Source organism: Labeo rohita, chromosome 7, assembly GCF_022985175.1.
Source record: "Labeo rohita strain BAU-BD-2019 chromosome 7, IGBB_LRoh.1.0, whole genome shotgun sequence".
Lineage (NCBI taxonomy): Eukaryota > Metazoa > Chordata > Actinopteri > Cypriniformes > Cyprinidae > Labeo > Labeo rohita.
Window position 1 is genome coordinate 46,068,161 of NC_066875.1, and position 72,089 is coordinate 46,140,249.

Sequence of the window (72,089 nt, forward strand, 5' to 3'; positions counted from 1 at the left end):
AATCCCCGCCATGATAAAGAAACAAACGTGTGTGTGTGTGTGTTTGTACTCTTCCTATTCTGCTGATTGGAAAACAGTTTATCTTTTCTCCTCCACTCCACAACGATACACTGGGAAGTGGAGCGGGCGTTTATTTTGTGTATTTTGCGTGGAGGGGAGGAGGGGATACGGCAACAGCGTGCCATTGATTTGCAAACGAGTTTGTAATTAGCTGTTTGCAATAGGGTATTAGTGTGTGTGTTTCAGCCCTTAAGCACATTTTTGTGATTGTGTGTCGCTCTTGTCTTGGGTAAATGAGGTGCTCCATGATAAGCAGATAACACTAATTAGTTCTCCACCCATTTACTTGTTAAGTGTGTTTGTGTGGATTTCTAGGCCGTGGTAATGCTCCATCCCACCCGCGGCTTCTGCCCGCTGGCCATGTTAACAGCTCATTTCAGCAGAAGGAGCCCAATTTAAGCCTAATTAATTATGCCAAGTGGGGTTCCATGGCAAAGACTGGAAATAATGTGAAGAGACACTTGAGATACGTGAACTCGACTTATCCGATCATAACCCATATAAACAAAGACCGTGTAATTAATAAGCATATTGTGCATACAATTAGCATTTGATTGATTTTGGATTTTTTTAATCTGTCTGTAGGAACTACAATCTGTCAGCTACAGCATTATTAATTTATGATAATCCACCTATTAATTTTACTTTATTTGCATGTAATATTTGTATATGAAATAGTATTTTTATTAAAATATTTTAATTTTAAATAAATTAAAATACAAAACTTTTATTTAAAAAAAAAACATGAACTTAAACAATCACTTTAGAACTTTTGCATCAATTAAAAAATCAAAAGGACAATTAAATGTAACATTTCTAAAACAGCCATAATGTTTTACTTTTAATTTGCAATTTATTTTACATTTATTTTTAAGGTTTTGCGTTTTGAAAAACATTAACGTGAAACTGCCACACTGAATAAAATGAAAACCATGTTGGATTACCAGCCAATTAAGAAAGTGTTTTACCCTGATCTGTTCCAGCCTCATTCACTGACTGAAATATCGATCCATCAGTCAATAAGTGACACACACACACACACACTCATTCCATCTTCATCTTATGATTCATCCTCTTGTAGAAGCTTGGGAAGAGTTAAGCAGATTTGGAGTCAGTCTGTTCTTAAAGTGTTAAAACAGATTGGACGTGTTTGCGTGCTGCGTGTGTGTGTGTGTTGACAGCCGTGTCTGAGAGTCAGATTAACAGAGAAAATGATCTTCACTGAGCTCATTTCTCCCCTTATGTTTTTTGCTGTTAATTTGATCACTTTAAAGTTTTAATTTCTTTTCATTTTAATTACATTTTATTTTATTATAAAATTTGTACAATTGAAAGGGGTACAATAATAATAATAATAATAATAATAATAATAATAATAATATTTCCCCTTACAAAAAAGCTCTCTATTTAATTATAATTACATAATGTGCAAAAATGGAATTGGGGAAATCACCTCATTCAGTAAATATTATTATTATTTTATTTAATTGTAATTACATAATTTGTAAAAATGGAATTGGGAAATCACCTCATTTAATAATAATAATAATAATAATAATAATAATAATATATGCGCAATATTATGGTAAATTACTAGATTCATTAATTTTTCACTTATTCATTTTTATTAAACATTTCTCTCTATTTAATTATAATTATATAATTTGCAAAAATGGAATTGGGAAATCACCTCATTTAATAATAATAATTTAAAAATAATAATTATATTATGATAAATTACTAGATTCATTCATTTTTAACTTTATTTATTTTAATTTTATTATATAATTTGTAAAATTGAAATGGGTACAGTACTACTACTACTAATAAGTATTATTATTATTTACACTTATAAAAATTCTCTCTGCTTCTTTAGATAATTATCACCTCATTATATATAATATATATAATATATAGTATACAGATATATATATATATATATTTATTTGTCAGTTGTCCTTATTCTGTGTATGTCACAGACAAACATTTTATTATATATTTTCAGTGGTTTCTGGTTTTTTTTACTGCTGGAAAAAAACATATTAATAATACTTTTGATTAATAATATAACTTTTTGAGTATTCTCATTCAAGTATTATTAGTTAGATTATTATTAAAGTCCTGTAAAAGTGTATTAGTGGTGATGAGTGGTGATTTATCACAGGTAACAGATGTTAATGGAATAACAAAGGCTTTTGTGTTTCATGACAACAAAGACTCATAACTTTCCGAATACACAAATCCCTCCATAATGACAGATCAATGTAGATCTAGACAGATCAGATAAAAGCCTCCAAATCTCAACCTTCACCTGACTGCAACCTTTATTGACCAGTCCTTATGAAGATTTAACATCATTTGCCCTGATTAAGACTCATTTTAAGCCGTATGCAGTCTGTACTCGCTCAGTCAGAAACAATACTGTGAGCTCATCCAAAAAAAGATCTGTTTTCAGTACGAAATGTTTTGTTTAAAGATTCCAATTAGAACACTGATTTAGAATTTTGAAATTCTTTGAAATTCTGATTTAAGAACCCAAATGAAACTGGTGCCTTTTCCATTTTAAAAAAGAAATTTGAAGTGAACTAGTAATTGCTAAAGTTTTTTTTGTAAGAGCGAAACGTTCAGGCTGGCATATTTCAGCAATAAGGGTATAGTTGCCCATTTCTTTAACCAAATTGTTGACAGATGCTTATGCTAAACCGGATTAATAGTAAAATTGTCTTGTGTGGGACTGATTAATGCCCAGAAGATCTCGAGAGGGGATATTATTGTAATAAGGTTGCCTAAGGTGGTGTTGGGCATCAGGCGCTCAGAGCTGCTCCAGGGTCACAGAGGAGACGGTATAACCGCGTCCAGATTAATTAAGGAGGTATTAGTCAGTCGGGATTGTGGTGGATTCTGAAGCGATTTAGGCAACATGCATCTCAAAACGTCTCCTCGGACCGGCATGTGATAGCGATTTCCATGGCCTAAGCGCCTCGCTCCGATCAAATCCCAATTAAAGGCGGTACGACAACACCATGGGCCTTTGCTCCATTTACCTTCTGACTGCATGAGCCCATTTATCACGTACAGCACCTGATCAACTCAAACCGCATAGACGTGAAAAAAGGCCACAAATGGTTAGTGCATTATTCTGTCATACATGGAAAAATGCAGCCAAAAAATAAATAAATAAAATAAAATGTGACCCTGGACCACAAAACCAGTCTTAAGTAGCACGGGTAGATTTGTAGCAATAGCCAAAAATACATTGTATGGGTCAAAATGATTCTTTTACGCCAAAAATCATTAGGTTATTAAGTAAAGATCATGTTCCATTAAGATATTTTGTACATTTCCTACTGTAAATATATCAAAACTTAATTTTTGATTAGTAATATGCATTAGTAAGAGCTTCATTTGGACAACTTTAAAGGTGATTTTCTCAATATTTTGATTTTTTTTGCACCCTCAGATTACATATATTCAGATAGTCATATCTTGGCCAAATATCCTAACAAACTATACATCAATGCAAACTTATTTATTCAGCTTTCAGATTCAAAATTGACTGATTATGACTCTTATGATTGGTTTTGTGGTCTAGGGTCACAAATAATATTAAAACAGGCTCAATTATTCAGAGAACAGAATTCCATTTGATCAAAATTCAATCAAAAATCTTTAAGGACAGTTTTCCCAATTCCATTTTTGGTACAGTAGCACTTTGTCTGTGCAAAAGTTTCTACTCATTTTCATCAAGGCAGCAGGTTTTAAGGGTTACAAGATAGACAGAATATGAATAACATTTATAAAGAATATTTATAAATATTTTTTATAATATGTTTAGTATATATACTAAAATTATTGTTAATAATAATTGTGTTTTTTTATATACATTGTTATATTCTTATTTTACCAAATAACATGCAATTATTATATAATAATTATCAATATATACAAATAAAATATAAAATAAATATAATAATGAAATGCTAATTAACAAAATTCACTTGCATGTTCATAATGCCATCACATCTTTATACCAGCAAACCTTTTTAACACAGATAAGACATGAGTTCAGATACGAATAGTGCATGCAAAACGAAATTATTTCTGCATCCTACATGATAATAGTACACTGTAAAAAACAATTTGTTGAGTCAACGTAAAATAATTTGCAACCTGGCTGCCTTAAAATTTTAAGTTCAGTCAACTCAAAAAAAGTTTATTCAACTTGAAATGTTAAATTATACTAAGTGCCAACTTAGATATTTGAGTTGAATCAACTTAAAATTATAAGGCAGCTGGGTTACCCATCTGTTAAGTTTTGCAAACACAAATATCTAAGTTGTTATTTAGTACAACTTAACATTTCAAGTTGAATAAACTTATTTTAGTTGACTGAACAAATTATTTTAAGCTAACTCAACAAATTGTGTTTTTTTTTTTTTTTTTACAGTGTAAGGTGCATTTATATCAATCTGAAATAATTCGTAATCTATTTAACCACATACTGAGGACATTTCATTACCACTTATGTAGTTTTCAGAAGTGGGTTTTCGCAGCAATGCCATAGAAGAACCATTTTTTGGCTCCTTGAAGATTTCGGTAAACTTTTTAAAAAGAACCATTTTTAATCTAATAGAGCCTTTTGTGGCAGGGAAAAGTTCAATGGATGTTCACCATCAACACCAACAAAAACTTCATTTTTAATAGTGTAGTTAATATTTTGTTAATAATAATAATAATATCACTACAAACGCACATCACTGAGTACTGCATCTTCGCAGATTAAACTTTATCAGGTGCTATAAACAAGAACTGTTTTCACTGACTGCATCAGGTTTCCATTTATCCAGCAGAATGAAATAAGTCTCTGTCGGCCATCCTGACAGTTAATGTGCTCCTCAGTTAGTCAAACAACCCGATCATCCCGTCAGTCCCTCCGCGAACAGCAACCCCCCCGCTAAGTGGCTAATGACCGAGGCGTATAATCCCCCTCAAAACAAGCACAAAGATGCTAATTGAATCTCTCTATAAATAGGCTTGACTTCTGCCGCTCCTCCTTTACTAGAAGCGGCACCGCGAACTGGAAGACACCGTTCCGCGACTCACCCAGATCCTACCGAGAAGTCAGTCGGTTTAGCGGTACATTATATAACCGGTGTATCCTCGAATCAGTCAAGAGTGTTTGTGAAGCAAAAAGACGCGCGATGGTGATATAAACATACGCGCAGACTAGACAGACAAACTTAGCCATGTTTCCTCTGCCGATGTTCACACCTGAGCAGGTGGCTCGAGTCTGCGAGAATCTGGAGGAGACGGGAGATATCGAGCGCTTGGGTCGCTTCCTCTGGTCGCTGCCCGCCGCCGTGCCCGGTTCCGCCGGCGAACTCCTCAACCGCCACGAGTCGGTGATGCGCGCCCGCGCTCTTGTCGCCTTCCACGGCGGGAACTTCGAGGCTCTTTATCAGATCCTCCAGAGTCACCGCTTTACGCGGGAGTCCCACGCCAAGCTCCAGGACCTGTGGCTGGACGCGCACTACCGGGAGGCGGAGCGCCTGAGGGGGAGACCGCTGGGTCCGGTGGAGAAGTACCGCATCCGGAAGAAGTTTCCCCTTCCTCGGACCATCTGGGACGGCGAACAGAAAACGCACTGCTTTAAGGTGAGACACACGGAAATGTTCAAAACTTAATTGTAAATTAAAGGTGCAAACTTTGGTTGCTAATATTACTAATTGGGGGTAACGCATTACAAGTAACTTGAGTTACGTAATCAGATTACTTTTTAACTAGTAAAGTAACGCATTACCTTTTAATTTACAAGAAAATGTCAGAGTTGCTTTTTTAAAAAAAAGTATCCTCAACTACTTTGTTTTCCCATTCCTTCTCCTGTCCCCATGTTAAAAGAAACCGGAAACACAGAGTCGTGCACGATGTTACTGTAGTTCTAGATTAAATGTGAACAAGCATTAATTCATCAACAGATTCCATTGTCATCATTATGAATTAAAAGAGTGGAATGCAAACTAAGAATATGACACAAATATGCAATAATTAAATATGTTAAATAACACAGATATCCTTTATGTATTCAATCCCATTTTATTACGCAATGTCTTTGCTGCTGACCTTTGATGATTTGATGGTTCTTCTGTAAAGACGTGAATTTACTTTTCCTTCAGCCTGAGGGTTTATTCATTCACTTTTTGGCGTGAAAGGGGTAAAAACAGTACTTTCAATATTAAAACAAACAAGTTGTGCACAGATTTAAAAAGTGACGCAAAAGTAATGTAAGGCATTACTTTCCATAAAAAGTAACTAAGTAACGGAATTTACTTTTTTAGGTTATAACGCAATATTGTAATGCATTACTGTTACTAACAGTGTTGGGGGTAACGCATTACAAGTAACTTGAATTATGTAATCAGATTACTTTTTCAAGTAACTAGTAATGCATTACTTTTTAATTTACTGTAAAATATCCAAGTTACAAAAATTTACCCCTAAAGGGTGCATATTTTAGGAGCGAAAGTTTACATATTTCTACATAAAGTGTAAAATTAATGCATTACAGTATTGAGTTACTTCCTAAAAAAGTAACTAATTGCATTACTTGGTTACTTTTTTATGGAAAGTAATGCATTACGTTACTTTTGCATTACTTTTTCCTCATCTTGTATGTTTTTATAATAATATGATGCAAACCTGCAATAATTAAATATGTTAATAATTGAGTTTCCATTTCCGTCAGCCTGAGGCTTTTTTTCATTTCACTTTTGGTGTGAAAACTCTTTTACATAAGCCAAAAATATAGCTTTGCTTATTTTAAAAACATACAACCAAGTCCATCCCAGATGAGAAAAAGTAACGCAAAAGTAACATAACACATTACTTTCCATAAAAAGTAACTAAGTAATGTAATTAGTCACTATTTTATGGAGAAACTCAATCTTGTAATGCATTACTTTTAAAAGTAACTTTCACCAACACTGATTGCTTAAAGATACATACTCATATGTATCTTTAAGGTACTAATATGCACCCTTTAGGGGTAAATAAGGTACAAAAGTGTGCCTCTTCAAAAAGCATAGCACAAGTTTTTGTACCTTTTTTTCTGAGAGTGCAAAGTAATTGAAGACTAAAGGCAGGATAGCCAAAAGATTGGACACACTGACTTATTTCAAATTTAATATAAATCATAAAAGCTTTGAAATAGCACAAATGTAAAGATGAGAGTTATGCGGTGACCATAAATGTTAAACAAATCCAAACTATCTCATGTTTTTCCTCTTCAAAGTTGCAATGCACTCAAACTACTAAATGAACTACATCCTGAGATGCTTTTTAATCAAGCTTATCTTGAGGATATTTTTCCTTTATGCGTGTATTTCAACAAAACATTTAGTTTGTTAGAAGAAATCCATATGCACAAAAAGTATTTGTCCGCAAAACTGATTCCAAGCATTGAATTCCAACCATTTGAAATGTTTTTAAGGTCATAAACAGCAAGTTCTGTCAACTCTTGTATATAGATAGATAGACTGATAAGATGATAGATATAGATATATTGATATATAATTAATTACAAAGAAATGGGAAGTAAGATTGAATTAAACATGAAATTTTGAAGTAAAGTGACTTTCTTTCTTGTTAAAAGAACTCCAGTAATTTCTGTTTTATTTACATTTTTAACTTAAATTGCTAGTAAATTTCAAAATTAATAAAAAAAACAGCAAGTAATTGAAATAAACATTGAAATAAACAAATAAAATCCTGTAAAATAAACTCCAATCATCTGTTTTTTTAAATATTATTTTTACAGTATAACTCAATGACTAAAAACTCTAACAAAACAAAAGCACAATGTAAGAGAAATTCACACATTTGATAGCAAATTATAAACCTAAAATCTAAAAATTCAGAAATTATAACATTTAATTCATTATTTATTAAAATTCATTAACTTAATTATTTAATTACATAAAAAATATAACTTAAATTTGATCAAAATGACAAAAGCACATTAAACACTTAAATATTTAAACATACAAAAGCTAATTTGAAAGTTTAATAATATCTAAATAAAACTAAAAATACAAACACCGTAAATGTACTAAAATGCAAAGGAAATTATTAAAAAGTGCATATGAAATCAGGCTTTGTAACTGATTGTTTGTGCCCTAAAATATTTTGTCGTCTAATAAATGTGCTTCTTCAGGCATAAATATATTTTAATGTGACTGAATCAACCAGACTACACCAATAGTCATTTCAAAAATACATTTTCACTTTTAAAGTGTATTTAAACAGTCGCAGTGCAAACAAATAGTGACTTAATTACGCTGCATTCCCCATGCAACAATGCAAACACGGCATTAATCTTGTGCAGCTATGACAGCATGCCGAGCGTCTCAATGCTACTCCTGCAGGCTCTCTCGGCGCATTGAGATGCCGTCGGCGGTTCTTAAGCCTCTTGAGCCGAGGACCACCTGTGGCATTTAAGCTCTCATTCCGCATGATGACTTTCTACCTTTTCACCCTGTTCCAGACACTAGTGGCCAGATTAACTCACAGCTAAACTGCTTTGCAAAGCCCTCGTAACGATTTCCCAGAGTCTGCGATTGTTTTTGCAGACTGGCCGAATGTGAATTGAAACGGAAAGTGGATTATAAAGTAGTCTGCGTGCTGGTTCGCTTCACAAAGGTGGAAATGGAGGAAATGAAGCGTAATCACTGCAGCAGACGGTAAATGAGATAAGATATCCGATCGCTAACACCTTGACACACAAACCAGGATTGACTTCAGAAGGCCTGACCTCAGAACAGTGCTTTAAGCCTAATAACAACTCCTGCCCTTCTTAGCTGGAATTTCCAAGGACACTATGATAGAATATTGACTATTGCGTGACGACAAGTGTATATAGTGAAGATAATTGTAACAAATCAACACTGTAAACTGTCTGTGCATATAAAGGAAGTTGATTTTTGACTTGACTGAAAGCGGTTTAAAAGCATTTTTTCTAGTCTAATGAGACTGATCCTCTTTAGCACCCAGATAGCAATGTTTCTCCAGGTTATAGCCATCTATAAATACATCCTACCCTGCAGATTGATTATTTTAAATGTGCTTTAATAAGATATAATGCTGTTATCCGTCTTGAGCTTTTTAAAGGACGCTTCCAACAGTGACTCTGCCATTGAGCTTTGCCAAAAAGTTTTTATAGTTCATTTCTGAAAAATGTGCACAAAAATTTTATGTTTTATGCAAACAAAAAATGAAGAACATTCTTGAAAAACTAGAATAATTACTTGAAAAATAGGATACATTTGTGATTCAATCTAATATAGCATTTAAATGTCTGGAGATGATAAATTAAACATGTACTTTTTACAGCAAGGATGCCTTAAATTTATTAAAAGTGATAGTAAAGACTTGAAAATTTTATAGAATTGAAAATATCACAGTTTCCAAAAAATATTCAGTGGCACAACAGTTTTCAACATTGATAATAAGATAATAATATGCAGCTTTCAGCATATTAGAATGATTTCTGAAGGATCATGTGACACTGAAGACTGGAGTAATGATGCTGAAAATTCAGATTTGAACACAGGAATAAATTATAATTTAAAATATATTCAAATAGAGAACAGATAATTTAAATTGAAATAATATATCACTATTTTTACTGTATTTTCGATCAAATAGATGCCGTATTGGTAAGCAGAAGAGAGTTCTTTCAAAAACATTCATAAAATCTTGTCGACCCCAAATGTTGAATGGTAGTATAGCTTTGAAGTTAGCGTGAAAATGTATTTTTTTTGGACTAAGCGACAGCGGTCTTGGTTTTGTGTTTTCAGGAGCGAACCCGTAGTCTCCTAAGGGAATGGTACCTGCAGGATCCCTATCCAAACCCTTCCAGAAAGCGCTATCTGGCTCAGGCCACCGGTCTCACACCCACTCAGGTGGGCAACTGGTTCAAAAACAGAAGACAGCGGGACAGAGCGGCTTCTGCCAAAAACAGGTACACAAACGAACATACTATATTACAGCTATGCTGTAAAAATGTATTGCTGAGAAACAAAAAGCCAGGCAAACCAATGCATTGAGATGAATGTTAATTCATTATAAAAAAGTATTAAACAATATTAAAATTAAAATTACATTAAAAATATAAAATATATTTCATTAAAATTAAATTATACATTAAAATGTTGCAATAAGTTTAAATAGAATATATATATATGTTGTTAATATATTAATATTGTTAATATTAATATTGTTAAATATTAAATAATTACATAATTTAATCATTTAAATGATATTCAAATTATTAAATACATTTAATTAAAATGAAATAATACATTAAATTGTTGCAATAAGTTTAAATAGAAAAAAAAAATACTAAAATGTCAACTGAAATTAAAGCTATATAAAAATATATATAAAAACAAATTTAATGAAAATGACAAAAGCACATTAAAAACGCAAAGTACATTTAAAATATATAAACATACAAAAAAAGCTCATTTCATCTAAATGCATCTAAATAATACTAAAAATACTACTGTAAATGCACTACAATGCAAATGACATTACATTCAGCTTTAAAAAAAATAAAATATGAACACTGGATGAAGAAACATAAAAAAATTAAATATTACTAAGTTAAAATTATTAAATACTAAATAATATAAAAATATTACATAATTTAATAATTAAAATGATATAAAATTATTACATATATTTAATTAACATTTAATTATACTTTAAAATGTTGTAATAAGTTTGTTACAATACAATGCAAATGACATTACATGGTATTCAATAAATGGTAACACTTTACAATACATTCTAATCTGTAACATTAGTTAATGCTTAAATGACATGAACTAACTATGAACAATATATTTTTACAGCATTTATTACCTTTGTTAATGTTAGTTAATAAAAATGTTTATGTTCATGTTACTTCACAGTGCATTAACTAATACAACATTTGATTTTAATAATGCATTAATGTAGTAAAAGTTAACATTAACTAAGATCAATAAATGCTGTAAGTATTGTTCATGTTAACAAGGAACAATGCAGACTTCAATAAATTATTGATTTATTATTATTTTCCTGTAAGCTTCATTTGGTAAGAATTCACAATAAGGTTTCGTTTGTTATCTTTAGTATACTAAAAAAAGAGCAAAGAAGAGCTGAAATAAAGTGCTTTTACACTCTTGAAAATAAACTGGCATTGATGTTCCATGAAGATCCATCCACCACAAAAGGTTCTTTAGATTTTAAATGTTCTTCTTAAAAAAAGGTTCTTTTTTAGAACTGTCCATTCAAAGGTTCTTCAGGAAACCAAAAATGTTTCCGTGAAAAACCTCCTTTTGGAACTTTTATATTTAAGAGTGTAGGAGCTTTTGTTGATCTGAATCTCATGTTTAGAGTAAATATTCTTCTACCTCTTGTTATTTTCCCCAGACTGCAGCAAGATCCGTCCCTCCATCCCTCTGGAAGCTCTCCAGAATGTTCCTCGGAGCACAACGCGCACCTCCAGGGCTCCTCACCGCATCGTCCCGGGAGCCCGGAGGAAAACAGCGACTGCAGCTCGGGCACGGGGCCACGGGGGACCGGGGCTTCCACGCCGGACATATCCGTCAGCAGCGACAGCGAATTTGAATCGTGAAGAACGCCTTCGCCTGCGGACAGAAAAGACTTGAGAGTCTGAAGCGTCTGGAGGGCAGAGGACTGCTGCTTACACATGCACTTAACGGAAAGACTGAGAAATCAGCTCGATTTGCTGTTTTAAATCGCAAGAAATCTGACTAAAAAGGACAAAGTTCTCAGTTACTCCCTTTTTCGTGTTTGGTCCGTTCCTGACCAAAGAGGAGCTACAACTGTAAGACTGGCACGTGCCAAATCTCTTCAGGTTCATTGGCTTTTCAATCATTCTAATACTCAGGTGGCACAAAATATGAGACATATCACACATAAGGACATATTATGCAAATTTTGTATTGAAAGTCTAGCCTAGTTCGTTCAGCCAGGCCTTTCATAGCACTATGAACATTGGTCAAAAACCATGTTTGAACTGCAGAGACACACTGAAAACGGAAGACAGAAGTAACTTGCTGCTGTACGTTTTTAAGGATATAGTGTAGAATATGTCAGTTACTTGTGCATTTTGTTGTTTTTTGTTAAATGAGGATTTAGGTCCATTTACACAGGAATAAAATGATGTAGTCTGGATGAACATAGATTAACTGATATGTTATGGAATATTAATGCTGCTTACACTGAAATACGCTGTGTATTTAAGTACACTGTGAAAATATACCTTGAAATCAACTTTCTGTACATTTCATTTCAGCAAATGGAGTCACTCAGCTTTTTATGTGCCTACATTTTGAGGACGACATCACACTGTATGACCGTCCTTCATTTGTCATTTCCACACCCATACTCAGTGAAGTCACATGAAGAACGGGGCTGTCTTGTTTTCATTTGTCTGTTGTTTGCAATTTTGAAATAAATGAAATTATTTTTGAAGCTACGAGACTCACAGTGTGTATTGTAGATGCTAAATGGCTGATAAAACAAGGGCTGTTCACAACCTGTAAAAAATGCAAGTCACTTGCCACTAAATGACCCAGTGGTCAAATAATACAGCTTTAAAAAAAAACTAAATCACCATTTAAAGGTATAATTTAACAATAAATGAGTATATGTGACCCTGGACCACAAAACCAGTCATAAGGGTCAATTTTTTGAAACTGAGATTTATACATCATCTGAAAGCTGAATTAGTAAGCGTTCCATTTATGTGCGGTTTGATAGGATAGTCCAAATGAAGTTCTTAGCAATGCATATTACTAATAAAAAAATTTGTTTTGATATATTTACAGTAGGAGGTTTACAAAATATCTTCATGGAACATGATCTTTACTTAATTTCCTAATGGTTTTGGCATAAAAATCGATAATTTTGACCCATACAATGTATTTTTGGCTATTGCTACAAATATACCCGTGCTACTTATGACTGGTTTTGTTGTCCAGGGTCACATATTATCATCATTTACTCACTGTCATGTCATCATGTCATTACAAACTTTTTCTGTATAAATCATAGTTCATCTTAAAGTACACATCATTTCAACCATATTTTATTCTAGAAGTATATGCATTGCAATATATTGCAAGGCAACACATTCACTTTTAAACACAAAAAACCCCCATAATTTTAGTGATATTTTACTGTAAAAGTAGGCATATTGCTTAGTTATATATACATTTTTACTCAGTTATAAGGTAATATATTACTGTAAGTGTAATTTAAATATCTTTTGCCTTTTAAAATGCATTTACTATACCATTAGACGACTTACCCTAGTAAAAAAGTTATACATTTAAAATACCTTTGTTTCACACTGAGTATCTTTCAAATCTATTAACATATTTACTGATATATTGCTCGAGACTTAAATTTTTAGAGTTTAACCTTTCAAGATACAAGGTTTTTACTTTAGGATTTAATTTTTTTTTATTTCACTGCAAATGTGTTTGGTTACGTGTTGCTTTGTAAAACAGACTATACATTTTCTCAGTTATAATAAAGTAGTTATGATTTATAAGCTTTCCATTAATGTATGGTTTGTTAGGATAGGAAAAATTTTGGCCGGGGTACAACTACTTGAAAGCCAGAAATCTGAGTGTGCAAAAAAATCAAAATATTAAGAAAATATAATTTTATAAAAGAAAAATCGATAATTTTGACCCATACAATGTATTGTTTGCTATTGCTACAAATATACCTGTGTTACTTAAGACTGGTTTTGTGGTCCAGGGTCACATATATTTTCATTAAATCACTCTTTTTATGCATAATTTTTCACTGTATTTTACAGTAATTTAAATTACATGTACACTGTAAAAAAAATCCAGCTACTTCAACCTAAACTTCAGTTCAGTTATTGTCTTACTTTTTAAAATATAATCAAACCAGCTTTTAAACTATAATATTTCACTGCATAAGCTGACTTACAGTTCACCAATTAACATTTTTACTGTAAGATTTTTGCATTAGTTTTCCATTAAAAACAATATTTTTAGAGTGTAGCTGTGCAAGATAAAATATTTTTCCTTTGGAACTCCATTGTTTGCAGCGAAGGCGGAGTCACTGTGTTCCTCCTCAAGTAAACCGGCCCCTTTAAATCTGACTTCACCTCACAAAACAGCCTGACTGAGCTTGACGGGCGTCTACATCCTCACTGAATGCATTGACAGTCACTGCGGGTGTTTCCCTGCAGCTCATCTGAAACAGCATGGACAGCGGCGGGAGGAAAGTGGTCGTCTGTGACAATGGGACGGGGGTGAGACATTTACAAGTCATTATTACTAGACTAAAACTGAATATAAGCAGTATAACTTCTGCTATAGAATATCCTTAATTTTAAATATTGGATATTGATGCCCAGGATTGAACACTGACACTATTTATGTTTCAATTCAGAAACTTATATGTAACTAAATAGCTTTTGGTTTTAAAAGCTTCCAACATTCTTAACTAAACATTTAAGTATGAATAAGATTTAAGAAACTTTATTTGCATGACTTTAATGTAGTGACTGCATTGCATGCCTGATGTGGGTTCATGCATAGGCCTGTTGCATTGCTGAAATCTGTCTGAACACGTCTGGCCAGACACACCGTTCACTTCACCTTAAAAGGTGGCAGGGAAAAAGATACACGGTTATTGGTCACAGTTGAGGAAGTGCTTTAAACTTTGAAGCTTGTCAGTATTGTGCTTCACTACGTCATGGACATGTTTGGAGGTTTATGACCTGACACTTTAAAAAAAAGTTTAGTGAAAGCAGGGAAGTTCGAGGGCGTTGAGGAAGTTGCAGTTCTTCAAAACAAGATCATCTTGAACTGTTCAGTGCAATGTCTGCAGCACGGACCGTAGAAAACTGAAATATAAAAGAGAACTGAGTGTTAGTGTTTTTACACGACTCACTTGTCATCTTTTCACATGATGTCGGCAGTTTGTCAAGTGTGGTTTCGCCGGCTCCAATTTTCCCGATCACATCTTCCCAGCCCTGGTGGGACGTCCCATCATTCGGTCAGATACAAAAGTTGGGAATATAGAGATCAAGGTGAGTTATCCGGTCAAAACAAACAAAAATACATACACACCCTAATGCAACATAAATATACTAAAAGGCATTTGAAATACATTTATTTCATGCTAAGTATATTACAAATACATAATGTACCTAATAAAAATACTCTGCAATTGTACTTCTAGTATACTACTATACATAAGTCTGCTAAATTGGAACAACAAATTTTAATGCAACTTAATGCACTTTAATTGTGTGGAAGTAGTGTTGAAGTTCAACTAATGATAAACTGAAGTATATTTGATTGTGCTAAAGAGGAACTATTGCAAGTATACTTTAGGTAGACTTTAAATATCTTGCATTTAATCATCAATATATGATCAATATTTTCCTCATCAATAGTGACATTAAAACACATTTTAGGCTTAATATTAAACAAATGTGCATTGTGCAGAAGTAGTACTCCAAATGAAGTTTTATTATAATTTTTATATTGGTAAATATGTTAAAATATTTGAAATATACTTAGTATGAAATAAATGTATTTTAAAAATATTTTATATTTACCTATTTACTAGGGCACACACACAGTGTTTTTATCATTATATATATCATTTTATCATATAAATATATATATATATGATGCCAATACCAAGTAGTGAATTAAATACATATTTAAAACAAAAGGTATGCTGAAATAAAACTGTTAAAACAAATTAACATTATATAAAAATAGTTTAAAATAAATATTTAAAAAAGAATATGAAAACTACTACAACTTAAACTAACAATAAAATACAGCCTGAAAATATTAAAATATAAAACAACTTAAAATATTAAAAATGCTAATATAATAATATATAGCATATTAATAATACTAATAAACACTTTCATTTAACAAGATACCAATAAAAAACATATCTAATTTATTATAGTTTATTATTTAAAATAGTTGTATTCCTCATTTTAATATATATTTTATTGTACATTTAACTGCATTATTCTATATTATTTAATGTTATAATATGTACTCTAGTGCATTTCAAGACTGTTTCAAACAGTTCAATAACCACAAAAATGTAATAGGCTAACAAAAACTTCATTATTTTAATATAGATTAATATTTATCAGATATATCCACCTTATTCTTCCCATAAGAGCGGGCGCGGCCCTTTGTAAATTGTATGGGTCTGGCTTCTGGTCTCATCCATGTCCAGCTAGTTTTTAACGGTACAATACAGCTTGTTTTCGAGATTGCAAATTGATGTCTTACCATAATGTTTTAATGTATTATCTTAATTAAGAACACATTTATATTGCAAACAGTTTTACGGTTTACCGCAATTTGTTATTCTTATTTCCCTATAGCGGCTAATGAACCGGAAGTCTCGCCCATAGCCTTACTTCTGCATTGAAGAATAAGGTGGATAACAAAATTTTCTTCTAGAGACTGTTGCCATGAGACAGCAGATTATTTGAGTTGCGTGAGATTATTTTTGTTGCAGAAAACACAGGCTACTCCTTCTTTAAACTGGCAGAATATATAATTAATGGAATTCAGAAATTCATTCCAAATTAATTAAATTGAATAAAAATGAACTTTTATTAAAGTAAATAACATTAATTAACAATTCAATAACCTCAGTAATTCAATAATTTGTTTATTGTATTTCACTCGTTCAGTATTGAAATCAACACTGTTTACCTCTCTTCAGGATCTGATGGTCGGCGATGAGGCGAGCGAATGCCGCTCCATGCTGGAGGTCTCGTACCCCATGGAGAACGGGATCGTCCGCTCCTGGGAGGACATGCTGCACCTGTGGGACCACACGTTCGGCCCGCAGCGGCTCAACATCAACCCTCCCGACTGTAAGGTCCTGCTGACGGAGCCGCCCTTGAATCCGCTGAAGAACCGGCAGAAGATCGCCGAGGTCATGTTTGAGACCTACAAGTTTCACGGCATTTACATCGCCATTCAGGCCGTACTGACTCTCTATGCTCAAGGTAAACCAGACCGGTGAAGTTCTTAATGTGTTACCAGGTTGCCAGGTCTGCGAAACTAAACTGAGCTAAAATTTCACAATCACCCTAATATCAAAACACTGCTAAAAAAGGTGCTTAGCTGTCAATTTCAGTTTACTTTAGTTTAAGTTAGATATTTAAGTTATCTCAATAAAAAATAGCAGATTTTAGGTTTAAATAACTAATTGCAACAACTTTTTTTTTTTTTTTACACTGAACTCAAATATGCCACTCCCATACCTAATTAAAAATATTTACAGTCACTTTCATGCACTATATAAAAGTCTATTTTAAGGAAAGTTTCGGACATTTAAGACCATCTACCTCAATAAGGAAATTATCTTAAAATCTCAAAAACCACTTGTCACATTCACATTTAAATAACATATTTCAAATCAGCAACAAACTATAATATTGAAATGCTCTGTAAATGTTGTTTGTCATGCCCAAATAGCATTAACAAAATCATGTAGTATGTATTTTTAAACTGGATCGGCCAATGCGCATGTGCAGTTGTAAACGTTTGTCTCGAACTTGTTTTCTAACATAGTGTTGCCTAGTCCGTTGTTTTCCTGCGGAACTGGGCTATTTTAACGCTGTTGCAGCGAGTTGTTTTTGATGTCCGCGGGTTGAATAGACCCCAATAAGGCCATATTTAGCCCTTGAAATGCGAATTTACCAGGGTAACCCTGACAAAAAAACTATTTTATTTCCCAGAATGCATTTTTAATAAATTTGGGCAAGTTTTGGGTAGCAATTGGGCTGGTTTTGTTGTTAAAACCTGGCAACCCTGTTCTAACGGCAGCTGCAGTGACGCGATGACTTTAACCGCGGGGATTTTTAAAAATCACTTATAATTATTGAAGTAAGTCTGTTTTCAGAAAGGAGCGCAAAGGCTTCCCACTCCTCACAAAACTTATTATCTAGCACTGTTTTACCAATGGTAGAATATAAAATAGGTAAAATGTATATATAACAACCATGCTAGTCAAATGTGCAATATGTCAAACCCACCGGAAAAGGGTCAACCCGTTGCAACCGTTTAAAAATAAGTCCGATTCCGAAATCCGCGTACTTGGCAACCCTGACTGTCTGCTGTGTTCGTGTGACAGGTTTGTTGACCGGTGTGGTGATAGACTCAGGAGATGGTGTGACTCACATCTGTCCCGTTTATGAGGGTTTCTCTCTTCCTCACCTCACACGCCGCTTGGACATCGCAGGACGAGACATCACACGCTATCTTATCAAGGTGACATTTTCCTTTCCACTTTCCTTTTCTAACCATGGAAACTGAGGACGACCACTTTGAATGTTAGAGGTTCAGTACATGTTAAAAGAGACAGTTCACCTTAAAACAAGCATTTGCCATCTTTTATTCATCCACGTCTTTCCAAACTTGTATGTGCATACAGTGAAAGTCAGTTGGTCCATCATTATTAATTCACAGATGCTGTTGAGTTTAACTTGTGTTGAAACTGGAACATTTTGTTAAACTGTTTATTGTGCAGTCTCATTTTCTTGAATGTTCTTAAAATGGATCATAGGTAGAATTATTGTTTTATTTTTAAGAAAAGCTCAATCTGCATTTGGCATTAAAAATAAAGCAAATGTGAGCAAAAAAGACATCTTTCATCTGTTATATATTCATCCAGTATATTCCATCCATGTAGCTTTTGCTTCTGCGAGGCTACGCCTTCAACCACACGGCGGACTTCGAGACGGTGCGGATGATGAAGGAGAAACTGTGTTTTGTTGGCTACAACATTGAGCAGGAACAGAAATTGGCCAATGAGACCACTGTCCTGGTGGAGTCCTACACGGTAATACACTTAAAATCCTAGAAATACACTGACACTTGATGAAAACAAAGGAGTTTTATGTTCATGGTTTGCGAGGGCATTTCAATGTAAAAATAGGAAAATAGAAAATGGGCAACGTTTGATACAGTATTGGGTCTCCATTTTTAAATGTGGCTCCTGAAGGTAAAACTAACTCAGATTCACAGACTTAGTGCATAGAAATTTAACTTTCCAGTTGAGATTTCCAGTTAAAACATCAATTTTCAGTAAAAGCTTTCTTCATTTTTCCATAGGGAAAATTATTCTTAATTTTAACTTAATTTTTTAAACGTAATTTTTGATTAGTAATATGCATTGCTAAGAACTTCATTTGGACGACTTTAAAGGCGGTTTTCTCAATATTTTGATTTTTTGCACCCTCAGATTCCAGATTTTCAAATCGTTGTATCTCAGCCAAATATTGTCCTATCCTAACAATACATACATCAGTAGAAAGATTTCAGAAGATTTACACGTATGACTGGGTTTGTTCTCCAGGGTCATATATTGATATTTAGCAAAAACTTGAAATATATTGTTTTTATAGATTAAATAGTTTTGTATTTCACCACAGTTTTTGATTGTCATTCACAATACTTCATGGGGTTGAAGATTTTTCCTCTTACTAAAGCTGTTAAGTACAGTCTTGTACGTTTGTCTGATTTTCAAAGTTTGTCAAAGTTTGTTATGTTGTGATTCTCCTTGAAGCTGGTTGGTTCGGTTCATAACACTTTAACAAAGGCTTTTTAAAAATTGCTATAAGAAAAATGAATAGAAAACATACTCAAAAAGCAGTTTGGCACCAATGCACTATTTGTATATGCACACAGGAGGCGCAAGAGAGCTGCTTTAAGTACCTCATGTATGTATATTTAAACTTGACTGGCCTCTTTACAGAAAATAAAAGATTTTACTGACCTTCTTTGTGTGCAGTTACCAGACGGACGGACGATAATGGTTGGAGGCGAGAGGTTTGGAGCGCCAGAGGCTCTTTTCCAGCCTCATCTCATTAACGTGGAGGGTGTTGGTGTGGCTGAACTGCTCTTCAACACCATCCAGGCAGCAGACATTGACATCAGGTCAGAGTAATTCAACAGCTTCATCGTCAATTAGGCGTTTAATGCTCGACTCTGTGCAAAAGTCGACTTGACGTATGGTCAGTAATTGGACAGATTTTTCAGCAAATGTTCTTCTGCTAACAAGTTAGGAGGTATTTTTATCCAAGACCTTTTGGGGAGACTCTACTCAGCACAGCTCGTTTTTTTTTAAAGAAATGTTTCAGGTTAAATGCAACCGAAGCACTTTTTCCGAGGTCATTATCAGCATGTCACAGTTGTTTCTTATAGAAATGAAATTGATTTCCATCTGGGAAGTTCCTTCATGTCTTACTGTTTGTCTGCAGGTCTGATTTATACAAGCACATCGTCCTGTCAGGAGGAACCACCATGTACCCGGGACTTCCTTCCCGCTTGGAGCGCGAGATCAAGCAGCTGTATCTGGAGAGAGTGCTGAAGGGAGACACTGAGAAACTTTCTGTAAGCTGTTATGCTAATGCTAATGTTGCTAAAGAATATGCTAGGATTTAACTAGTAGAAACACCCTTAAAACCACATAAATTTACTTCAGAAGCAAAATTATGTTTAATATTAAAACTTCACTTTAAGCTTATTTGTAGAAAATATTTTTTCCCATATTTTATGCATAAACCTCAAAATTGCTAGATTCATGCTTAAAACGACAAAAATGAATTGCCAGTGGGCTACAATGTTGTTATTGTTAACTAAAACTAAAATTATATCTAAAGAAAAAAACAATTTCTGTAATTGAAATAAAGCTGAAAAATATATATATTAGATGAAAAAACAACAACAAAAAATATTAAAAATGAGAAAAACACTTATTAAAAATATATATTTTTTTATAGAGAAATGTTTAAAAAAAATTAGGATTGTTGCTTGAAAACGAACTGAAGTAAGTTGAAGTACGTAAATTACTAAAAGTAAAACTGAAATAAAAAAAAGTAATTAAACCTAGAAATATTTTAAATAGAAATACTAATAAAAAATTATAAAAGCACAAAAAAGTTACTAAAACTTTAACTATAATTAAAATGAAAACTGAAAATATAAAAATAAAAGCCAATTTAAAATATTAATTAAATACTATAGTAACAATATACAGGCCTAAATACTATTCAAATAACATTGATGCAGGGGGGGAAAAATTGAGGATATTATCTCTCAAAATGTATTCATGCAGTTTTTCTTTTTAAATAAATGTACCTCATAAAATAATATTACTAATGTCATGATATAAAGATTTACCTAATGCAATTCAATATATAGTTTTTGAAAATTTTTGACTGAAGAACTGGAAATTCTTTTTTTTTCACAAAATCTATTACTGGTTGACCACTAGTGTATAGACTTTTTTTCTCTTTTTCTTTGGGTAAACTCAATTAAGTGTGTACAAAACATTTTTGCATGAGGCCCCAGGTGAGCAGTTTTACATCACAAAGGCCTTAGGAAAGCAGCAGAGAGCTGCTACTGACATGTAAATCAAGCTAACAGAGCTACTGCTCACAATAAACATAGCGTAACCTACTGTAAATAGTTCAAATTCAGAAGATACATGAAGATATATGTCAGAAATTGATTGTATTAGTTTTAATGGATTTTGTTTTAATCACTGCTGTATTCTCCGATTTTCTCTCACAGAAATTTAAAATCCGCATCGAAGACCCTCCGCGGCGCAAACACATGGTGTTCATGGGAGGAGCGGTGCTGGCCAACATCATGAAAGACAAAGAGTCGTTTTGGCTCTCGAGAGCTGAGTATGAGGAGAAAGGCCTAAAAGTGCTGGATAAACTTGGAGGAGCGCTGAGATGAGAGCAGCGACACGCTGAAGCCTTCACTATCCACTTTACATTCATATCTACTGCTGTTAATATTTAAGACTCTCACAATCAACTACTGCACATCATAGACCTTGATGACATTATATAAGGCTAATTATGGGTTTTAGTATCTCAAACACTGATTTAGCTGTCTAAATACTCATAAATAAATGATCAAATAAATATTCATAAATACTGAGAGGTCATAGGGTTGTTATAGTTAACTAAAACTATAGAAATAAAATAAAACTGAAATAAAATAAACGAACTGAATTAAAGTATTAAACAACTTCATCTTATTTTATTTTTATTTTTATTTTCATTTTTATTTAGTTTATCATTTAATAAATTAACTAAAATATAAATAAAATGAAAGACATATAGACAAAAAGAAATAAATATAGACATAGAAAATAAATAAAACTAAAAAAAATGACAAAGACACAACAAAATTACTAAAGCTAAGTAAAACTAAAATGAAAACAGGAAATGTGAAATAAAAACTCAAAATATGAATAAAAACTATAATAATATCTCAATTATAGTAAAATAGGCATGGTCAAATTTTAAAACCTATTACTTCAAATGAGATTTCATATTTAATATCTTAAACCAAACCAAACCAAACCAAACTAAAATGCCTTGTTATAATTTTAGTAATATAAACAAAACATATTTACTCTATTTATGAACTGTTTTTTCCAGATTAAACTAACTTCTTGAAACTTTTGTCTCAGAAATTTGTTGTCAAAGTATAAACTTTGAATCTATGAATAAATCTGAAATAAAATAAAAATAAATATTAGATAAAAAGGTTAAATTAAAAAAGTTTCCAATAACCAAAATCAATAAATATGTTAAATCACTTAAATTACTAATACTGAAATAAAAATTCATTAAAGCTACATAGAAATTTATATATAAAACATAGAAATACTACAAAAATAAATGACGAAAGCACCTAAAATTATTCAAAACTAAGAAAATGTTATACTTTTAGAAATAACATAAAATCTTTTACTTTATTTATGCACTGTTTTTCATTTTAAACAAGTTAGCGTTTTGTCAGATTTATCTAATTTCTGGAGACTTTTATCCAAGTGAATTTTGCCCTCAAAGTATGAACTTTGAATCACATCATGTACATAAAGAAAGAAACCTATAAACAAAAATAAATGTCAAATTGAAACTAAAGATGATGAGAGAACATTTTGACCTGGCTAAGCATTTTAACCAGATTAAACTGAATAAAAGTCATTTGTTGATCATGAATCTCTCTTATTGTTATTTTCCCAGCCAATCCAGCATTTAAATCTGATCCAAACCATTAGCTATGATTGCTGTGTTGCTGCTGCCATCTAGTGGACTATATAGACTACAAACTGTGTATAAAACAGCCAACAATAATCAATAATCACCAACCAGCAGTTCCAGAGACACAAATGTCAGGCGTTTGCATTCATAATACCGTATGTTTAATACTGCATGTCAGTGAACAAGCGTACAGCACCGTTCCCTAGGCAGTAAACATTCACTGAAATTAATCTGAGCGTGGTGATGTCATATGAAGCATATTGTTCATTCATGCATCACAATGAACCGCATCACAAACGAACGCATGCATCGGCCAAGAGTTCAACTGATCCAGCGATAAAAAGCATTAAAGCTGAACTGAAGTCATAATCAGAATCATAGAATAAGCATCACATTTATAGTTATACAGTTCACTGTAGAAAGAAAGTATTACAAGGTCACATTCAGAGTCAGAGTGAAACCGGTGAAAGAGCATTTGATGAAACAGTCGTTTGGCGGGACATTCGCAGGAAACGCTGCCGTGTGTGTCTGCGTGGGTTACTACACGTCACTTCATAGATTAACCTCTGTCAAGTGTTAAATGTGAAAGGAAAAAAATTATTCAAAAATAAAAATAGAAATATTTGCATATTATTTCCAGACATCACCATTATATTTGAATGGGATATATAGTGTTAGAATTAATTAAAATATCTGACATTTTAACACTGATGTTCAAGCCTGAATATTAGTTATATATATGGGTCAATGACGTGTCGCCTACATTTTCTGTCTGATTGCATTTTTTTAGTTAAAAATGGGTTTAAATTAGGGCTGGCAAACGATTAATCGCAATTAATCGCATACAAAATACAAGTTTGAGTTTGCCTAATATATGTGTGTGTACTGTGTGTAATTATTATGTATATATAAATACACATAAAATTAATGTATATATTTAAGAGAAATATGTTGTTGTACAAAATATTTTTATTTATATATAATATAAATTCTATGAAAATTATAAATACGTATTCTTGTAAATATTTCTTAAATATATACACGAATGTGTTTGTATTTATATAGACATAATAATTACACACACATATATTAGGCAAACTCAAACTTTTATTTCGTATGCGATTAATTGTTTGCCAGCACTAGTTTAAATGCATTAAAAAGATGCTATATATATATATATGAGGTACCGCTACTATGTATAGACCACTTTTAACTTTTCAAAATAGATTAGTTATTTGTAACTTTCTGTTATTCAAAGTGTCAAAATATCATGTGGTGCGACCATCCGGCCATAACTGTTGTTTTGTAAGCGTCGTTGAAATTACCCTAAATTTATTCTGATTAATTATCTGCATTTTTATTTTCAAAGTTTTTTTGTAATCATGTAAAAACTTGCAAAGCATTTATATTTATATTTCCATCATACCAACTTTGTTTGATGATTTCTATTTTATAAAATATCATGTAGTGCCACCATCAAGAAACTACCATTTTGGGACTTTTATGTTGAAATCCATTCAAAGATAGGACTTTGCATCACATAACAATTTGCCAGTGACACATGTAAGCATCAAGCAGGTTTGTAACTCAAATTTGGAAAATAATAACCTTTTTAACAGCTGGTGTAGTTACCATATTTGGATATCATGTGGTATGACCTCAAAAAAACAATGAGTATTAAGTTATTTCTACAAGTATTTATTTTATTATAAATTTCATAGTGACCTTTTGTGGGAAGCCAACTTGTTTTGTTTAGGTGTCCAATTGTGTGCTTGTGAATTTTGACTGAATTTGAAGTCATGTGGTGTGACCAAATATCATGTGGTGCGACCACTGCAGAGTGCTTTCCATTATAGATATATGTCCCAGATTGGCAGCTTTTGTGCTTTTATATTCAATTGATGGTTTATATACTTAAAATACTTTATTTTAGTATCACTTGGAACAGATTGTTATGCAATTTGGGTCATTTCAGACGGTTTATGTGTAATCTTTGTACAATATGAGAAACCCCCCCAAAAAAAAAAAAAGTTTAGAGCATATAATTTTACTTTGGCAATTATGCATTTATTAGTAATGTATTATTTATTTATTAATAACTATTTTAATCTATTTTACCAGATTCCACTGCCAAGCAAAGAAAGTAAATGCTTGCCATAGGCAGCATGTTTATTCTGACCCTGCAGTCAAGCACAAACTCCAGATTTCATTTTCTAATAAAGATGTTCATGCTGTGATCTCAGAACCTGAGCCAGCAACCTCCCGCTACTCTAAACTGATCCTTCACAAAGGGTCACCCGTGAGAAGATGTAAATACACACCATTTTTCAAGTTCAAGTCCACTGACTTTAATCTACTCTCCTGTCTGGTTTGTTTGTCAGACAAAACAGCGTATTTGGCATTATGATTGGTCAGACCACCTGTTAATCAAACTCCCGCAAAGGGTCAACTGAGCAGCCAAGACTGGGCAAAGTTCAGAAATAACTGGGGCTAAAGAAATGCCTGCAGTTAATGCCATGGCCTGCACTTTTCACACGTCTCTTTAAATAGATTTTAATGATATAAGGGCTTTGAGTCATTTGAAGCAACCACTTATCATGTGGTACAACCCATAATAGGAAAAAGTGTATTAAAATAAACATAAAATATCTAATTTCTGTGGTTGAAATATAAATCACTGCTACAGAATGCTTAAGTGAAATTTTAAAACATTTTTATCAGTTTTATGCACTACTAAATTCATGAAGGCTGAAATTACAAAACAAAAATCTGAGATCATTATTTACAAAAACTCAAAATAAATGCAAATACTTTGTTTCTAAAGACGTTAATTACTGAGAGCATCTAAAAAATGTTAAGCATGTTAAGGAAATGAATTCATTTTAATATAAATCATGGTCGCACCACATGACTTTTTTTCTATGGCCAAATCATTGAGATGAAAAACACTAAAATCACTGTTTTTTGACATTTTAATATGAATTTATGTGTATGCAACATTCTTAATGTTTGAACAATTACAACAGATATTATTTTTTGTATTTTAAAATTGGCCTGTCGAAAATCCTTATGTCAATGACCCATATATATATATATGTATATATATATATATATATATATATATATATAGTTAACTTTAGTTGGGAAAAAAAAAGGGTAAAAAAATTATTCAATTATAATGACATTTTAGTAATTACAAATATCGTTATAATTTAATCTTTTTTTTTTTTTTAACATTTTTACATTTATTTTTATTTTAATGTTGTAAGGCACACAAAACTAGTGATACCACCAGAATTGTCTATTCAAATTGTAAGTATATAAATTATAATCTACACTTTGTCTAAATAACCAAATAATGGACCTTTTTATGGTAACAGTAGCATAAATAATATTGTAATGTGCAAGGCAATAACCACGTTTTATTTTGGAGTAATAGTTAATCATTTGTGTATATGGGGTACTAATTCTGGTTCAAAAACAATATTAATGTAATTAAAAATCCAGCATTTTTTAGGCACAAACGGCACCGTTTCACGCATAATGACCCTGGCTTAAAACTAAAACCTGCTTATAAAATACCCAAGTTTGACACTTGATGGCCATTTTGAGAACTACTCTTCTCAGTCTGAGAAGGAAATTCATCCTGACTTAACACAATTTGCTTCCCGGTATGAGTTGAATTGTGGGCAGCCATAATTCGAGCTTGTGACAGCGTCTGCGTGTTTATCTGCCCACCGTGACGTGAAACCAGAGCCGTACATTCAGCGAGTGCCACACCACACATTATTAGTGCTGAACACGTCTGCAAAACACAACCAGCCGGACTCTCTGGAGTCTATTTACATGAGTATTCACAAATGATCATGATGCCACATGTTCACTACATCCTTCACACACTGAAATAGTCTGCTTTCAGAAGGATATGAAGGAATAAACCAAATAAACACAAATATCAGGCCAGTGGTGAGTGCACAATGATCAGTTAATGTTCAGCGAACAAAACAGCCGGTGCAGTTCAAGTAAAACTCATAAAATCAATCAGAGTACCACAAAACCACTGTAGTACCAGTAGTGTTACAGCAAAACTCACAACATACACGTCCTTCATACTCCATAATCACGCTGTATTCACACTGGAAGCGTGTTGGTTGTCTACACTGGAAGTGCTGAAGCTGCATGTCACATCATAAAGAAATATATATAGTTCAGAAAGAGCAAAATGTGTGAATAACTTTGCTTCCAACTGTACAGATAAAGTTACTGTATATGCAGCAGTATTTCAACAAAAGTCTACACTATTGTTCGAAAGTTTGGGGTCAGTGAGTAGTAAGAAATTACTACTTTTATTCAGCAAACATGCATTAAATTGATCAAAAGTGGCACAAAAGATTTCTATTTCAAACAAATGTTGTTCTTTTGAACTTTTTATTCATCAAAGAATCCTGAAAATTAAAATGTATCATAGTTATAACTAAAATATGAAACAGCACAACTGTCATCAACATCACAGAAATAAATTAAAATTCATAATTTTTTACAAACAGAAAAGAGTTATTTTAAATTCTAATAATATTTCATAATATTAAGTCTCTTCTGCTCACCAAGCCTGCATTTATTTAATCTAAAGTACTGCAAAACAGTACAATTTTGAATTTTTTTTTTACAACTTAAAATAACTGTTTTCTATTTTAATATATTTTAAAATGTAATTTATTCCTGTGATTCAAAGCTGAATTTTCAGCATCATTACTCCAGTCTTCAGTGTCACATGATCCTTCAGAAATCATTCATATATGCTGATTTGCTGTTCAAGAAACATTTATTATTATTATCAACATTTAAAACAGTTGAGTACATTTTTTCAAGGTTTCTTTGATGAATTGAAAGATCCGAAGATCAGCATTTATCTGAAATAAAAAGCTTGGAGTCAGAAGGGGGGGAATTATAGAAATTAATACTTTTATTTAGCAAGGATGCTTCGATCAAAAGTGATGATAAAGACATTTATAATATTACAAAAGATTTCTATTTCAGGTAAATGCTGTTCTTCTAAACTTTCTATTCATCAAAGAAAACCTGAAAAAATTCAACTCAACTGTTTTCAACATAATATTTGAGCAGCAAATCAGAATATTAGAATGATTTCTGAAGGATCATGTGACTGGATTAATGATGCTAAAAATTCAGCTTTTAAATAAATTTTAAATTACACTTTAAAATATATTCAAATTGAAAACAGTTATTTTAAATAGTAAAAATATTTAAAAATGTTACTGTTTTTGCTGTATTTTTAATCAAATAAATGCAGGCTTGGGAGCAGAAGAGAATACTTAAAAAACATTAAAAATCTTTTGACTGGTAGTGTATGTATTTTAAAAATATATTGGTATAAAAATTACCATTATATATTAAATAGATTATATTTTGCTTATCTTTCTAATTTGATAAAATGTCTTTATTAAAAATAAATTATAAGTTGATGCATGTTTTTGAACACAGTTTGAGATGTTGTGCTGCAATGGATCATCAAATGAAAAAATCTGAAAGTCTACATTTGTAGTGACCTATTATCAGAGTAAAATCTTACGTCAAATCAGCTGATTAAAAAAAAAAGGCCTTATAGACCCCAGTGTAAATAAAATTCACAAATATGACATTTCTAAATAGATTTTTGTACTTCAGATGAATTATAGAAAAACAGTGGCTGTGGCAGCTCTGTAATGCGTCAAACACAGAAAGCATGAACTGAAAATGCATCGCGTCAGACACGTCCAGTGTAAACAGCTCCAGTGAATAAAATAAGAGTGATTTAATGCAACATGCTACATGCGTCCAGTGCAGACACAGGGCTATTTTAGAGCATGTCAGATGTGTACATATATGATGTACTGTTTAAACATAACTCATTTTTATTTTACTTTTTTAAAATTATATTCAACACTTTGGTATTACTCTGCAACACACACCTCTGCAAGCCAATCGATAAGTGACCACTGAATCTCAGATCTTCTGTTTGGCAGCTATTGCTTTTTGCATTATTACCAAGTATCTTGCTTCGATTCATTTGAAATGCTATTGTGCTTCCGATTACACGCAACACACCCAAACACACGAAAATAATCACCATCATCCATAGAACTGAACACATACACAGCATTCAAATACTTTGTGACATCCATAATCCTCCTGCCACGAACGTGACAACAAATGTAAATGTAAAAGTCACATTCTGCACCTGCGTCTCTTCATTCCTCGCACACCGACTCGCCCAGATCTACGGCGCCGCCTCTGGTCAGTCTGCGCATCTTGCTGAAGTCGTGATCGGAGCGGAGGTACGACAGAGACACTCCCTCGTGGGCGCCCAGCTGATGGGGCTGAACGTGGGCCGGCAGAGGACGCATTTCCCCTTCGCTCCTCCAGAACAGACAGTAGTGCTGCGGCTCCGTCACGCCAAACAGACCGGCGCAGGTTTTGGATAAAGCGTCGGCGTTGTCCTCTGCCTTCCAGAGGAGCGTCCGCACTGCACTACGACTGTCGTCCTGGAATAACACTCGCACAAACCTCTGTGCTCCGACAGGAAACAATGAGAAACACATAGTTAGGGGTAGATTTGACCAAAGGATCCTCTGCAGTGAATGGGTGCCGTCAGAATGAGAGTCTAAACAGCTGATAAAAACATCACAGAAATCCACAAGTAATCCACACCACTGCAGTCCATCAGTTAACATCTTGGGAAGGCGAAAGCTGCGTGTTTGTAAGTAACAAATCCATTATTAATACATTTTTAACGTCAAACCATTGCTTCTAGCCAAAATATGAGTCTATAATCTATAATAGCACTTCCTCTAGTGAAAAAAGTCCATCTTAAAAGTCCTCTCACATCAAAATCCATCTACATATGTAACTGTTTTGGCTTGTAAATGGTGCTTGATCTGTGCAGATTTCTCTCCTGATTCAGGTGAAACAACTTTTTCACTGGAGGAAGCATTTTTATGGATTGTTTCTTACAAACACACAGTTTTTCACTTCACCAGATGTTAACTGATGGACTGGAGTGGTGTGGATTACTTGTGGATTATTATGATGTTTTTATCCGCTGTTTGGACTCTCATTCTGATGGCACCCATTCACTGCAATAAAAATAAATTATCCACTGTTTATATTCTTTATACAGTTTCAGTATGCATGATTAATCTGTGCAGATTATATAAAAGAAAAAAAAAACATGTTATCATAATCAATCATCAAAATATATTCTCAACATTTCGGTTGATGTAATCGAGCCTGTGTGGGCAGGGAAAAAAATATGAATTCATAAATGTTACCTAACAAGTTTCACTGCTTTAGAATCCAATCAAACCACTAATAAAAATCAAGACCTGGCTTACATTATTTCCTGGTGAACAGTCTGTTCTCATCACAAATTTGTCACATTATATTGTCACATTGCATTATAAAACAGTATTGAAAGTCAATTGTTTTGGATCTACCGTCTGTTCCTGATATCTGACAGATGAAATAAGACAGCACAGAAAAAATCAACAACAATATATTCTTAAATATAAAATGTAAAAGAGGACATACTATGCACTATCACTATCAGTCAAAAGTTTTTGAACAGTAAGATTTTTAATGTTTTTTAAAGAAGTCTCTTCTGCTCACCAAGCCTGCATTTATTTGATTCAAAGTACAGCAAAAACAGTATATTTTTAAAAATATTTTACTATTTAAAATAACTGTTTTCTACTTAAATATATTTTAAAGTGTAATTTATTCCTGCGATTTCAAACCTGAATTTTTAGCATCATTACTCCAGTCACATGATCCTTCAGAAATCATTCTAATATTCTAATTTGCTGCTCAAAAACATTTATTATTATTATAATGTTGAAAACAGCTGAGTAGAATTTTTCAGGTTTCTTTGATGAACGGAAAGTTCAGAAGAACAGCATTTGTCTGAAATAGAAATCTTTTGTAACATTATAACTGTCTTTATCATCACTTTTAAAGCATCCTTACTAAATAAAAGTATTAATTTCTAAAATTTCTTATAATAAGTGCAAGCTTTTGAATGGTATTTTGAAAATATTACAAAAGCCTTTTACTTCAGATAAATGCTGATGTTTGGCTCTTTCTATTCATTAAAGAATCCTGAAAAAAAAAACTGTTTAAAATATTTATAGTAATAATAATAAAAACAGCAAATCATAATATTAGAATGGTTCCTGAAGGATCATGTGACACTGAAGACTGGAGTAATGATGCTGAAAAATTAGCTTTGATCACAGGAATAAATTACATTTTAAAAAATAGAAAGCAGTGTTTTAAATAGTAAAAATGTTTCACAACATTACTACTTTTGCTGTATTTTGGATCAAATAAATGCAGGCTTGGTAAGCAGAAAAAAATAAGTCTTTAAAAAAAAACATTAGAACTCTTACTGTTCAAAAACTTTTGACAGGTAGTGTATGTATATAGTGTGATAAAAATATATATATGCAGTCTTTGGTTTCAACCTGTTTCTGCTGACTGTCTTTCTGGGTCTTGGCTTCTTGGCCCCGCCTCCTACTCCACTCCCTCAAGTACTCTTGAGCCTCATTGGTCAGACTGCAGGTGGGCGTGGCCCCAGGCTTGCTCTGGATCAGACATAGGCTGGCATACACACTCGTCAGATAGTATCCACCTACAAACAAACAGCCATGAAGATAAGTTATGGGTCATTAACAATTTAACTTTTAACTCATTTATAGAACATCTAAATTTGTATATGTAGTTATGAAGTGTAGGTAGATCAACTCGATTACATAATTCATAAGACTTCATGGAAGTGTGTGCGTTCGCTGCTGGGTTTCCATGGTAACAGCAACTTCTGATTGCTGTTGCTCTGTTCAGGTAGTGCAGTTCTTCAGTGGGAATATGGCTACTGAAGTTGATGAAGATAAATGATAAATGATGTGGAAATCACACCCACTTGCGACTCAGAGATCATGGTAGTTCTGTCTTGAAAAGTTTGTATTTTATCGTTAAAAATGATTTTCATCATCTTTAGAGCTGGTTAATTTTTAAATTAAACTATTCTGATTGACATTTTAATGTAATTAATGCAGATTTGTATATTTATGATGAACTTTGAATAACCCTTGATTCTGTTCCTCATGCAGTACCTGTTATCTAACAAGTTAAGGTATTTTATGGTTATCTCACACAGTACTGATTTTATCTGTTAGCACCGACATTATATTTAAACACAGTCTAAATGTGTGTTTTTAAGGCGAATTCTTCTTTACCCTCTCCTGTCAGCCATGACGGCTCAAGCAGCTCCATCATGTACTCCGTCTCCAGCAGCAGTTGCGGGATGTTACACTGAACTAGCACATAGGACAGCGCTGGTAGGAAGTCCTCAGACCCCACATCCTGATCTGCAAAGAAGAAATCAAGTCTTAACAGCTAAAGTGGCCCTAAAGATCACAAACCAGCATCTAAATCGTTCCTCACCAGGTTGCGTCCCCATGGCTTTGTACACACTCTTGCACACTTGTAGCAGAAGCAACACCTTGTCAATGGGTGAATGGCTGCGCTGCATTAGCGTGAGCTTCGCCTTCGCTCTATCCACGCCACGAGCGTCCAGGACGGCCACTCGTACAGCCAGGCGCTCCAGCGCCCCCTCCTGGTAGGCCAGCAAGCTGTCGGTGATCTTCTGCAAGGAGCCGTCCTGGGTGTGAAGGGATATGAGCGTCTGCTGCAGCTGAATCTTTAACGGCTTCAACACGCAACCAAACAGAGCCTTTTCCAGGGCAAGATCTGTGGGTCACATGACAGCAAATGTGAACTAAAATGAGAAATATGCATCTTAAAGCTGTGAAGTTTCTGAATCGTCCCTGTGAATTCCTGTGGGAGGATATTTCTGAATGATAACAGCCTTTTTCTGGTGTCTTTGTGTGCCATTTACAGTGTTTACAGGCTTTGCATGGCCTTGTCAGGGATTTAAATATTGGATGTAACTTTTTATAGACAAGGTTACTGATTTTAAATGTTTTGCACAAAAATATTGTCACTATACTTTGGAAATAGTGTGTATTTTAATGTTTATAGTGTTGGTGCAAGGTCTTGGACCGTACATCATGCTTCTTGTTGATTGTTTACTCTCAAATCAAATACCAATGGGCAAATAATCATTCAAAGACATCGAAAAGGCATTGCAAGTAGGACTTGAGCCAAATTTAACCATAGAGAAACCATCTACGAACTTCTATATTACTATTTTTGGGGGTGAAATTGGGGGTGGTACGGAGTACGGTTGCTGGGACGGTAACCAAGTGCTTGGAGGTTTGATATACATCGGATGCAAGATACACACTGTATAACCTCATGTGTTCCCAGGAAATTCAACCCATAATTTTGGCATTATAAGCATCTGCTATACTGTTTGAGCTACAGCAGGGGTGTCCAAACCAGGGGGCCACTGAACTGCAGAGAGCTCCAACCTTAGTTAAACACACCTGAACCAGCTAATCAAGGTCTTCAGGCTTACTAGAAATGTCCAGGACCAAGTTTGTAGGACGCTGGCCCTCTAGGAGCAGGACTGATCACCCCTGAGCTACAGGAACTACTGTATCACCATTATGTCATTGATCTAACCCAGGGGACTCCAAACTTGGTCCTGGAGGGCCGGTGTCCTGCAGAGTTTAGCTCCAACCCCAATTAAACACACCTGAATCAGGGTCTTACTAGGCATGCCAGAAACTTCCAGGCAGGTGTGTTAAGGCAAGTTGGAGCTAAACACTGATTTTAAATGTTTTGCACGAATATACTGTCACTATAATTTGGAAATAGTGTGTATTTTAATGTTTATAATGTTGGTGCAAGGTCTTGGACCGTAGACGAACGTTGTAAATGCATTACTGTGCATGCCATTTTTCCTGTCAATGCTCCCAGAATATTTCTTCAAATATTTATATACAATGCAGAAAATGAGAAGACATGGCACAGATTGCATATTGGCCTACTTATGTTTGCCTAAAGCTATTTGGAACGTGCACGTTTTTCCTGTAGCTCTATTTAAACACGCTTATGTCCTTGGTTGTGAACACAAAAGCGCACAGCCACTGAGCAGCTTGGCGAAAATAAATAAGCTCTGTTCAATAGCAAATTAATGTTTGTACAGCAGAAGAAAGAGCCAGACACATTACAGCAAACAAGAAAATCTGTGCACTGTGCAAAATCTCCTCCCCATCCCTCCTTCTATCTCTTCTCTCTCTCCAAGCGCTTCCTGAAGTATGCGTGGGAATGTGCTGTGTGCTAATGATAAATGCAAAGTGGAAAACGCGAATGCCTCCACCAACATCTGAAACAGCATCCATCCCCGGGGACGTGGCCGGCTTTCAGATTTCTTGCTTTGATTTGGGGGAGATATCTCACAATCAGCTCATAATCCCAGCTATGCGGGCTTATAAAAGATTGGATGTTGTTATTTGACTGACGTAATTGTTCTGCAGTATAAAAATAGAGCTACAGTAACTTAAACTTGTGTGTTAAGCACCGCTGTGCTGCCAGAAGTTAACATGCTGCATTAACGTTAAACTCTGCAAGAAAAATATAGTGCATCATAGAATGGGAGTCATCATCTCACACCAAAACTGCGTTATAGCTGCGCTAATAAAAGCTACATGTAACACTGCAATTCAAACATTAATGCTACTTTCCAGAAATACATTATATCAAGGGATTCTAAGAAAACCAATCACATCTTTTATCCACTCCAGTGGTTAAAGAGTTTTTAAAACCCACTGATTGGTTTCCATGATACAGTCCATAGCACTGAGTCATTTACTTCCTGCAAAAGCCTTAGTGGTGTTTGCTAAGTCAAGCATCACGATTAATATTGCTCATGCTTAGGGTTAATGATCTGAACAAACTCCTAGTGCATCCTAGTGTACGAAACGTGGAGGCACCATTTGTGTTGTGAACAGAACTCGAATGATACATCATGCTTATGTTGATTCTTCGCTTTTACATCAGACCTTCAATTTCCATCTGGCAGACATTAAAATGGGCAAATAATCATTTAAAGACATCAAAAAGGCATTGAAAGTAGGACTTGAGCCAAATTTAATCATAGAACCTTAGGGCAACCATCCACAAACCACCTAGAAGGTCTATTTTCATTAATATTTTAAAATTGGGGGTGGTATGGCATAGTGGTTGCCGGGCCGGTAACCAAAAGCTTGAAGGTTTGACTTACCCTGCATATAAGATACATTTTAGAAGCTAATTTTGGCATTATTAGCATCTGCTATACCAGGGGTTCCCAAACTCGGTCCTGGAGGGCTGGTGTCCTGCAGAGTTTAGCTCCAACTTGCCTCAACACACCTGCCAGGAAGTTTCTAATATGCCTAGTAAGACTTTGATTAGCTGGTTTAGGTGTGTCTAATTGGGGTTGGAGCTGAACTCTGCAGGACACCGGCCCTCCAGGACCGAGTTTGGGCAACCCTGTGCTATACTGTTTGAGATACAGCAGGGGTGTCCAAACCAGGGGGCCTCTGAACTGTAGAGAGCTCCAACCCTAATTAAACACACCTGAACCAGCTAATCAAGGTCTTCAGGCTTACTAGAAATATCCAGGACCAAGTTCATAGGATGTTGGCCCTCTAGGAGAAGGATTGAACACCCTGAGTTTAGCTCCAACCCACCTGAACCAGCCAATCATGGTCTTACTAGGAATGCCAGAAACTTTCAGGTAGGTGTGTTGAGGCAAGTTGGAGCTAATCACTGCAGAACACTGGCCCTCCAGGTCATAGTTTGGAGACCCCTGATTTAACCTCATGTGATGCCTCCTTACCTTTCTCGTTCTCAGGAACCAACGTCTCAATCGGAGGTTCTATTTCTCCTGCTTCCAGAAGGAGACTTTTGGCTTGAGACAGAAATCTCCTCACCCCCTGAAGCAGCTCCACAGCAGAACTATGTTTTGAGGCCTCCATCTCCTGCCTTTGCTTCTCTAAAAAGTCCTGCACCAGCGACCCAAATGTGGAGCGCTTGTCATGTGAGAGTTCATCCACCAGTCGGGCAACTCGGCGCTCAGGAGCAAACACGCATACAAAGGCAGCAGTCATGCGGCGCAGGGTCGAGGTTGGGTTTGCTGAGGGATAACGGGTACCACGTGCAGCAGGCGGCCATTGGTGGGCGAGGTCTGCCTGGGCTTCTTCCTCCTCCAGACTGCTGAAGGAACTATTGCTGTCCAGTTCAGCAAGGGAAGGAGCTCGAGTCCTTTCCAAAGCGAGACACACCTCACCATCGTCAGTATCTTTGTTGGGTTCCGTGTTACCTTGCTGGGGTAAGGAGTTACTCTAGAGGAAGGTAAAAAAACAATGTTATTTTTAGAACATGGCACTGCAGAAAGATTTTCAAACACATCACGATCACGACCTTCCAAAACCACAAGTGCAGTGTAGGCACAGTATGTGGAATATCATTACATTGTTTGTAGGAGGCAGTTAACCAGTAAAGGTTATATTTGTGCTAACTGCTCTCCACCCGCACTAACTACTGCACAGAGGACTGTGATTTTGCCCAGTAGTTTTCAATCCTGGTCCTGGAGACCAACCACTCTTATTTATCACACCTAATTTAGACCATCAGTTGATTAGGAGAGACTGAGTTTCATAAACTGAACGGAGTGTGTCAGATACAAAATGTGCACAGCAGTGTGTCCTCAGGACCAGAGCTGAAAACCCCTGATTCAGCCAAGTAGGATGTGTTCCTGTGGCCTTAAAACAATGTTACTGTAAAACAAAGACACTCTTAACCCTTTCCATATGCTTAACTATTAACTATATTAACTAGCTTTAACATGATATGACGGTTGATATGAGTTTTGTTCAACCCTATATCCTAGGAGTAGCCAACCCTGCTCCTGGAGGGCTACCATCTTACATAGTTTAGCTCCAAACCTAATCAAACACAACCAAAATAGCTAATAAAGGCTATCAGGATTACATCAAAGCAACAGCCAGGTGTTTTCAAGTAGGTCTGGAACTGATGTCTGTACCTCCATTACAGGGGTCTCAGACTTGGTCCTCTTCCCTATACGTAAAACAGGGATGGGTAACTTTGGTCCTGGAGGGCCACTGTCCTACAGAGTTTAGCTCCAAGCCTAATCAAACACACCTGACAAGCTAATCAAGGTCTTCAACATCACTAGAAAGCTGCAGGCAGGTGTGTTTGACCAGAGTTGGAGCTAAACTCTGTAGGACAGTGGCCCTCCAAGACAGGTGTGTTAAGGCAAGTTGGATCTAAACTCTGCAGGACACTGGCACTCCAGGACAGAATTTGGGCACCCCTGGTTTAGCTCTAGACCTAATCAGACACACCTAAACCAGCTAATCAAGGTCTCCAAGAGCAGTGAGTCTCAAACCAGTCCTGGGCACCCCAACCACTGCACACTTTTATGTCTCCCTCATAGGTCACACTTGAATTCAAGTCCTGCAGACACTAATAATGAGCTGATGAGTTGAATCAGGTGTGTTAAATGAGGGAGACAAAGGCCCTGTGCCAAATGAAACACTTCATGTGCACTCGCGGTCTTACGGACTTACAATGGCCGTTGTGTGCGCAGGTCTGTTAAGTCTACGAGACCGTAGGGTGTCCCATTCGTCATTTCAGTGTTCAGAAGGGTGCTTGCGAGCGCACCCTTTGCGACTGTTATGCGCCCTCCATACGCACTTCTGCCGAGCCCGCACTGGCGCAAGCTCCACAGCATACTTCTACCCGACAGTCAAAGCAGCATTACGTCACAAAAGTGTCGACTCAGAGAAATACTGTGTGGGTTCAGGGTGCCATTTGGGACAGGGCCAGACAAATATGCAGTGGTTGGGAGTCCCCAGGACGCTAGAAACTTCCTGGCAGGTATATTGTAGCTAAACTCTGCCAGAAAATGGACCACCAAGATAAAGAGTTGAACAACCTTGTCCAGCCTTGAGCCAAAACCTAAAGCCAGTGGTACATACACTTACAGGTGGTATCTGTCCCAACATCTGATCATCCTCCTCTTCTGAAGTAGGAGTGAGAGCCGGGGTCCTCCTGAGCACACTTAACCCTCCTGTTCGTCTCGAGCCGCCCTGGTTGGAATTCTGTCCATGCGTTTCCCCCTGGGTTAGATCCGACTCTCCACCCGACAGGCTGAGAGAGGTTTCATTGGACACACGGACCCTGAGGCTGCGTTTAAAGCGGTGGCGTTTGTGTGAGGCGGTTCTGCTAGGTTGGGGAGGCTGAAGGAACAGGGGGTTGACGAAACATGGGCTGATCAATCTGAATGTCCGGTGGGGTGCTGAGGGTGGAGGCGGGCCATTAGGAAGGCCAGGAGACGTCTGAGAGCTCCAGAACTCTGAAAAAGCCATGGAAGGTTGCAAAGAGTGAAACTGAGATGGAAAACACAGTATTTCTCAGGAATTTTAAAGCAGTCACAGCATATTTCTTGATCTATTGAAACTAAAGCTTTTAATGTAGCATGAAAACATACTATGACATACTTGATTCCTTTGCAATATCTGTTTAGAGCAGGGGTGTCGAAACTTGGTTGTGGAGGGGCGGTGTCCTGCAGAGTTTAGCTCCAACTTGCCTTAAAACACCTGCCTGGAAGTTCCTAGTATGCCTAGTAAGACCTTAATTACCTGCTTCAGGTGTGTTTGATTGGGGTCAGAGCTAAACTTTGCAGGACAAGGGCCCTCCAGGAGCAGGACTGGACACCCCTGGTTTATAGAAACATGGTCTGTTATGGATTGGTGATAAGGATCTTATTTGGCATGCTAGCTGGAATTGCTTAACCATATATTATATGTTAGTTGGTAACTAACACTAAGAGTAAGCTGTTGGGAAAGTTTGCCAAATGTTGTTGAGTTGCTCTCACTCCTAAGCACCAGACAATTATCCCTGAGTTTGAGCAGTACATGTCAGCACTATTTTAGCAGTACATTTCAACAGATTTTGTGATCCTGTCAAAAGGAAATGGTAACTTTGCAAAGAGGCTGTTATTGAAGGGTGCTTGGGATAATTAAAAACTATAGAGGACAAAAGCACACACCACAAAACCACAGAAAAGTGCTACAGCTGGTAGCAAGAGGCGTTAAGGACGCTAAGTGGGTGTTTACATATAAGTGTTAAAGGTACATCGGCAAAAAGGCTAGTTGAGTTTTAAAGGTCAGAAAGGGGGTGGAAACAGTCGTGAAAAAAATGCATTCTTACCTAAACCCAAATGTGAAATGCTTTCCAGCTGGGTGTGATTTGTGGCCTGTATAATTGCATCTGGCAGTTCCAGTGGGAAAGGCAATACATCTCTGTTTAACACATACATAAAGAGCAGAAATTACATAATACATTATAGATAAAACGCTTGTTTAATCTACATGAATAATTTTCCTATAATGTTTGATGTTTGTTACCTGCTGACGGTGTAAAATGCCACTAGTCTGCAGAGATCAGGGAAGCTCAGGGCAGAACTTTCTAGCGCAAACGCTAAACGGTGAAAAAGAAGATGTAATAATATAAGATAGAAATTGCTACCAGGATTTATTTTGATAATGAAATTGTGCGAACTTGTCTTATTGGGAAGTACTAAATAAAATGCATGTCAGGTTTTGCCAAAAACAGAAAAAAATCTCATATGTTGCATGTTAATATACCATCTGCTTAGAATTTGGATTAATCTATAGTAACTATAATTTGCTTAAGAAACTCCCCAGCACAATGTAACAACAAACATACATTGTGAGGGACCAAAGGGTTGTTTGTTAGGTTTATGGGATAGAAAATGTCATTAGCTTAGGCTAAACACTGTCAAGTGTCTGCTGTGTGTATGTGTGATGTATGAAACTCACTAGAGTCTTCCTCACGGATGGGATACTGTGACACTCCTCCCTCCTGCAGCCGCACACACAAAACCTTCCTGTGGGAGGCGCTACACTTACACACCAGAAACGTCTATGAACAAAAAGGGGACACGCAGCATTCACTAACCTCATTAGATGATGTCCTACATATGTTAAAGTATTATATATTTAGGTCAAAATCAAGTACAAGAACATAAAACCTGAAAATAAATATGACTATATACAGTATGAGGGTAATGCAACAGGGTGCCTCTTGTACGGTGTTTATTTTAAGTGTAATTGGTTGATTAGTCGCAAATTACACCCATCTTACTGGCCATTATTATGCAGTCAAAGGTACATACAGAGGTACATCTTTGAATGATTACCGTAATTATGACTTCAGATTGTGAACAACAGTGATAAAACACAATGATTTGATTCTAAGTGGCTGTTGGGATTCTCTCACCCCAACTATCTCTCGTTGCAGGATTTGGTGGGCGGAGTCAGGGTTGATTGACAGCTGCAACCATATGGAGTGCGTGAGGAGAAGACGATCCAAAACACTCAAACTCCTCTGGAGAGACGCGTCCATCTATAACGCAAAGCACAGGGGTGAACAAACACACGAAAACATCACAGAAAGTCTGTTTATTAAATAAATTGGTTACATTAGTTAACCATATTAGTTAACATGACTGAGTTTCACTAAGAGTGGAAAATCTATATTTAAATTTAATTGTGACTTATAAATACTTTTATTTATTTATTTTTATAATATATTCAACATGTAGTGCCTTGAAAGTTGCATATTCTGTTAATATTATTTAATGGACTTAAGTTAACATGAACAAACAATAAATAGTTGTACTTTTTATTAACTACTGTTAACAACAGTTGATAAAAACTGTAAAATGTATTGCTCATTGTTAGTTGTCAATATCATTAACTACCGCGACTTTATTGTAAAACAACATTTCCAGTAAAATTGTAATATATTCAAAATAAATTTATTTCATCCAAAGCAGTGCTGTTAAATGATTAATCGCAATTTATTACATCCAAAATAAAAGATTTTGTTTATATAATAAATGTGTGTATACTGTGTATATTTAATATGTATATATAAATAAACACATACAGTATATATTTTGAAAATATTTACATGTATTTACCTGCATATATTTATATTCATATAATATAAACATATTTAAATATATTAACATATTTACTGACATATCGCTTGAGACGTACTGATATAAAAATTAAAATGAAACTTTATTTGGAGTATTTCTTTATTGCACAATGCACACTGTATGCCTAAAATGTGTTTTAATGTCACTACTGATAAGGATTGTATGATCTTTGAACAATATCTGTCTTTAAATGCAAGATACATAAAGTATACTTGTATACTTGTAAAGTAAAGCATACTACTTCCACTTTAGCACAATCATATAGACTTCAGTATATCTTTAGCACTACTTCCACACAATTAAAGTGCATTAAGTACAAAATGAGCAGATTTTAAGTATGCCGGTTTAGTATATTAAAAAGTACAACAGGGTATTTTTATATTATATTTATTTCAAATATAATCAGGCTTGAGTAAGTTACTCCAAAAAAAAGGAACTAACTACTAGCTACTAATTACATCTGCAAAAGTTTGATTAGATTACTATACTAATTACTCTGTATAAAAAAAGTATTGCATTACTTATTACTTCCTAAATCCCACATCAGCCTCCCATATTCAATGCAATTACATCAGATGTAGTTACATTACGGAAAAATTTTGAGTAATCCTATTACTTTCAAGGGTTGACAGGACTTAATTACTCAGTAATGCATTACACCCACACTGTTTATAATGCTAATGCAAATGCGCTCTGCACAGTTTAGCACTGCTTACCCTGTTCAAACCCATCCTGCAGTTTTACCCCCCCTAAAAAGCAGCACAGAAACTGTGGAAAAACTCTGCAGATTCTGTCTGGGCCTACATGAAACACGCAGACAATGAGCCGTGCAGCAGTCACTGCTTCAAACACTCGCTCTCTCTGTATCTCATTGCGATGACACTGTGTGGGCAGCCCGAGAGGATGCTTATGCATAACAGCAGATGGTTGTCATGGCAACAGATGCCTACACGTCCTACCAGGCAGTCCCACTCATCCACAGACACCTACTCACCCGAAACACGCTCGCGCACAAGACAGACTGCGCTTAAAACGGCGAGGAACTGTTGGCAAAGTAGAGAGGATGTTTTTTAATTCTTGCTTCTCTTGCCCTTTCCCTCTCTAGCGGTGTCAGAGAGCTCTCCGGCACAATCAGGGCTCTTTGCGATATTTTTATCTCGTTTTTGAAGCCCACGTCCCCTCCTCAAACACCATCAGACAGGTAGATTCAGCTGCCGTCGGTGTTTCATACGCTTCGCAATGAAGAAAGGCCAGTGTTGACATAAAAGTAACCACGCAACTGTGTACAACCGCTGAAACTGTACTAGTACTGATTGAGGTTTAGTTTTAGTGACTGATTTAAATACGATCTGGACAAGCACAATCTACACGCATTCATTTTGCAGCTTCCAAAAACATAAATTCAGGCATCGAGCATCTCAGTAAAGAGAGGTTTGCCAAGCACACAAACACACAGATATGAGTTTGACAGTGTTACATCAACAAATTCAGTGCGTTGGTTTTCTTTAACAGTCATTCTCAGAAAATGGTGCTGTTTGTGCCTGCAAATGTCAGGAATTAATTATCACTTTCTCATATCAGCTTGAATAGAAGACTGATAGTATCACAGTAAATAAATTAATTAATTAATAGCATGTGTGACATTTATCTTTCAAAACTGGCTTTGTGCTTTAATTGAACTTTGCTACAGTGTAAATGTGCTTGGCTTGAATATCCAGCCAAGCAAATATCAGTGCATAACAACTACATCATAATTTACAGTCAATATTCTTATTCTTTGTGCCAAGAAATATAATGTTTCTCAGTCAAATATTTATGTATTAATATTTAGTCTCAGCCTGACATATTCAACTCTGTTTTCGAAATACAATGTATTCAAGTTTTTAATACAGCAAATACAAGGAATTATGTAAAATATCAAAAATTATATTTACTGATTTATTTATACAGGAGTGCGATATTCTAGTGATATCGGAACTCCAACAGTTTCTCCACTTGCAGTATTTCTTATAGCGAGTTATAAACTTGAATTATTATTATTATTATTATTTATTTTTATTTTTTTTAACGTGGCACTAAAACGTTGTTGTAAAATAAAGATAACATTCTATTTTGAAATTTGCTTCACTGTTTCTGGAGGCAATTTAGTGGCAATTTAGCACTCATGAACCTGCCGAGAGCAGCCTTACCTCGGCCAGATCGTCTGGAATTTGCCAATGGCTCTGATGTCTCTATAGTGGTTAAACATGAGATATAATTCATTTTGGGTAAATCTAACAGGCAGTCTTTGGTCACATTAATCTATTATTTGTTCCAGACCAAATAGCTTTGGCAGAGGGCAAAATCTCACCATGTTATATTTTATGAAAATTCAATGCTGTATATCAGAGTGCTGCCTTTGTACTTGACTGAATTGCCTAGCAGCTTTTATGATGGCTGTTGTTGCTGTTTATTAAATATTTATATAAATAGTAGTATTTAATTATAGTATTTAGTATTGGAAACGGTGTGTGTGTCCGCGATGGTGACTTTAGTTAAATTATTCAGCCATTAGATGGCGACAAGAGACTGTTTTTATGAGTGAGTCAGCAGTAAAGACTTATTTTGAAAGAGACTGAAACAGGGTCCTAAACAGAAGTTAGTTTTACTTTCAACAATACTCTAAAACCTGCTGGGTTAAAAACAACCTAGTGCTGGGTAAAATATGGACATACCCATAAATATTTAACCTTCTGGGTAGTAACCCAATCGCTGGGTCAAAACAACCCAATCGCTGGGTATGTTCATATTTTACCCAGCACTAGGTTGTATTTAACCCAGCAGTTTTTAGAGTGAACACATTGCAAAACGCAGCTAACAAATGCGCTAAGCAGCACTGTCATCGGAAATCACCCTTAAGAGATGAAATGATAGTATGACAAAGATATCGCTTTCCTCAGTGAATATTAAAACGAATGTTTTATTGTGAATATGAGATTGAGCTGAAAAATTAATGCTGTATCAAATGCAGGTAATCACACTTACTCAGTCCATCTCTCTCTCATAATACTCTAAATGAGAGCTTTTAATACAGTAATACAATAAGCTTTCAAAGAAGCAACTCAATGTTCCTTTGTTACTAGTTCTAAAGCAATGTTTCTGAATTAGTAACAGAGGCTTGGGCTCAGCTGCTTATCTGTCTCAACTTTAGATTTGATTGTGTATTTACACACTGGTGCTGTCAAACTGTTGTATAAACACAATATCACACTCATAGCTGTGCGATATGGCTGTATATTGGCACACTGTGATATTGCTCTCTATATATAGCTCTCTGATTTCAAAATATAGACTTAGTAATTTTTTTTCTTTTGTTCTGCAGTTTTGAACCTCTTATTCATCAAAAAATCCCTGTACTAAAAAAAAAGAAAAATAACAAATAAAAAGGCATCACTGTTTCCACAAAAAATATGAAGCAGTCAAAAATGTTATTTGAGCAGCAAATCAGCATATTAGAAGATTTCGGAAGGATCAGAGGACACTGAAGAATGCAGTAATGATGCCTTTGATCATAGGAATAAATTACATTTTAATATATATTCGCATAAAAAACTGTTCTTCTAAATTTTAATATTATTTCACAGTTTTCCCTGTATTTTTGATCAAATTAATGCAGTCTTGGTAAGCAGAAGAGACTTCTTTCACAAACATACACTGAGTGAGTCATAAAACTTGACATTTCCATCCAGCTTCCAGCTTTTTTTCTCTCCACAAAAAACGTTCAGATACAATAAATCACATTCTCCTCTGGCTAAAGGCAGCCTTGACTGGAAATTGTGAGAAAAATCGGTTTGATTGGTATCCGAATATACCAGACTCTCCATACAGCAGCACAATGCCAGCTATTGTATCCCAGCCATGCTTTGTTTATTCCATGTGTACATTGTAGACCTCTAACACCCATCTGAGGTTTATGGAGAGGGTTTATTACATAAACATCACATCACCGGCCCGGATGACTTTACCACCCACAAACACGAGCACTAAACCACTGCGAGAGAACCTGAGAGCGAGTGCCATCAGCACACAAAACTGACGGGTCGGTAACCTCCGTACCGCAAACCCTAACCAGATAACATCCGAGGAGAGACAGATGATGTCCGATTGCAGCGTAGGCCTCCTTACATAAAGCCCCGAGCAGCCTACACACACAGTTATGCAATTAAGCGTCACACGGGGAGAAACACAGGAAGAGAAGCAGAGAAAGAATAAGAGAAGAGAGGGAGGTGAGTTCGATTTGAGCAGCGTGTCGCTTTCTCCTCTTGAAGAACTTTTTTTATTGACGCTATTTTTGAGTCTGAGTTCAGGAAGATTATAATTATGAATCAAGGAAGTCGTGAATTTTTTTTTCTCAGCACATAAAAAGGCAGTTTGAAGTTTCAATGGGTTTTGAATACTCAGAGGACTTTTTATTGCTCACACTGTTGAGATCTCGACGGGGAATGCATGTGAGATTACCGGGATCTCGGGAGATATTAAAGAGATCTGATTGACGATTTTACTTTCCTACAGGTGTTGTAACACCATGATAAGTTTATAAAAATTACATGCATTAAATAGAATAAAGGATTGTTGATTACTACAACCCAGTAGTTGTTATTAAAGAAATAGATCAACCAAAAATTTAAATTTGCTGAAATTATACCCACCCTCACCCTCATGAGTTTGTTTCTTCATCAGAACAGATTTGGAGAAATTTAGCATCACTTGCTCAACAATGGATCCTCTGAAGTGAATGGGTGCCGTCAGAATGAGAGCTGATAAAAACATTACAATAATCCACAAGTAATCCACACCACTCCAGCAAATCAATTAACATCTTCAGAAGGGAAAAGCTGCTTGTTTGTAAAAAACAAATCCATCAATGAACTTTTAACCATTTTTAACCATTGCCTCTGGCCAAAATACGAGTTCATAATCCAAAATATTTTCTCTTGATTCTGGTCTGAATCAGAAATATGCACACACTGTTAAAAAAAAAAAAAAAAAGTTGTTTCAACTTAAAAATGTAAGTGTTTGTGGTGCCTTAAAATTTTATGTTTAGTTAATATAAAATGTTAAGTCGTACTACATGAAAACGTGGATATTTGAGTTGAGTAAACTCACAAACACTTACTTTTTAATGTCGAAACAACTTTTTTAAGTTGTTTTTTTACAGTGCAGATTTTTACAAGCCAGACAAATATGTGTGTGGATTTTGATGCAGAAACAACAGTAGATGGACTTTTTTTCCCACTGGACGAAGCATTATTATGGATCATGGACTCATATTTTTGGTTTTAAGACAAAAACGTCTTAATGATGGATTTGTTTTTTACAAACACGCAGCTTTTCATTTCTCAGGATGTTAATTGATGGACTGGAGTGGTGTGGATTACTTGTGGATTATTGTGGTGTTTTTATCAGCTGTTTGGACTCTCATTCTGATGGCACCCATTCACTGCAGAGGATTCATTGATGATTAACTGATGCTAAATTTCTCCAAATCTGTTCTTACTGAGAAACAAACTCATTTTGGACATCTCGGATGGCCTGATGGCAAGTAATAGACTGAATTCACATTTTTTGGTGAACTGTCTCTTTAAAAAAGTTTGGCTGTAAATAAGATTTGAGTGTTACAGCAAAATGGAAAATTCTAAGAACAGCTCAGATTGAGTTTTTGGAATCCAATGAAATTGAATACATTCTTGAAATTAAGTTTCAAATACTTTTTGAGGCCACTAGGAAAACATGAAACGAGCGAGCCGTGGAGCAGGTGGTCAGTGCGGCTCCTCTGAGTAAATGAAGAACTGAACTTCAGTGACATGAGGACAGTCTGTCAGACAGACTGCTGCACTTCTGCAAGACAGCTCTCAACATTTCCAGTAACAAGCTCAGAGATGGAGAGAGAGAGAGAGAGAGGATGAGGACTTGGAGAGACACGTATAGATGGTTTCATGAAGCAGAAGCGTGTGGGAGACCAAACACGAGTCGCAGCAAAAGCCTGTTGAGAAACATCTCCAGGGACAGGAGCGCGAGAGAGAGAGAGAAAGATTGGAGGAAGTGAGGAGAGACGGAGGGAGAGAGACAGGAAGCCCTGCAGAGGAGGAGAGCGCTGCATCTTCAGCTGGAAAATGAGCAGCAGCAGCTGTCAGAATAATGGAGCTCAGACGAAGAAAGTTTCAGATGAGATCCGTGCGCTTGTGATGGCGGCGGGGCAGATTTTGAGAAGGAAATGTGGAGCATACAGAACACAGACGTCAGCCTGAATCACTCCACAATCTGATCTGAAGCCAGGAAAGCGTAGTCCGTAAAAATAATGCATACTGTGAAAAATGCTTTACAAACAAATTTTATAACACAAATATATAAAATAGTATACATATATATATAATACTTTATGAATTTGCGTTATAAAAATAGTATATTTTCATATTGTATATTTTTAAATATATATATATATTTCTGTCAGAAATATATATACTTTCTACAAAGCTTTAAACAATGTATATTGTGAAAAATATTTGATTTTATAAATACAATTCACAATGCAAATTTATAAAATAAAAATATTTTTACATAGTATCTCATTGCACTAAAATGCATGAAACACTCTCTAATTTACATATAATCAATGTATAATAATATATTTGTAAAAAAAAAAAAAAATGTAAAAATGTAATAAAATACATAAATACATAAAATATATTTCTTTATGTTAATATTTGATTATACTACCATTTTATTTATTTTTAAATTTATATTAAGCAAGATATTGTACTGCAATTTTATTGCATAATTAAATGTTACCTTGTTAAACAGAAGCATAAATGAAGAATTAATAATAATAATAATTAGTAGTAGTAATTTTTTCTATATTCAGTTTTTTCTTAAATTCATACATAAATTTATATATTATATATAAATTATATATAAAGTCAAAACATAAATATATTTCTTCATTTTAGTATTTTTGTATTACAAAATTAATTTAGTAAGTGTTCTCTCTCTCATATATATATATATATATATATATATATATAGTGAAAAAAATATAAAAATATAATACAAATTTATAAATATAAATAAATATCTCACTCACTTTAAGGCAGCAACTGAACTTAATTTAAGTTGAGATAGATACAACTTTTCTGCAAAAATAAAGGAAATAGTTAATTAGATTAATAGTTAATAGATTAATTTAATTAAATAGTTAATAGATTAATTTAATCTGAATTCAGTTCATTTTACTTCAATCAGCTTAATCTATCTGAAATGTTCATTAAATTCATTTCAGCAACTTAAAATGTACCCAACAAGTTAATGGGATGATTCACCCCCAAAAAAGAAAATTGGCAGAATTTACTCACCCTCATGTCGTTCTGTTTGACTTCATTTCTTCTAAATGAAAGATTTAGAAATATTAAAATAAAAAAAAGTGTTTTTATCTATACAGTTAAAGTCAACAGGGTCCAAAGGCCAAACTCTTTAATCTCTTCAACATAATTCAATTCACCTCAACTAAACTCAGTTAAACTCATCTCAATCATATCGATTCAGCTGTTACAGACTACTATTAAGCGTTAAAATCTGTCAATGTCCACATGTCATTTGACTGAAATGTATCTGAATGTGAGTGTCATTATTAGCGCAGCGATGCTGTCATACTCTATTTAAGCGGCTGATGAATGATGACACACCGCAGCCGTGGCGGATTGAGCTTGTGTCTAAAACAGGCCTAAAGTGACGGATAAGATGAGGTGGGATGTGTGAAATCAGGGGTCCTAATGCCAGCTGCCCACTGAGGAGCCCGAATATAAAGCTGGCCTTCAGGAAACAGGATGACGGAAGTGACAGAAGAGAAACTGAGTTTACAGTCAGACGCACGCAAACAAACATGACACATAGACAAAGGACTATAAAAATGACTATGATTATGGCGAAGACAGAGACATGAGAGTATATTGAGTATCACGTTTTCTTCAGAGCTTGAGAGGAAATTTCAACCCTATCAAGAACGCAGGCTCAAAAAGCAATAAGACTGCTACCAGTTCACTACCAGTCAAGTTTTTGAACAGTAAGATTTTTAATGTTTTTTAAAGAAGTCTCTTCTGCTCACCAAACCTGCATTTATTTGATCCAAAGTACAGCAAAGGCAGTAATATTGTGAAATATTTTTAATATTTAAAATAACTGATTTCTATTCGAATATATTTTAAAATGTAATTTATTCCTGTTATGCAAAGCTGAATTTCCAGCATCATTACTCCAGTCTTCAGTGTCACATGATCTTTCAGAAATCATTCTAATATGCTGAAGATTGTTTTTTATTATTATTATTATCAATATTTAAGACAGTTGAGTACATTTTTTAGGATTCTTTGATGAATAGAAAGATCCAAAGACCAGCATTTACCTAACAAAAATAGCTTTTGTAACAGTATACACTATACCATTAAAAACTTCTAAAAGAAATAATAGAAATTAATACTTTTATTTAGCAAGGACATTTTAAATTGATCAAAAGTGATGATAAAGACATTTATAATGTTACAAAAGATTTCTATTTCAGATAAATGCTGTTCTTCTGAACTTTCTATTCATCAAAGAAAACTGAAAAAATCTACTCATCTGTTTTCAACATAATAATAATAATAAGAATGATTTCTGAAGGATCATGTGACTGGAGTAAACTAAACAAAAAATTCAGCTTTTTCCAATAAATTACATCTTAAAATATATTGAAATAAAAAAAACAGTTATTTTAAATAGTAAAAATATTTCAAAATTTTACTATTTTTGCTGTACTTTGGATCAAATAAATGTAAGCTTAGTGAGCAGAAGAGACTTACTTAAAAACATTAAAAATCTTACTGTTCAAAAACTTTTGACGAGTAGTGTATAATATTAAAGAAAAATAATCTAATAATATATGACAAAATATATTTATTTATTTTATTATATTTATTATACTATAACTTTATCTAAATTTAGATTTATATTAAGCAAGATATCATATATTTAGATTTGTATTAGGGAAGATATCATTTCACAATATTTTGGTGCAAAATTAAAATTTGATAAGAATTACTACTACTACTAATAATAATTATAATATTTTTATTTAACAAGATAAAAATGTGACTATTATTATTATTAATTAATAAAATTATACATGTATTTATTATATCTGTTATTATATGTACTTGTTATTAGATTTATATTAAACAGGATAACATACTTTCACAATCTTGTTAAAAATAAATGAAAAATAATAACTAATAATAATGACTACGATTATTATTATTTATTATTATTATTATTATTATTATTATTATATGTAAAAAAAAAAAGTGACAAATTTCATAAATTTACAGTGGAAATACAAACTATGCTTTCATACAACTTAATACAACTTAACTTGTATAACACCCCTCACATGTTTGATTATGCCTGTGAGCTCTTAACTCTCTGTCTCCACAACAATCATAAAGTCCAACAATGCATCACTAGAGTAAAGTTGAGGATCTCACAGTGATGGAATGTTCTGCTGTGTGATGGAGTTAATGACTCATATACTTATATACTGTAAACACACATGGATGGCTGCTGAAGGGCTCTCCACATGCAGAAACACAGTTGGATGCGGCCAGTTTGATACTGTCCTAAAGCAGGGAGCTGGTGACTGTGAGCTCATTCACACGTGTGATCGTTCTGCCACAGGTGCTCTCGGTACGTCTGAACACAAGACTCACATCGAAAGAAGGTTTAGAAACATTTCTGAAAGCTTTTGTGTGAGGAACAGACTGAAACTTAAGAAAGTACTCACTGAAAATCTTCCCCTCAAACAAATAGTGTCTACCCTGATTTACATTTATATTTATGCACTTTATTTCTTGTTTCTTCATCAGAATTTGAAGAACAGTTGCTGACCAATGGATCCAGTGAATGGGTGCCGTCGGAATGAGAGTCCAAACAGCTGATAAAACCAACAAGGAAGCATTATTATGGATTATGGACTTGTATTTTAGTCTTAGGCAACCGTTTAAAACGTCTTAATGATGGATTTGTTTTTTTTTTACAAACATGCAGCTTTCCTTTTCTCAAGATGTTAATTGATGGACTGAAGTTATTTATTTGTGGATTATTGTGATGTTTTTATCAGCTATTTGGACTGTCATTCTGACGGCACCCATTCACTGCAGAGAATCTGTTTGGTGAGTGATGTAATGCTACATTTCTGCAAATCTGATGAAGAAACAAACTCATCTACATCTGAGGATGAGCACATTTTCAGCAATTTCCATTTTCAGATGAGCTATTCCTTTAAATGAAATCTTGGCATTGCAAGTGCTATGCACTAATGTCTGCGTTTGCTAATTTGTCATGTGAGGAGGAAATTGCATTTAATGAAAAAAGGGAAAGAATGGCAAACGGTTTTGACTTCTTTCAAAAAGAATAATGGTGAAGGCGTTACGCACACGTATCAGTGACAAAACAGAATATATATAGTGTCCACAATGAGCGATTATGACATGACAGCATAAATGACATCATTCTAATAGACTGATCATTATAGCACTGGAAAAACAAGAGTTTCATCCATCAGTCAGTGTGCTGCGAACAAAGCCACAGCAAGTGTGAACAGACTGCTTGTATGTGTGTATATGTGTGTGTGTGTGTGTGTGTGTGTGTGTGTTTCTCCCAGGAGGCTCACCACCACACTTTTCACACTGCCACCCCCGCAGCCAAAGATGCTCAGAGCCGCGGTGGTTTTTCTGTTTAACTACCACCAGGCAACAAACCTTTACTGTACATGCTAAAAAAAGGATGATTTCAAAAGCAAACGAATAGATTCTTTAGACATTTTAGAGACTGCTCTCATCCAAACTCATCATTTAACAAGAAATATGAATCATTGTAAAGATCATCTATAAAAAACAAGCAGACGGACCACCCAGAATCACCATAGAGAAACTAAACTGACTATGTGCCACCTGCACTTATACTTAACATATTCTGACAGTCCGCATTAAATATTGTCTTTACAACTTTACAGGCTGATTTGAATCATAATTCAATCATATTGTGATTCACAGGGTTTGGATGTAATTATATACATTATGGCTTCACATGGAAAACATATACATTATCACTGTGCAACATGGAAGTTTAAGTAAGTACAACAAAAAGTTAGATGAATCTGGAAAATCACAATGTATAGATTTAAAAGCTGATCTCTTACAAAAACTACCACAGTGATGCTATCAATCAATCTATCTATCTATCCTGAAAGTACTGTGGTGACACCTGCATTGGTACAGTAATATAGTAATACAATGGTACTGAATGGATACCATAGTTTCATACTATGATTTTTATATGGTACCTCAAGTTGCTTCAAAGCATAACAATGGTATTACCATGGTACAAATCAATTCATGGTAATACTTTCAAGTGGCAATACCATGTGAAACTGAAGGTACCTATTACTAATACTATACAATACTGTAGCATAGTACTGAATGATGGCTATAGTCCTTTGTACTATAATTTGATATATAATGTACCTTGGTACAGGATTTCACGGTACTACCATGGTACACATCCAAAAAAACATAGTAATACTTAAGTACTTTTATCTATCTATCTATCTATAAAATACTGTGGTACAATAATATAGTAATATCATGGTACTAAATGAATGCCATAGTTTTATACCATGGTATTTAAATGGTTGCTGGAGTTGCTTTAGAGTATAACATAGTATTACCATGGCACATGTGCAAAAAAGATTGGTAATACTTTTAACTACTTAAGTGCTTGTCATTTCTTAGCAATCTATCCACCTATTCCTAAAAATACCATGGCAGTATCAAGTGACACCGATGGTATCAGATACAGTAATACTATGGTACTTTGACAAATAATGTACATGGTACAGAATTTCATGGTACTACCACGGTACACACATCCAAAAAACACAGTAATACTTAAGTACTTTTATCTATCTATCTAGAAAGTACTGTGATGACATCTGCATTGGTACAGTCATATAGTAATAACACAGTACTACATGGATACCACAGCATTACACTATGGTATTTATATGGTACCTCAAGTATAACATGGTATTACCATGGTACACATCCATATTAAGCATAATGATACTTTAAGTACTTTTGCTTGCCGTTTCTTATTTCTAAAAATACCAAGGCAGTATCATGTGACACTGACGGTATTGGATACCATGGTAATACCATGGTACTTTCATATATAATGGCACACAATTTCATGGTACTACTAAGGTACACATCCAAACAAAAAACATGATAACACCTAAGTACTTTTTGTTACCCTTTTTATCCATCTATCCTGAGTACTGTGGTGATACCATGGTATTAAACGATGACCAACATGTTACTTCAAAGATTATCAGGTATAAGATTTCAAATAATATTAGAAACATGGTATTTAAAAATAAGGTATTACCATGGTACACACCCAAATCATGGTAATACCATGATAGATTGTAATTTGTGTAAGATGATGACAGGAAAAGACTGTAGATGATTAAGTAACTTTACCTTCTCCGTTAGTAGTTCTTCACCTTTGCGTCCATCATCAGGTTGATGAATTCAGGCGCGCTTTCGGCTGAGCATCATCTGATCCGTTCGGCGGCACCGGTGTGTTTGATCTGATGAGGTGATCCTTGTTCATGTGATATGATGAGTTTGATATCATTAAACGATCCTCCGTGTTCATCACATTCTGATTCACGCGCACTGGAGCTCCGCGCGCAACTTTCCCCACGCGACACAAACTCTTGTGTCACTGCGTGCGCAGATACACACTGAAAATAATACCTTAGCCAAGTCACAATAAAATGATAGCAGACGAATATTTAGCACTGGAATATAAAATAAATAAATTAAAAATAATGCATCAAATCAAATTCGGTTGACGTGATCGTTTTTTGTCGCGGTTTTCGAATAGCCGACTACAATAACACTAACTGCAAATTATATATTAAAGAAAGGAACACACGAACACGCAATGAATTCTGAAATATGTAACTTAGCTCATAAATGAGACAGAAATAGACACGAGTAGAACAGTTGAAGGCACAGCCCACATGAGGCGCGCGCTGGAACAGCGCCTGCGTTTCACGTGATTTCCGCTGGATGTCGCTAGAGGAGAGAGAGAGAGAAAACGCGCGCGAAAGAGCGAGCGACGGATTAGAAAATAGACCCGTCAGATGACAGTTAACAATATAAAATGCTTATAATATTATTATAATTCACAAACCTCACTCGGTCCACCGCAGGAACACGTTATCATATCCTTACGGACACTTTGACATCCAGATGTAAGGTAACTCAAATCTCTGTAACTCAGTAATTAGTTCTGAACTGGTTGGTCACTTGGTTTTGCAGTTGTAATTTACACATTAACTTTTCTGTTAATTAATTACAAAAGAAAAATTGTGCTAATCTTCTGCATATATATCAGCTTTAGATTTTCATGTAGAAAGATCAAATTTACAGTCATGTAAAAAAGTTAGGACACCCTATTGAATTTTATGGTTTTCTGTATCAGGACATAATAAAAAATTATCTGGTCCTTGGCAGGTCTTAAAATTTAGAAAATAAATCCTCAGGTAAATATCATCACATGTCATATCACACTGTGTCATTATTTATTTAACAATAATAAAGCCAGTATGGAAAGGCCATGTGTGACAATGTTAGGACACCCTATGAGTCAGCTGCCTGTAGATCCACTTTTAACAGCAATAACTTGAAGCATTCATTTTCTGAGTGACTTTATCAGTCTCTCACATCGTTCTGGAAGAATTTGGACCACTCTTCTTTTCAGCGTTGCTCCAGTTTATTGAGGTTTGTGGGCATTTGCTTATGCACAGCTCTCACCACAGCATTTGAGTCAGGATGAGCTCTGGACTTGGACTGGGCTATTGCAACACCTTGATTCTTTTCTTTTCAGCCATTCTGTTGTAGATTTGCTGGTGTGCTTGGGATCATTGTCCTGTTGCATGACCCAATTTTGGCCCAACTTTAGATGTCAGACAGATGCCCTCGCATTTGACTGTAGAATACTTTGATATACAGAGTTCATGGCCAACTCAATGACTGTGAGGTGCCCAGGTCCTGTGACTACAAAACAAGCCCAAAATGATCAGCCCTCCTCCAGCATGCTTGTCTTTTGGTATGAGGTGTTTGTGCTTATATGCTTTTTAGGTTTTCACCAAACTTGGTGCTGTGCATTATGGCCAAACATCTCCACTTCGGTCTCGTCTGTTCAAAGGACATTATTCTAGAAGACTTGTGTTTTGTTCAGATGCAACTTTGCAGAACTAAACTGTGCAGCAATGCTGCAATGAAGCTTTCTTCTGCCAAGCCTTCCAAACATGACATTTTCTAATGCCATTGTCACGAACTTTATCATTTAACATGTTAACTGAGGCCTGTAGAGTCTGAGGTGTAGTTCTTGGGTTGTCTGCCATTTCTCTGAGCTTTACACTGTCTGATCTTAGGGTGAATTTTCTGGGATGTCCACTCCTGGAAGGAGAGGTGTCTGTTTTAAATGTCTTCCACTTGTGAATAAACTTCAAATTGTTTGGAAATGTCCGTATTACTCTTCTCAGATTGATGGCAGCAACAATTGCTTCTCTAAGATGATTGCTGATGTCTTACCTCCTTGGCAATGTGTTAATGCACACCTGAAGGCTCTAGACCAGCAAACTGACAAAGCTTATGCTTTTATAGAGGCGCTCAGACTTGCTGATGATCAGTTAATCAAAGGTATTTAATTATCAGTGCTTGACTGTTATTTACCATCTTAATTCCATTGTTAAGAGTAAGGGTGTCCTAACTTTGTCACACATGGCTTTTCTATTTTGGCTTTATTTTTGTTCAGTGAATAATGACACGGTGCAATTAGTCATGTGTTGTTGTTCATCTGAGGTTTTATTTTCAAAATAAGACCAGCCAAGCACCTTTTTTTTTTTTTTTTTTTTTTTTTAAATGATGTCCTGATACAGAAAACCATGGAATTCAATAAGGTGTCCTAACTTTTTCACATGACTGTATACTGTGAAAAAAGGGTATTATACATATGCAAAATATTATTGGTAAAATCTTTAGTTTCTATGCTAAGTTGTTTTTTCTTATACTCACCACAGTAGGCTTACTATGCTGTTATATGCATTATTTAGTTATTTATTAATCTAATGTTTATATTATTTATTAAATTATTGTAATAAAAAATAAATAAATGAAAATTATTCTAATTAAATTACTTAAAATAATGTTATTTAATCTAATATTTAATATTATTTTAATACATTTTAGTTATTAGTTTGTATTTATTAATTTATCTTAATCTAACATTTCATTATTTTAACCCCGATTTTTATTATTTATGTATTTTAGTATTTTTATTTTACTTTCATATTTATTTATTTTTACACAGTTTTAAAACTTTTCCATGGACCCCACCTAACACTTCCTTGTGGTCCCCCTGAGGGTCCCCGGGTCCCAGTTTTAAAACTCCTTTTATATGCATTATTATTTAATTATATTATATGTAATTATATTTAATATAAAATTATATATAAAATTATATGTAAATAAGAACAATCAAATATTTATTATAATTTTAATCTATTTTAGTTATTATTTTGTATTTGTTAATTTATTTAATCTAATATTTCACTATTTGTTTTAATCCAATTTTATTTTGTATTTAATGTTTTTATCATTTATTAATTTTAATATATTTGTATTTATTATAATATTTTTATTTTACTTTTACTTTCATATTTATTTATTTTTACACTGTTTTTAAACTTTTTCATGGACCCCACCTAACACTTCCTTGTGGCCCCCTGAGGGTCCCCGGGTCCCAATTTTAAAACTCCTTTTAATATGCATTATTATTTAATTATTTTAATTAAAAAAATAAATAAAAAAATAAAATTGTAAGTAAAATCAATAAATGAAACATTTGTAAATGAAAAAAAAAAAAATCAAAAGCCTAATAAATAATGTTATTTATTGTCATATTTATTATAATTTTAATAAATGTTAGTTATTATTCTGTATTTATTAATTTATTTTAATCTAATATTTCATTATTTGTTTTGATCCAATTTTTATTATTTATTTAATGTTTTAATTATTTATTCATTTTAATATATTTTTATTTATTATAATATTTTTACATTTATTTTTACACTGTTTTAAAACCCCATCTAGCACTTTCTTGTGCCCCCCCTGAGGGTCCCCGGGTCCCAGTTTTAAAACTCCTTTTAATATTCATTATTATTTAATTATTTTAATATAAATATAATATATATAAATATATATAAAAATAAATCAAAAAGTTGTAAATAAATAATAAAAAACATAATAAATAATGTTATTTATTTATTCTAATATTTGCACTTCCTTGTGGCCTCCTGGGGGTCCCCAGGTCCAAATTTTAAAACTCCTTTTCTATGGTACATTTCATCCTTTTAAGAGCTTAATAACCCAAGGTCATCACTTTTGTTGTATGGAAAAGAGCAGTTTAAGTCATATGAGACATAAGAGTGAGTGAGATGACTGAGCTGTTCCTTTAAAGGGAAGAAATATCATCCTCACATGCTTAGCAAATATATAGGCCTACAGGTCCCAAACATTCATTTATAATACTGGGAACAAATCATCCAACCATTAAACTTTTCTCCATCTTAAGTGTCCGTTCTCTCCTCCCCTTTTCAAAGAAATCTCTGCTTCAGCAGCAAGAGGTTAAAAAAAGCAACACGCCACAATCTCCACGCGCTCCAGTGCCCTTATCCTCAGCCGTAATTAGTGCCGAGAGCTGACTGCTGCGCCTCTGGCCATCTCCACGGCTGAATAAGGTGGATGTTTCCGCACCGCAGCGACAGAAGGCAGAAAGAGATACGTCTCTCTAACAACAACCACGGGACAGTTTATTAAGGCATATAAGGACAGGGTCAATCCAGAACAGGCTCAGCTCAGGGGAAAAAACGTGTGATACTGTAGTCGACAGAGTTCATTTATAGTCTGCAGGCAAACCTGTAGAGACGTGCCTTCACGAAGCAATCATGCATGACCCAGGAACAAAATATGCTTTGGTCAAACTATGTTACAGGGTCAGATCTGTATCTCACATTGAATCCGTGCTCATTTGCATAAGATTTAACTCAGCTTGTCACAGTAATTAGGCTTGTCACTACGCCGCATTGTTAGAAATTTAACAAAACCACATAATGAATTAATAACTCAGACTACAACATTGTACGCTCATGTAAACTGACATAATACTAAATAGCAAATCTCAGCTTGACTGTTCATATCTTTGCAAAATATAATCTATATCATCTCACAGCGACATATTTTAAGTTAGATATATAGTACATCATACATACACTCACGTAAAGCGATACATATACTATATAGCAAATCTAAACTGATGTAAATTGTAAACTAAATTATCGCCCAGCTCTATACAGTTGACGTCAAAAGTTTACACACACCTTGCAGAATCTGCAAAATGTTCATTATTTTACCAAAATAAGAGGGATCATATAAAATGCATATTGGTGTTTATTTAGTACTGACCTGAATAAGATATTTCACATAAAAGACATTTACATATAGTCCACACGAGAAAATAATAGTTGAATTTATAAAAATGACCCCGTTCAGAGGTTTACATATATATGATTCTTAATACTGTGTTGTACCTGAATGATCCACAGCTGTGTTTTTTTGTTTAGTGATAGTTGTTTATGAGTCCCTTGTTTGTCCTGAACAGTTAAACTGCCTGCTGTTCTTCAGAAAAATCCTTCAGGTCCCACAAATTTGTTGGTTTTTCAGCATTTTTGTGTATTTGAACACTTTCCAACAATGACTGTATGATTTTGAGATCCATCTTTTCACAATGAGGACAACTGAGGGACTCATATGCAACTATTACAAGAGGTTTAAACATTCACTGATGCTCCAGAAGGAAACACGATGCATTAAGAGCCGGGGGGTGAAAATGTCTCAGAAACAATCTGTATTGAGAAAAGTGATATACAATTAAAACTGACTTGACTTTGTCAAAAGTCATTCATGCATGTTGCCAGAAACTGGCAACCATGATAGAAAATGAATGAATTTGGACAATTTTCCAATTGACCCCAGGTCACCTTCATGATACAATGATTCACTTATATTATGCCAAAATTATGTAATTTGTTAATTTTTGGTAGGAATAACTACAACAACACAGGAACTGAGGTAAAAAAAAAAAAAAAAAAAAAAAAAAGGGGGGGGGATGGGGGTGCTGAAAAAATGATTGATTGCATTCCTTCGTCCCAAAATCAATAATTTTTTTCAATGAGTTTTTAACTGAATAATTGATCTCATGCTGTTTTTATGAGATGTTTTGAAGAATCTTTGTCTTTCCCATACAGGGACAGTTCAGATATTGTCAGTCTCCAAAAAAAGACCAAAACTATATACTATATACTCATAAAAATGTCAGAGCAGTAGTTCAGATGATAGCACTCCATTTACTTTTCTGTAATTTCTTAGACAATACATAAGTCAATAGTTGTTAAAAAGTAATAGTATAGATCTATAAGGTAAATGTAGCAGCACAGATCATTTAAAATTAACTAGAAACGCCTGACAACAAGACTAAAATAAAAATCTCCATTTTACCTTTGTTAAACCTCACTGCAGTCTTAAACAGAGATATTCGAGGTTCATTTGTGATCAGATCAGACTGTATGTGTATTTGTGCATATGTGCTTTTGTGTTAGTCAATGACTGTGAAACTGTACGTGAAGGGAGAACACCAGGAAATAGCTGCCTGCAGTGGGACTGTGTGTGAGAGACAGTGAAGGCTGAAAAAATTATCAACTGCATTTACTTCCCATTCCATTGTCCCAAAATCAGTGTTTTTTGTTTTTTTTTTTCAATTTTTTTTGGAAACTTGCCTGAAATGTAACCCTGGACAACAAAATTCAAATTGGGATTTATACAGCATCTGAAAGCTGAATAAATAAGCTTTCCATTGATGTATGTTTGTTAGGATATAGACACAACAGTTTGAAAATATGGAATTTGAGGGTGCAATAAACATAAAATTTCTCAAGAGCATTTTTTGAAGGGGACACAATAATACAGCCAAAATTTTACTCATAGCATGGAGACCATGTTTAAATATGAGTTCGGTTCATAGCTTCACCACACCACACTATTATAATTATTGAATTATTCTGCATCCTCCACATATGGTTTCGTCTGGGACTTAGCACGTCTCTTATTTAGGTATTAAACCACAGCAAGCCCACTGATCTGCCACTTAACATCATATTGAGCAAAACCCAGCACATTGGTAGATCTAATATTAGCCTAATATCAGTTCACACACAGGCTTATTACGTGTTAGCTAAGCTTGACAGCCTCATAATCACTCATAGAAAAATACATCGGATATCATCATTTTTTGTCATGATTAATTTATTAATGATTCAACATCATCTGTATTTAAGAGAAAGAATCACTTCACCTGATGTTTAAAGTGAATAAAATGGTCTTGACAGCCTAGTTACTTACACATAACTACAAACAAACTTCTCTCCCACCTGACTCGTGTGTGTTGTCTATCAGCAAAGGGGGAAAGCAGGCAGTGGACCAAACCACTGTGAGGCAAGGGAGGGGGGACTCAAAACATTTCTGACATTAAAATGCTTTTTTTGCGTTTATATTGTTTTACTACCTACACAATTATTTTAAGTATGTCCATTATATTATTTACAATAGACAGAGTTACTGGTAATTAAAAACATTTTTAGGGGGGACAAGCCTCAGATTGGGGGGGGGGTGGTCCCCCATGATTTACGCCTATGCTGGGTAGCATATTAGCATAATCCCTGCCTGCGAAACAGGAACAGTCTGACCTGCCCACAAAGACTTCTGCTAGTTAGTGTGTTTACATCATGTTAAAAGGCGCCGAGTTCTGCGCTGTGAAAACAAGTCTGTTTTGTTTTCATTGCTGAAATTCATTTTGTTTCCACGATACTACAGCAATATAGTTCAAACCTTTTGTTGTGTGCTCGTCATTTTACAGAGGACTGCTTCTCTAATCTTGGCTTTTATCTTTTTTGGCTTCTAATCTTCTTTATTTGGACTAACAAGCGTCTCTGAACCACAACCTGTAAGTACGATTGATACGCTATGTGTACATTTTCAAGTGAGTGCTCAAAATATAACATTTTTTCTGCTAATGTGTGTTGTATACCTAATGCAGCTTTATGTTTCCAGGTAAACCGCAATATTATAATAATAATGGCTTACTGAAATTAAGTCGATTAATGTAGACTGTTGTTGTTCTAATTACTTTGTTTAATAATGAAGAATGTTACTTTTTATTATCATATTTTGGTTTACAAACTGTGTTGTTTCATCAGTTAGCACGTTAGCACTTGGCTAACATATCCACCATTACTGTTTTGTGTTTACAGTTCAGCAGCGGGCACGATTCGCTTGCACAAGTGTTAAAATGTTTTTATGCCATTATTTTTTACGAATGTATGGGAGCACTATATTATTGTTTTATGTAAAGGTGCATCAGGGTTGCCAGGTTTCACAACAAAACCCACCCAATTGCTAGTCAAAACTAGCCCAATTGCATTTAGTTAAATCACATTCTGGAGTGTAAAATACACGCCTTTTGTCGGTGTTCCCCTGGTAAATTTGCATTCTAGGAACAAAATATGACATTATTGGGGTTGCTTCAACCTGCAGACATCAAAAACAACCGGATTTGGCAACACAGATGGCAGCGCTCGCTAACTTGCTCAAGTACTCCTCTCTGAGCCAATCACAACAGGCTTGGCCAGCTGACCAATCAAAGGAGAGTAGGCTTATGGAAGGGAGGGGTTTACAAGCATTTCACTCAGAACTGATTGAACGAAGCATTTCGAAATCACTGACAAATTACTCTGTGTATAGTATGAGAAAATTACAATTTCTTTTTAAATGTATTTATTTTAATTATCCCAGTTATTTACAACAATATTTTGTACCTTTTTCTTCAAACTATCAAGTTATGTTAAAGTTATGTTAGGTTTAAAGCCTCTATTGACTGGAATAATTTACCTGCTTATATTCAAACTATTACATCATTTAAGATGTTTAAGCAAACTTTGTTTTCATAGTTTGCTTTGGTTTGTACATGTTATTATTGAAAATGGTACTATATATATATATATATATTCTTACGTTGTAACTTGTCATTGATCAGTGTATTTTGTATTAGATTTTGTAGTATATTCGTTACTAGCTATTAATGGCTAGCTAATAATTTTGTGGTGCTTTTTTTTTGTTTGTTTTTGTTTTTTGTTCATTATCGTTTGTGTTTTGTGTTGTTTATGGATGTATTGTTAATTTGTGTTTTGTTTTGTTTTATGTTGTGATTGTGATACATTGTATTCTGGGACCCCCTCGAAAACAAGATGGTACATCTCAAGGGGTTAATCCTAATAATAAATACTACTGCAATGTTTTCTGACCTTAGATGCATTTAAACCTGTCGTAGGGGACTCCAACACAACGTTAGGACACTTTAAAAAAACCTAAATGACCTGCTCTTTAAAGTTCACAAAAGTTGTGTTCATTTGTGTTGATTATTATGATTAACAGAACATGTAAAAATCATAAACGTCTGTTGGTCAAAGAGTTAATTTTCTGCAGTAATCAGTGTTGCCAAGGTTTTGGTTTTCCCACGTGTTTGGGCTACCTTAACACTGCTGATGCGGGTTGTTTTTCATGTCCGTGGGTTTAAGCAACCCCAGTAACGTCATATTTAGCCCCTGGAATGCGAATTTACCCAGGGAACACAGACAAAGAAACATGTATATTTAATGGGGGACCCTGCCTGCAAACGCAATTGGGCTAGTTTTGAGAAGCAATTGGGTGGGTTTTGTTATGAAAACCTGGCAACCCTGGCAGTAATCCAAAAGCCAATGAAAAAAAAAAATCTTGTTAGATTTTTGTCAGGGGAACCAGGATGTAAACTTACAAAAATATGTCATCCCTGCAGCACTTTGTGTAGTAGCTGCATTTTTCCTTTCAATGGCAGTATAGGCCAACTAAGATAGCTGCTGTTGGTCGCCATGGAGATCATCTCAGCATCCACACTGACTAAATTCACTTGATTACGCCCACAGAACCATTCCACCCGTACATCACCCATCATACACCCATCTCACCAAAATACGTCTGATGACGTCTGACTGCTTGCCTCTCTTCCTGTCACATGCTCCAGATTTCCACATAGAAATCCTTCCCGAGGGACCCACAGGAGCTAAAGCGTCTGCATGATGGAGCTACTAGGATGCAGGCCATTCATGGCATTATCATATGATTCATGTCTTCAGACACCTGGAGGAAGTGACATTTTGTCAGCGCTGGCCTGATGGAGACCCCGCGATCTGCTGAATCAAAACCAAAAGAGGCTTCCAGCAGAACAAAGACAGAAGAGACATTCTTTTTGAAGAATCTTTGTCTTTTCCACACAAGGACAGTTCAGAAATGATGTACTCATAAAACTGTCATAACAGTAACTCTTTAGAAGAGGCACAAGACAGTAGAAATGTCTGATAAGGACACTCAAGTTAAAGTCTCCATCTGACCTTCGTTTAACCCCACTGTAGTCTTAAGATCAGATCTGACTTACAGTGTATGTGGGTTAGTCGATGAGTGTGAAACTGTACGAGGAAGGGGGAACATCAGGGAATATCTGCCTGCGGCAGGACCGCGTGTAAGAAACAGTGAGACGGTGCGAGACGAACAGGCAGGGAACGGAAGGTGTGAGTGGGTGCTGTGCAGCTCAGCCTCGATCTTCTTACCAGCTGCAGGCCACGTTCTTCATATTCAGCTTCCGCACTGCCCTCTGATAACACGGGTCACATCTGAGTCGCCTACAGCGACCGAGCGTTGAAAGAAACACGCATCAATATGAAATAATCCCCAAACATCAGATTCTCTGTCCAGGGCTTCACGCCAATCCTCTTTCACATATATGTGTCAGCAAAAACACGCCGCAGTGTTACATAAGCAGCCCTCTGCCAGCTTCACAAACACACCGCAACCAGACGAGAGGCAGAGAAAGGGAGACAGAGAGAAAGAAAGAAAAAAACGAAAAGGATGTTAGAAAAGGATGACAAAAAAGAAAAGAGCAACAGAAAGAAAGAGGAATACCGAAAGAGTGGCAGAAAGACAAGGAAAGATACAGTAAAGGCATATGAAGAAAACGAGACAACAAAGGAGAAGAACAAAATATAGAAAGAACGACAAATGCAGATCAAAAAGAACGACAGACAGAAAGAAATGACGGTAACGCTTTATAGTAAGGTTCCAAGATATTTATGTCTTTCTTGAGTCACAAAGAAGTTTTTTGAGGGAAACTTTCCAGAATTTTTCCCCATATAGTGGACTTCAGTGGTGCTCAACGGATTGAAGGTTAAAAACACAGTTTCAGTGCAGCTTCAAAAGGCTCTAAACAAACCCAGACGAGGAATAAGGGTCTTATCTAGCAATACGATCAGTTATTTATCTAAACAAATCGACAATTTATATACTTTTTAATCTCAAATGCTCGTCTTGTCTTTTCTCTGCGAAGTGCATACGTAGTCTGTGTAATGCGGGTCAGTACAGTTATGGTATGTCGAAAAACTCCCATCTCATTTTCTCCTCCAACTTCAGAAACATCCTACAAGGTTTTACCTTTTTTTTTTTTAAAGGGCGTTTGATCTTTGCATGTTCACTTTGTAAACATTGGGTTGGTACTTCTGCAGCGATGTAGGACGATTTTGAAGTTGGAGGAGAAAATGAGATGGAGTTTTTCGACATACCCTAACTGTCTTGAACTGCAGTGCACAGAGTACACATGTGCATCGCAGAGCTAGACAATATAACCATTTGAGGTTAAAAAGTATATACATTTTTTTTTTTTTTTTTTTTTTTGTTAGAAAAATGACCAATTGTTTCACTAGATAAGGTGAGAACTAATGATCATTCGATTATCCTGTTGTAAAACCTGTTGTAAGGTTTCTTGAAGCGCATGTCTTGTAATGAGCATGTCAGCGCAGATTTTGATGCTTACGGTCAGTCAGGATAAAAATGAAGATTGCTGAATAAAGGCTTAGATTTGGTTCCTTGCAGTTGTATGGATTCTAAAGATTTGGATTGCAGCGCACAAATAAAATTCATTTTATAATTATGTAATTATTTGTAATTATGTTACGTTTTTGATGTATTTTATGGTTCTACTGTTAACAGCATGTCAGAGAAAATGCCTTTTGTGTCCCATGGCAAACAAAGAAAACATTACATGATAAGTAATGACTAAACGATTGCAGAGATGGTATTTATTTTAAGGTTTTCAAGTGTACACTCTTAAAAATAAAGGTGCTTCAAGATGCCATAGAAGAACCTTTTTTGTCTAAATGATTCCATAAAGAACCTTTAACATCTGTTTCACAAAAGGTTCTTTGTGGCAAAAGAAGGTTCTTCAGATTATAAAAAAGTAAGAAAGAGATGGTTCTTTAAAGAACTTTTGACTGAATGCTTCTTTGTGGAACCAAAAATGGTTCTTCTATGGCATCACTGGGAAGAACCTTTTAAAGCACCTTTAATTTTAAGAGTGTAGTCTTGTTTAATATTATCATTAAATCGGGTTTGAGAGCAGAAATCACACAGAACAAAATGTTATCATTTCATATTATGAAAATAAGTAAATAATTTAATAATGCAATTGAAAACGATGCCATTGATATGACAACTGAAGTACTGAATGTACGTTTTAGGTGTCATCAATATGTCAGTATTTTCAAAATGCTGAAAATACATCAATATTGTATATTTCAGAGTGTAAAAACAAAGTAGAACTCCACTTCCAGAACAACAATTTACAAATAATTTACTCACCCCCTTGTCATCCAAGATGTTCATGTCTTTCTGTCTTCAGTCGTAAAGAAATTATGGTTTTTAAGGAAAGCATTTCATGATTTTTCTCTATATAATAGACTTCATTGATGCCCCGAATTTGAACTTCCAAAATGGAGTTTAAAAGCAGCTTCGAAGGGCTTTAAACGATCCCAGCCGAGGAAGAAGGGTCTTATCTAGCGAAACGATTGATCAATTTTTTTTTTTAGAAAAATAAAAATGTGTATACTTTTATAAGCACAAAAGCTCGTGTAGCACTAGCTCTGGGATGCACGTCCACGACACTAAGAATCAGGTCTAAGTTCATAGTCTGTGTTGTTAGATTGCTGTCTCCATGCCTAGACAATTAAGATACAGCCCCGGACGCCAGATCCCGTCAGAAAATAGCAGAGTTGTCTAAAACCAAAACCCTGTTAACAGGAGGTCTTGTCTGGTACCCAAAATACCCAAAACACTATTAACAGTCTTCTTTCAGCCAAGAAATTGACTGAGGAAAAATCCAATGAAAGTGAAGAGCAGAAGTAAGACGAAGTAAGGATGGTAAAAAGGAGCAGAGTTTATTGAATAGTCTTAGTTGCGTATGTCTCAATGCTCAGACTTCGTCTGAAGAACACAAATCCAACAAGTATTGTTATACCAAACTGCTTCACAACAACATCCCATAAACCTTGAGTTTCCATAAACATTCCCTTGTGTCTCTTATTTATGAAGACAAACAGCCCTTGAAGCTACACATTCATAAGACTAAACAACAATGGAAAAAAATATATAAAAAACAACTATAATATAATATAAACGACTAATCAATTAATGAATCAATAAAATTAATATATAAATGACTATAATGATTATTATAAATGATTATATGATTAAATGGAATAAAAAAATGATTAATGATTATAAATGAATGAAGAATAAATGAAGAATATATAAAAAGAAAGCAAAACACAACACTTGGTGTTGCCTTTGAGGCAAAACACACAGTTTGCATTTGAGGATCGTCTGATCCTTCAGTGTACTCCGGCTCAAAAAGGTAGAGTATGGCGAAAAACTCCATCTCATTTTCTCCTACAACTTCAGAATCGTCCGACATTGTTGTACCTTTTTGTTTGTAAACAGCGTTTGACTTACTTGCACTTCCATAGTCTTTGCACGTTCGCTTTGTAAACGCTGGGTCTGTAGTTCTGCCTTCGTTCTGTGTGACCTTTCGACGTGATTTAATAGTACGTAGAGTTGTGGGCGCACAACCCAGAGCTAGTGCTACACAAGCTTATGTGCTTAAAAAGTAAACAATTTTTTTTTTTTTTAAAGCGGCTGGGATTGTTTAGAGCCTTTTGAAGCTGCATTTAAACTACATTTTGGAAGTTCAAAATCGTAATGAAGTCCATTATATGGAGAAAAATCCTGAAATGTTTTCCTCAAAAACCATAATTTCTTTACGACTGAAGAGAGAAAGACATGAACATCTTGGATGACGAGGGAAGTGGAAGTTGTTCTGGAAGTGGACTTCTCCTCTAAGTAAATGTACATTTTGTAGAACCACATTTTACATAAAATACATATGAATTAACATGAGATAACACTGGAAAGGGATATGGAAAAGTAGAGAGAATCAGACAAAAAAGACAAAAAAGAATGACAAAAATACAGAAAAAAAAAGGCAAAAAGAACAAAAGACAATAGAGTGAATAACAAACTGAAAAACAAAGACAAACAGAAAGAGCAACAGCAAACACAGATGAACAGAAAAGAATGACAGATAAATACAGAAAAAGACAGACAGACAGAAAAGAATGACGGACAAAAATAATTAATGATGATGACTGAAAAACAGATGGAAGACCAACAGACGAACGACAGACAAAAAGAATGAACAACAGAAAGAGAGATGGTAAAGGGATATGGAAAAATAGAGAGAACAATAGGAGACAAAAAGAAAGAACAACAGACACAGAAAAGAATGACAGACAAAAGAATTAATGACTAAAAACAAAGACAGATGGAAGATCAACAGACAAAGAACAAAACAGACAGAAAAAGGGATATGGAAAAATAGAGGGAACAAGAGGAAACAAAAAAGAAAGACAGAAAGAACAACAGACACAGACAGACAGACAGAAAGACATATGGTAAAGGGAACCAGAGGAAACAAAAAATATAGAAATAGATTCAGACAGAATGAACAGAAGACACAGACTGACAGAAAACGACAGACAGAAATGTTAGAACAACAGAAATAAAGAACTAAACTAACCACAAAACCACAGGTCATTATCTAACCACAAATGGGAAGAAGAGTAATTGGAATGTGGGAATGATGGACAAGTGCAGAAGGGATTGATGGGTAATTGGAGGAAGGGTTTAGCATCTGATGAGCGTTTACACATCCACACAAACACATGGCAAATGTGTCCCAAAACAAGACGGACACATCTGTGTAATCCCTTCACATCTACAGCCAAATTAATCACAGCAGAACAGTTGGACCGCTCTCGCTCTCACGCAAAACAATCACGCCGAGACATTTACTGAGAGATTACTGTCATAATCCATCTTTCCATTCGCCAACAATCGCACCTTTTACCACTTGTGCAAGAGAGCTCCAAATTAGACGACGCCTGTCAGTTAGCGTTTAACCCCTGTCAATCTGGCCATGAAATGGGCCTTTACATTGATTCCTAAAACTCAGTCTCCGACCTCACAGGCGGTTCTGCGTGGGAAAACCGGGCTCTCGCACGCATAGATTAAACGTAATGAGCAGTGGCGTGACACTAGGGGGTTCTGCGGAGAACCCATTCGAGGGGAACAGACCCCATTCACACACTGTAATCCAATTCTGAGAGCCGTCGCTCCCTCGGAGGCCCCGTGCAGAATGGCCAGGCTTGATTTCAGACTCGATTGCAGTTCTTTAAAAACCGTAGCCTGGAGGGGGGGTCGTATTGCACATTTGCACACGCACAAAAACACAAGCTGCCCCCGTTGCGCAAATCTCAGATCCACGGCATCTAGTGAAAAACAACTCGGATTACCTAATATCCATGCGCTTTTATTTAGGGCTTGAGTTACAGGGGCTTTCAGAAACACACAGACGGGAAAACGAGCGAGAGCTATAGATTGGAAAAGGCCTCCCGAGGGCCCCATTTGGGCGATGCAGTATTGATGGTTAATGATGGCACATCTGCTTTCACTCGCTCCGTGTAATCGGAGGCACTCTCGACCCGTCTGGTAATATCGAGCCGTGGCTCTTTAGTAAAGAGCAAAATCTTGTTCGTCTTGGCGCGCGAGTCTCTCGATGGCTCGTCGATGGTATTAATCTCCAGGCGGGATGTTGGCTGTCGTGCTTTACAGGCCGATAAACCAAATGAAGTCGAGATCTTATCGTCGGCATTCGCCAGTATCAGATCTGGTTAAGGAAAAATAAACACTGAAGGTGAAGATTTCATGCAGATATGTTTAGAATGGCACAGACTACTTAACTTTATATGCAAATGCATGCATGCAAGCTCAGATGCCCTTCTACGTTGACCAAAATGGCCATTATGCAAGGCGCTCAACTTGACTTTCCACTTCCAGTGTGATAAATTAACTGAATAGTAACATTGATTTATTCATTTAAAATTAAAGGTCAATGCCAAATAAACAAATAACCACCCATGACTTGACCTTCCATTCCCTTTCACACAATAAAAGGCAAATGGCAAATGTTTTACAAGCAAACAAACTAATTAACAAATTAACTGATTTTGTTTTGGCTGCTCTTTCCCATTTAATAAAAAGTAAATAGTGACCACAGTGGTCAAGCTAGTTTTTTTAAGAAAAAAAAAAAAAAAACATTTTAGGTTTCACAGTTTTAACTTAAATTTACATTTAAATACATTTGTAATACACTGATAATCATCAAAAGCAGGTGGTGATGAGAAAGTCACATGATGAAAAAAAGTCCATCACAAGCAGCTTTTAAATATTGACATATGGGTCATTGATGTATAAGAATTAACATTAAGAAGGTTGTGTACACACAAATTCATATTAAAATGTAAAATTAAGTGATTTTAGCGTTTTTTCATCTTGATGAATTGTCCATAGCCTTAAAAAAAACTGTCATGTGGTGCAACCTTGATTTATATTAAAATTAATTTATTTCCTTAACATGCTTAACATTTTTTAGATGTTCTTAGTAATTAAAGTTTAGAAACAAAGTATTTGCATTTATTTTGAGTTTCTGTAAATAATGATTTCATAATTTTGTTATTTTGTTATATAATTTTGTTAAAATACCATTCAAAATACCAAGCATACTGTAGCAGTGATTCATATTTCAACCACAAAAATTGCATATTTTATTTTTAATTTAATACAGTTATTCCTATTATTGGTCATACCACATGACGAGTGGTCGCTCCAAATGACGCAAAAGTCTTATATCATTGAAAATATATTTAAAGATACAAGCAGTTATTAACATATACAGAAGATGCAGTGTCATTCACACAGTCACTAAACACCATCATGGTAACACACATGAAACAGAAATAATGCAATAAACATTAATTTAACAACATTAGATGTAACATACAACTTACTACCTAATGAAAAATCTAAGAAGAAACAGTTATTTAAAAAAAAAAAAAAAAAAAAAAAATTTGAATCAAATTAGAAATGTAACACAGAGAATTCTGGGAAAGTCAATTTATGGTTATTCATTGTAAATTACACATTCCTTTTCACGTTATACAACCGTAATATTACATATAATGTCCAATACTATATAGTAGGGGAACTTACCGTTAACCATTTAACAGGTTTTTACTGAAGAATTTATACAGTCAAACTGTTAAATTTACTGTCATTTTTTACAGTCATATGAGTGACTCTTAGAATACTTTTATGCTTTTTTTTTTTTTTTTTTTCTTTAATGGAGCGTGATAACAGCCTTTTGTGTGGTATTGAAAGAATTTATTTGTTACAATAAAAAACAGCAATATTGTGAAATATTATTCCAATTTAAAATACATTTTCTGTGTAATATTTTTTAAAAATTGCAATAAAATGACAATAAAATTGCTAATATTGTGAAATAATATTGCAATTTAAAATAACTGTTTTCTATTTGAATGCATATTAAAATGAAATTTATTTCAGTGATCAAATCCGAATTTTCAGCATCATTACTGCAGTCTTCAGTGTCACATGATCCTCCAGAAATCATTCTAATATGCTTAAAGAACAGAACGTTAAAAAATATCAACATTTCTTTGAAATATAAATCTTTTGTAACATCATAAATGTCTTTACTGTCTTCGACAAATTTAATGCATCCTTGCTGACTAAAAATATTAGTTCCTTTAAAAAAAACATCGTTCTGACCCTGAACCTTTGAACGGCGGTGTGTGTGTGGGCCAGTGGTATCTCAGCAGTCTAAAGATGTCTTAAGATGGCTGCAACGGAGCAGCGCCGCACAAGCTGTTGTGTCTTTGCCCTAAGCGGCCTGCAATCTGCACACACACACACACACACACACACTTATTATTCTATCACACTAAAGACTTTCCATTGACCTCTATTGTTTTTAGACAGAGCTAATGATAGTTTCTAACCTATATCTTGACCTTAACAGTAACCTTTCTGCATGTTCATATTAAGCCATTTTCTGCATAGGAAGCGTTCACTGAAGACGCACACTCACACAAGCACATCCAGTACATTCCTCAGGGCAGTTCAGCTTGTTTATTCTCCA

General features: G+C 34.9%; 3 protein-coding genes across 4 annotated transcripts; 2 read left to right on the plus strand and 1 right to left on the minus strand.

The window, feature by feature from the left end:
- The first annotated feature begins 5,013 nt into the window (after positions 1-5,013).
- Positions 5,014-12,528, plus strand: six7 (SIX homeobox 7). The gene is made up of 3 exons (XM_051114521.1): positions 5,014-5,714; positions 9,912-10,075; positions 11,533-12,528. Exons 1-3 carry the CDS (start codon positions 5,307-5,309, stop codon positions 11,735-11,737), a joined length of 777 nt encoding a protein of 258 aa, XP_050970478.1. The 5' UTR covers positions 5,014-5,306; the 3' UTR covers positions 11,738-12,528.
- A 1,760-nt stretch (positions 12,529-14,288) lies between these two features.
- Positions 14,289-23,200, plus strand: zgc:101810 (uncharacterized protein LOC493612 homolog). Its single transcript, XM_051114516.1, has 8 exons — positions 14,289-14,422; positions 15,095-15,205; positions 16,888-17,176; positions 18,307-18,443; positions 18,865-19,014; positions 19,966-20,111; positions 20,435-20,567; positions 21,750-23,200. The coding sequence occupies exons 1-8, from the start codon at positions 14,375-14,377 to the stop codon at positions 21,918-21,920; spliced, it is 1,185 nt and encodes a 394-aa protein (XP_050970473.1). The 5' UTR covers positions 14,289-14,374; the 3' UTR covers positions 21,921-23,200.
- A 2,230-nt stretch (positions 23,201-25,430) lies between these two features.
- Positions 25,431-54,490, minus strand: rin1b (Ras and Rab interactor 1b). 2 transcript variants are annotated; one of them, XM_051114509.1, is made up of 11 exons: positions 53,906-54,490; positions 40,574-40,699; positions 40,114-40,216; positions 39,679-39,751; positions 39,482-39,573; positions 38,248-38,624; positions 36,084-36,588; positions 32,741-33,046; positions 32,533-32,664; positions 31,762-31,928; positions 25,431-29,808 (listed from the first exon to the last, which is right to left on the minus strand). In XM_051114509.1, the coding sequence occupies exons 2-11, from the start codon at positions 40,697-40,699 to the stop codon at positions 29,491-29,493; spliced, it is 2,199 nt and encodes a 732-aa protein (XP_050970466.1). In that variant the 5' UTR covers positions 53,906-54,490; the 3' UTR covers positions 25,431-29,490. The 2 variants fall into 2 exon arrangements, with proteins under 2 accessions (XP_050970466.1, XP_050970467.1); XM_051114510.1 differs by having other exon boundaries at positions 38,254-38,624; positions 53,906-54,489.
- Between the last annotated feature and the right edge of the window lie 17,599 nt (positions 54,491-72,089).

Excerpts from the sequence above, each read along its gene's own strand:
- six7 (XM_051114521.1), top strand. The coding sequence starts at position 5,307 with ATGTTTCCTCTGCCGATGTTCACACCTGAGCAGGTGGCTCGAGTCTGC. Across the intron at positions 5,715-9,911 it reads AGAAAACGCACTGCTTTAAG|GAGCGAACCCGTAGTCTCCT; the intron begins GTGAGACACACG and ends TTGTGTTTTCAG. Across the intron at positions 10,076-11,532 it reads GCGGCTTCTGCCAAAAACAG|ACTGCAGCAAGATCCGTCCC; the intron begins GTACACAAACGA and ends TATTTTCCCCAG.
- zgc:101810 (XM_051114516.1), top strand. The coding sequence starts at position 14,375 with ATGGACAGCGGCGGGAGGAAAGTGGTCGTCTGTGACAATGGGACGGGG. Across the intron at positions 18,444-18,864 it reads TCACACGCTATCTTATCAAG|CTTTTGCTTCTGCGAGGCTA; the intron begins GTGACATTTTCC and ends CCATCCATGTAG. Across the intron at positions 20,112-20,434 it reads GCAGCAGACATTGACATCAG|GTCTGATTTATACAAGCACA; the intron begins GTCAGAGTAATT and ends GTTTGTCTGCAG.
- rin1b (XM_051114509.1), bottom strand. The coding sequence starts at position 40,699 with ATGGACGCGTCTCTCCAGAGGAGTTTGAGTGTTTTGGATCGTCTTCTC. Across the intron at positions 38,625-39,481 it reads CATTTCACATTTGGGTTTAG|AGTTCTGGAGCTCTCAGACG; the intron begins GTAAGAATGCAT and ends TGGCTTTTTCAG. Across the intron at positions 36,589-38,247 it reads GACAGATACCACCTGTAAGT|AGTAACTCCTTACCCCAGCA; the intron begins GTATGTACCACT and ends ACCTTCCTCTAG.